Source organism: Myxine glutinosa, chromosome 9 (genome assembly GCF_964187855.1).
Source record: "Myxine glutinosa chromosome 9, kmMyxGlut1.1, whole genome shotgun sequence".
Lineage (NCBI taxonomy): Eukaryota > Metazoa > Chordata > Myxini > Myxiniformes > Myxinidae > Myxine > Myxine glutinosa.
In genome coordinates, this window is record NC_136269.1 from 85,236,690 (window position 1) to 85,288,276 (window position 51,587).

At 44.1% G+C, this 51,587-nt stretch overlaps 1 protein-coding gene across 4 annotated transcripts; it reads left to right on the forward strand.

The window, feature by feature from the left end:
- Positions 1-3,282: 3,282 nt before the first annotated feature.
- Positions 3,283-45,392, forward strand: TTI1 (TELO2 interacting protein 1). 4 transcript variants are annotated; one of them, XM_068128899.2, is made up of 10 exons: positions 3,283-4,019; positions 5,331-5,416; positions 17,765-18,036; positions 18,371-18,841; positions 19,179-19,421; positions 22,794-22,975; positions 23,104-23,244; positions 31,217-31,421; positions 31,599-31,686; positions 45,052-45,392. In XM_068128899.2, the coding sequence occupies exons 1-10, from the start codon at positions 3,411-3,413 to the stop codon at positions 45,245-45,247; spliced, it is 2,493 nt and encodes an 830-aa protein (XP_067985000.2). In that variant the 5' UTR covers positions 3,283-3,410; the 3' UTR covers positions 45,248-45,392. The 4 variants fall into 4 exon arrangements, with proteins under 4 accessions (XP_067985000.2, XP_067984996.2, XP_067984998.2 ...); XM_068128895.2 differs by having other exon boundaries at positions 3,374-5,416; XM_068128897.2 differs by lacking the exon at positions 45,052-45,392 and adding an exon at positions 42,858-43,071 and having other exon boundaries at positions 3,374-5,416.
- Positions 45,393-51,587: the final 6,195 nt, after the last annotated feature.

Sequence of the window (51,587 nt, forward strand, 5' to 3'; positions counted from 1 at the left end):
ATTGGATTTATTATTTACACATATAAGCAGGAAGAAAGCAATCACGTTTATTTACAGAAGATATTAGATACACAGTGCAACGCTAGCTTACCTACAGTCTTAATTAACCCAGGGACAGAACAAACAAGGACAGACTCACGTGGGGAATGATGATAGGACTGGCGGGAGATGGATGGCTGGCGGGATAGGGAGGTCCAACTGGTCCTGCAACCGATCGACTCGTTGGGCAGCCGCCGCTCCTTCGCGGCCCTGCTCCAAACTGCTGTCCAGGCCTCACGCTGCTGTGGCTGCAGTTTCGGTGGCTCCAGCTGCAGTAAGTGCAGTTTCGGTGGCTCAAGCTGCAGTAAATGCAGTTTCGGTGGCTCGAGCTGCAGTAAATGCAGTTTCGGTGGCTCGAGCTGCAGCTCAACTCTGGACTTCTCTCGGACTCAACTCAAAGCGCCTCTCTTGGACTCAACCGCTTGGACTCCCTCTCGTCTCTCTGTAAAAGCTCATCTCTTGGACCCAACTCAAAGCGCATCACTTGGACTCAACTGCTTGGACTCCCTCTCGTCTCTCTGTAAAAGCCCATCTCTCTTGGACCTCCTCTCGTCTCTCTGCAAAAGCCCATCTCTTCGGGAAACGCCCTAGCTGCGGGTTATATAGGCCCCGCCCCTCAACCTTCGCGAACCTCCTCGATGTTTCTCTCCACACCCTCTCCAAGTCCAACCCCTTGTTCGTGGTTGGTTGAGTGGGGCTGACTCACTCCTCCCCTCTATGACGAGGTGGGGACCCGCCTTTCTTCCCCAACCCTGCCTCGTGGCCAATGGCGGCAATTGTTGGTTGGCAATGCGAATGGCAATTGACGAAAAGGGGGAATGGAAGTTTTGGGAGTGGGAATGAAGGGAATCTATCTCTTTCACTGGTGCAATGGAGTATTTCAATTAATGGGAGACACATCCTTACCCTAAAACACATAATAAGATATAAGCTATCGAACAGGGGTATTCTATGATTAGCTGTGGTGTGGATGCTTTATGGACTAATTATGGGACGCCCTTTGACCTTTACACAGCTCCGGAGGCAGGAGGCGCAGACTCAAGCAATAATTATAATAATACACACAATCAGAAAAAAAATACAGTCCTCATATCCACAACAATACTTTAAGACCAACCTCGGCCCGCACGGGCCTGGTTATCTTCAACGAAAAGCGTCACCAAACACGTCACCAACGTCACCAAACAAAAACCAATGAGATTGGAGCATTTGAAAAAATATTTCTAAAACCAAATCACGCAATGGAGGCCGCCATCGACCGGATGCGGAAGTATGCATAAAACAATTGCGAAAAAGTTCAATAGGAATTTGCTTCACCCGTCTTTGTTTGATTCACAATCTAATGCACCTCTAATTTGTAATTAAAATACTTTAAGACCAACCTCGTTTCCCGGGCCCACACGAGCCCTCGTTATCTTCAACGAAAATCGTCACCAAACACCGGAACCAATGAGATTCGAGCATTTCAAAAATTATTTCAAAAAAGATTATTACGCGTTTCGGACGCTGAAAACGGCGTCAAATATTCTAAAATTGACGAAGAATTATTTTTTAGAAATCTCGCGGCCGTAGGGCATAGTTTTTGACGGCCGGAAATATCCGAAGTTGAGACGGAATTCACCGAATTAATCAAGAAGGAAATTTTATAAATTTTAATCTCATCCAGAATGCAAATGGTGTCATTTTGAACTAGGTACGGTACCTACTACACCTACCTACTACCAACTACCTAACCTACTGGTGCCATAGTGATGGGCAAAATAGTGGGAAGAGGCTTTGGCTTCGCCGGCTCATTGCGGCTTTGCAGTCGGGAACTAGTACTATAATAGAGGGAGGAAGAAGAAGACCTCGATGTAGTCCTCGCATATGCATACCTCCCGTCCCACTACACAAAATGGAGGCCTATCTGAATACAAATACTAATGAGATTAAAATTCTAAAAAATTTCCTTCTTGATTAATTCGGTGAATTCCGTCTCATGTATAATAAATCTCAAAATTCAGGTTTGGCGGATGTATAATAAAATAGTTCCATCATGGTGTTGCTACTATAGCAACTATGAACGTTACCATACATTAGTGTTGTGCTCAAGTTTACAAAAGGTGTCATTGAATATTATAGCTTGAGGAAGTAACAACAATATTACTATTGTTAGTCTAAACAACTATCTAAAACTTAATATGCGCCATTCTACATAAACGTGTAGGTCTACAAAATTGGGAACGATATAAATACTGCACCTCAAAATTTCTCATTTTTGTCTTTACAATTTCGTTTTTGCAAATTTTCGCTAAATTCTTTACAAATTTTCAAATTTCTCCGCAAGGTTGTGGCGATCTATTTGAAAACGTCAAATACATGCCACGATCGGTACGAACGTGTGTACTCGTTTCTTTTGGGGGTCTCAAGATGGCGGCACCTTTATTCAACATTCAGTCGTGATAGCCAATCCAGTTAGTATGGAGCCCTGTCCGGGCCATCTTTAGTAGTTTTACTCGATCCTTCCGTTTGCAGGGAGCTCAATTACTGTTCACCAAGCACCTACCTTATTCGATTGGCAAGCGGCTGGCAAAGCGCTTGTTACGGAACGACTGGCTTGGCAAGCAATAGCAAGGCGCTTGCTAACGGAACAAGCCTGAGTGCACAATATCTGATTATTGACCTAAAATTGCAAATTAATAACTTGTGACACATAAAACCGGAAATGACGTTCCCTCAAACACAGGTTAAAAAGACCTTTTGACATCTTTTATTGCAACGTAAAATTTCTTAACTTGTAATATGTTTTAATAAAATTAACCTAACATTAGTTTAACTTCACTCAAAATCTGAGTTAAATCTTAATAATCCTGTCTCAACGAGACTACTCGCCGCCATATTCATTTTTGATATTTTGAGGTAATGTATTGGGTTGGGAATATTAAATATTTGTTTAAACAGAAATTATTCTTTTACTTTTTATTTCCTTTATGTTTTTCTTGTCCGGTGTTTATACCATATGCATATATCCATATAGGTAAAGCTGTAGAGCATTCAGCAATAATATATATTTTGGGGGTGTATGACAACATATCTTAACCATACTATTGTTCCTCCTTATGACGGATTGTACGAACCATTTGTCCGTCTATAACAAATCTAAAATTAAATTTATAAATGAACTTAGACTTGGTAACGTGTGTATAGATTATATATATATATACATATATATATACATATATATATATATATATATATATATATATATCAGTTGATATTAGAAATGTCATTAAGGTAGACCATTGCATTGGCATTATTTATATGGTTGTGAGTTCATTGCATCGCAGATTCGCATCGCATGACCGAACGCCGTCGACGGGCATAAGCGGAGGATGGAGGAAGCGTTTTCACTTTTGTATCCGATTTGCATGAATCTTACGGATGATAGCACTACGTGGGCAGACGGTGTGCCACAGCTCTCTGAGATAATCTCGTCCATGGGAGATGTTGAGCTGCAGGAGATAAAGGACTTCGTGGTCTTCCCGCTGCGTTTCATCCTCTTTCGGCTTCGGGACAGGCCCGCGTCTCCCAGACGGAACTATCTGTTGGAGCAAGCCCTTAACTGCTTGGAGCCACTGCTGCTGAGAGTCCGAGTCTCGAAAAGTTTATTTCTGCAGCAACTATTGGGCGAATTGTGCGTGGTACTCGGATGTCCTACGGAGACGTCCAATGTCTCCGAGGCAGTGAAGCTGGCCGTGGTGAAGTCCATTAAAGCGCTGCTTAGATCGGCATCGAAGGACTCGCTGAAGAGCATTTTTGATGTCTCCTACCTGCCAAGTCTCGGCCATGCCGTTTCAACGCTGCTGGCTCTGGCAGAGCGAGAAGCAGCTCGAGCTCTGCGACTTCATGCGCTCGAATGTTTACTGCTACTGTTCCAGAGTGAAGGAGATCGGGCAACCTCCGCACATGATCCAGCAACATCTACGGGCCCGCGTGCCTCTGTGAGTGCAGATAGATCCGACTTGACCTTACCACGAAGAACAGGACCAGAGGTGAATGGTAATGAATCTAATTGCACACGCTGCAGTTATCAATCATCCTGCCTGAGTGGAGCAGATCTTGTCGTTGTTGGAGATGCACTTACTCCTTTGCTTCCTGGAATTGTTATTTCGATGAGCCAAATAATTATGGGAGACGTCAAACAAGGACACAAGGTGACCCTTTTAGCTGTTCGGGCATGGATGCAGGTGGTGCTGTTGGTCCTGGATGATGATTTTTTCAAGAACATTGAGCCACAGCGTGTAGCTGAAGGTATTTCCAAGCCACAGCAAGAACATTCAGCTAAAGGTATTTCCAAGCCACAGCAAGAACATTCAGCTAAAGGTATTTCCGAGCCACAGCAAGAACATTCAGCTAAAGGTATTTCCGAGCCACAGCAAGGACATTCAGCTAAAGGTATTTCCGAGCCACAGCAAGAACATTCAGCTGAAGGTATTTCCGAGCCACAGCAAGAACATTCAGCTAAAGGTATTTCCGAGCCACAGCAAGAACATTCAGCTAAAGGTATTTCCGAGCCACAGCAAGAACATTCAGATAAAGGTATTTCTGAGGAAAATATGAATGATCCTCGTCTAGCACAGCTACAAGTCCGGCGATCAGCTGATTGGGTGCGAAAGTGTATGGATAAACTGTCTCTGCTGCTGCAATGTGTCTGCACCTCGCTGGAAGTTCATCAGGCCTGGCAAGTTCGTGTCGAAGCGGCAACTTTTGCTGGACGCCTCCTGACCACCAGTGCCACGTCTCTTGGATCGGTCTCCCAGGGTGTTCTTTTGGATCTGCTACTCGGTACTATACGAGATGATCATCCTAGGGTACGTGCTCGAGGCCAGATTGAGCTGGCAAAGCTTTTCAATGAAGCTAATCAGAGGTTTCAATTTGAGGATGCTTTGCAAGACAAGTTGTATAAGACAGCCACTCACCTTGTCCATCTGGTAAGAAGTGGAACAGATACTGAGAAACTGATGGTAGTTGGGAGGCTGCAGGGTTGCATTTTAGTGCTACGTGAACATGTATCCATTGCTCTTAATTCTTTGCCACATCTTAAGCAACTACTTCGATCACTTTTCCTTCTCCTTGCACCAGATCCAGAGCATGGTCAGCTTCTTGATGTTTCCATGGAGATTGATAAACCCAACTATTCCACAGACTGGCCTAACTTAGACTGTCACGTCAGTGACTGGCCAATGCCTGGAGCCCCACGTAAACAGTTTGCTTCCTTTTCTGAGGTTTGTGTATACCATGCAATTCAACAGGTTTGCCGTCTCCTGGGTTATTATGGTGACCTTCAACTTCTGACCTGTGAAATTTTGGAAGAACTCCATGACTCTGAACAACACAGGTTTGTTATTGTTGCTTTTGATGACATTGCTTTTTCTTTTCTTTTTTGGTGGGTGGAGAAGGGGCGACCACATTGGTGAATGAAAACTGATTGGTCAAAATCACTATTTCAAAGGAGAGCTATTTTCAAATGGATAATAGTGTTGCTTGCCCTGTCATTGGCAACTGTGACGTACAATCCCAATTTTTAAAATGCTTCATAATCACCGACCAAAGTTATATTTTTAAGAAGTCTTTTTCAGATAGAAATCGATATTTTCTTTCTTCAGACCATGTATCTACAGAAAAGATCAAAGTAATCAGAAGCTGCATTTCTAATGTGAAAAGGGCGGCTTCTCGAGACCGAGGAGCAAAAAGAGGCACGATAAAGAGGATATGGAGAGAATAAGGCAAGAAGAAAAGCAAGTTTATCCTTGACTAATTTAAATGCATTTAGAGCACAAAACATAGAAGCTCAGCAGGGATTTCTTAGTCAGCAGACAGATGACTAGAGTGAAGTCGAAAGAGCGCCCTCGCAAACCCTCCCGATTCCCACTTAAAGCAAAGTTGAAAGATGGCAAAAAGTTCTACCAGGAATGACCCAATAGCAAATTTCGAGTTTAATTTCTCCCCCCCCCCCCCTTCCTCACCTCCCTCTCCCCCCTCCCGTTTCAACCCCCCATTTTGACCCCTGTGATCCTAAGTCCCCACCCCCAGGAGCATGAACTGGGGGCCAAATCACAAAGATCGTTACATATTTAATGCGTCCTCAAATGTTGATTGCAATAAAAAGTTTAATTAAAAATGCTTTATAATGTGTCAATAATTGCATTTTTGGTATTCGACCTTTTGACCCCGCCACAGGGGGTGGGGCCAAAAATGATACTGCTCTCGCACCTTCTTTCCATGTGGTGATCATAACTACCAAGGTTGGTGAATTTCTACCCAACCACTTAGGAGGATATAGCCTGATGGTTGGATGGACGGACGGAGCTGATTACAATATTCCCCCATTTTTTTTTTCAAAAAGAGTGAGGATAATAAAGAGCATTCACCTCTCTGTCACTAAAGAATAATTTTATGATAAAGCACCATTTTAACCCTAAAATGAAACGAAATTTTAATCTTTTTCGCCTCTTCTTTCATACGTTGAAGAAGAAGCTAACAAAGTGAAGTCTATGTAGTTTCTAATGTCAATGACTCAAAGGTTGAATAACCAGCCCTGCAGTTATAGCATCCATTGACGGTGTAACGCTTGCAATTATTTCACAAAATTGGGAATGACGGTGGCACCTTGGGAGGCCTGCTTGGAAATGTACAAGTTATATGTTGGTTTAAAAAAAAAAATCTATTGTCAAATGCACTGAACAGGTATTTTTGAGACTGATTGGTGATTTGAGTACAGTTTTTTTGTATACTGAATCGAGGCTCGTGAAAGAGCTAACATTTATTTCACAAACAAATCAACCAGACAAACAAAATATACAAAAAGAGGGAATGGAAGACAAGATGGGGAGAGAAGGGGAAGCACACAACCACAACATTTGAGAGCAGGGAGAAGTGTGGGAGGGAGAGGGCTTGGGGGGAGGAGGCGTGGGAAGGGGGGGGGGGGGGGGGGAGAGGTATAAAACACAAGGGGACCGAAATTAGCGGGGGTAGAAAAGATCAAGGTTTTGGATGGGGGAAGATAAGAGATGGTGGTGAACATCTGTTTTAAAGACCTGGAGGGTGGAGTGGGATTGAAGAGAGTGAGGGAGTTTGTTCCAGAGGTGGGAGAAAAGAGGAATGAAGGAGTGAAGGTGAGCAGAAAGTCTTGATTTTGGCAAGAATATTTGGTATAATGAAAGTTGATAAATATGTGTAGGTATCTCGATGCAGAATGAAAAACAAGTCTTGCTTATGAAAGCTAGTGTCGATCTTGATGCTCTTTTGTCACGTGCTCTTTTTATCTACCATTTGGAGTTCTTGGCAAAAGGAAAACCATATGTTCTGCTTCTGCTTGGCTCATTTTGGGCTTTTTATGCCTCTGCAGCTGAAGGCAGGACAGTTTATCGGGTTTTTTGTTGCCTTGATAACTTGAGTTGGTACAACTATGGCACAACTATAGACTGTAATGCAAAGATGAACTGATTGCATTTGGGTTCAAAGTTCAAAGGGCATGTTTTGTTTAATTGAAAATCCTTCTTTTTTTATCACAATAACTTGTGCACCACATAAAAGGGATGTCAACCAAACTTGACACAACTATAGAATGTAATGCAAAGATTAAGTGGCTCGGTTTTGGGTTCAATAGGTCAAAGGTCACATGCCTTTTCCAAATACTTTTGCATACCATAACTAGAGTTTGTATCATCGGATGTGTTCTCTCTTCTACTTTCCTTTCTTTCTCTCTCTCTCTCTTTCACCCTCTCTCTCACCCTCTCTCACCCTTTCTCACCCTCTTTCTCACCCTCTCTCTCTCTCACCCTCTCTCTCACCCTCTCTCTCACCCTCTCTCTCACCCTCTCTCTCACCCTCTTTCTCACCCTCTTTCTCACCCTCTTTCTCACCCTCTTTCTCACCCTCTCTTTCACCCTCTCTTTCACCCTCTCTTTCACCCTCTCTTTCACCCTCTCTTTCACCCTCTCTTTCACCCTCTCTCACACCCTCTCTCACACCCTCTCTCTCACCCTCTCTCACACCCTCTCTCACACCCTCTCTCACACCCTCTCTCACACCCTCTCTCACACCCTCTCTCACACCCTCTCTCACACCCTCTCTCACACCCTCTCTCACACCCTCTCTCACACCCTCTCTCACACCCTCTCTCACACCCTCTCTCACACCCTCTCTCACATCCTCTCTCACATCCTCTCTCACATCCTCTCTCACATCCTCTCTCACATCCTCTCTCACATCCTCTCTCACATCCTCTCTCACATCCTCTCTCACATCCTCTCTCACATCCTCTCTCACATCCTCTCTCACATCCTCTCTCACATCCTCTCTCACATCCTCTCTCACATCCTCTCTCACACCCCCTCTCACACCCTCTCTCTTTCTTTTGTGACCCTTACCTTTTCAGGTGACCTTTAACTGAGATAAATCACAAGTGGATTAACATCTAACATGGGTGGAAGCATATCCATAAATGCATTTGTGACAAATTATATTTTATAGTTTTATTTTATTTTAATGAAATGTCCTATTTCTCGCTATTTGCTTCGAACGATGTGTACAAATTTTCTCGAACTCGGCTGTTTATTTCTGATATGTGAAACACCCCGTAACCCATGCCTGCAGAAAACAGACTTGTTGGAACGCCGGCTGAATTTTCCATCCAATCATCGTAACTTTGTTAAACAATTCTGCATGGGTAGTCGCTCCTATGTTGAAAGCTTAGTGTCAATTGTCCAAGCGGTTGCCAAGAAATTGAATTTGAAAGAGAATAAGGATGAAAAAGTGAGGGTGTAAGAAAAAAAAAAAAAGTGAAGGCCTCGGGTAAGCTCTTTTTTTTTTTTCCGATATTGATATATCGGTGGGTTCATTCTAGTATATCCAAATCGAAAAGAATTTTTTTTCTGCACAGGTTCCAAAAATATGTTATGGTCCAATTAGTGTCGGATCCAACTTCAATAAAGTGGCTTATATTGCGATTCCGTTCACGCATCATTGTCTATACCTTAAACCTATTTATTTGACTAGAGGGGACCTTTGGGGAATAGAAATGCCCGGTTGTCATTCTCTGAAGGTTTACACAACCGACTTATGAGCATTTTCATGTGGCTCGTCATGTATGCCATTTGCGATATTTCAAAATTTGATAAATTTTACATACAGGCACTAATATTTACTCTAAATATGCACCGATGGTACCAAATTGTAGATACTCATGTCCCCATTGCATATAAAACCCATATATCATGATAATCCAGCTTTCCACCCTAAACCCAAAACTTTTTTTTGCCAAAATTTTGTTTCGGTTTTGGTTTCGACAATCAAGTCTCATGGAGGAGTTTCATGGGTTAAAATTATCTCCACATATTACATGGGGAGAAAATTGTATGCGGACAATATGGCTGTTGTGGTGAAGAGTGGGCGGGAGATGCAGGAAGTACTGGGGGAGTGGAAGGAGGCATTTGAGAAACATGGGCTGAAAATGAGTATGGAGAAGACTGAGGTGATGTGGGTTTGGTAGCAGAGAAAAGAAATTAATATCAGGCTAGAGGGGAAGGAGATTAGACAAGGAAATATATTTGAGTATCTGGGTGGAACAGTGATCGAGGATGGTAAGTCTGAGATGCGGAGGAGGATTCAGGTCGGTGTAAATGCGTGGAGGAGGGTGGAGGGTGTAATGGCAGACAGAAGTATTTCAAGGAGATAGAAAGCAAAGGTTCTGATGTCTTATATAACACCGGCCTACCTTTACGGTCTGGAAATGGTGGCTCTGACAGAAAGACAACAACAGAGGCTGCAGGTTTGCGAGAACAACTGGATCAGGAGGATTGTGGGAATGTAGAGGGTGGATAGAAGGAGGATGGATGAACTGAGGGAGGAGATTGGTGTGCAGATGAGCTTGAAGTGGAGATTGGTGAGGACAGAGGAGAGTGGAGGAGTATCGTGGTCAATGCAGGACAGCCTCCACGCCCTGTTCCCTTTCCGTCTGGTCTCGTGCACGCATAACACTTCCAACCTCCTTCTCTACATCATCTCCACCACCTCAACCCTTCTTCTCCCCAACCCCCCACCATTGATCTCACATTCAAAATACCTAGCCAACCCTCGCTTCTGAACCACTGCCTTCCTTGCGGAGCTAGTACTATCTTGCCTAGTTTGGGAACTTAATTACATGTGACAGCAAAATGCAATACAGCATGGTGGCTTCACTTAGACTTACCTTTGTTTTAATGACAGGTTTAGAATATAATCAACTACAAATGAAATAATTTCAAGACATTCTTTGTCAGAGAGGTCAGATTTATCTCTGATTGGTTTGGATCTAATATATAAAGCTCTTTCTAACCATTCACCGACTCGCTCGTTTTCATGCTTAGTACTTTATAGGTGTGCTAGCAAGCAGATTTTTGTAAACTGATGTAATTTTTAGTATTGCATGTAACTTGATATACAGTTGGACCTCTGTTTTTTGGCATCGTGATTAGAACAAAATATTCGATGTTGTTTTATTTGTTCAGTCGATGACATGTTTTAGTCGATCTAAATTCCATCAATATTGATATTCACGTTCAATATTGCTAGGAAACCTGGATATATAGACAGCTTTGTCCAGGAAAGTTGAATAACGCAAACACAAGGCCCTACGTTCGAAAATCATTGACATATGGATGACATTCCCAAAATTAATTTTCCATAACGTCAAAAGAAACGATCATTTGATTATTCCTTGCATTTTTGCGTCACTGGTGGAAAAACCACTGCCCATGGATGCTGCCGACGAAGAGAGGCAGAGAAGCTCAGCTGGGTGAGGCTTGCTTGGACCCGCCCTCTTGGACCAGTCAGGTGAAGATACTCGGAGAGAACACAAAACGGAATTTAATTTCTGCAACAGAATTTAGTTTTTTTGGAAAGGGAAAATACTGGCTCTACAGTTTGCAGCGTTTTCATAACCTTCTGCAGGATATGGTGAATTTATCCCTTGAATAGCGTTTTGTCTACCCTATAAGGCATGCCTTCTCATTCTACTATATAAAACAAGCATTCTGAGTATTGCGCTGCAATACATGTCCCCTACCAAAGTTCAAAGTGCCATAACTTTGTCAAAAATGATCGAATATGCAAATTTATGCACGGTTGATGCTGGTTTTCAAACTTGATCTGAGGTATGCTGAGACACGTGTGTCACGCCTCGCCTCGTTGATAAGCCGACAAGGTCGCTCCGTGGAGCGGCCTGCACGTATTGCACTGTGTGAATTATATAATTACCAACTCACGGTCTGAGGTACTAGCGATTCAAGAGATATCCATTTTAAAAATATTTTTGTTTAATTTTGGCGAAATTGGCGAAAATTGGCGAAAATCTCGCGAGATCTCGGAGACGGTGGGAGGGATTTTCGAAGCTCCACACGGTCTCCACGTTTTTCGAAGTTAAGTCTGTTCACAATTGTATTTTGTCGAAACTGTATTTATCTTTCGGTGTGTGAAGTTATTGTGTGCAACTTTGGTTGTTTCTCGGTGTTTATCTTTCATAAATTGATCGTCTGTTTGCCGTGTCGTGTCTTGAGGCCTTGTACAGTGTGCACTGTACAACCTTGAGGCTTTGTTTTTCTCTCAGCGGTCCGTCGTTTGTGATCCAATAACTTTCGTTCTCTGTATTCCCAGGCTTTTCACCCATAGCCAACTTCCTTGTGTAAATCTCAACTCAAAAAAAAAAAAAAAAAAAAAAAAAAAACATTTCCTTCTCTGTTCTCATTCGTTTATTCATTCTTATTCGTTCGTTCGTTCTTCGACCACGTGTTTCTCCCCCATTTCCCCAGATAGTTTTCACTCATTAACCTTCAATGTTTACACTTTCCCCTCAAGTTATGTATTCCGTCATATTTTATAACACCTTTTTCTTCTTCTTCTTTAAAAGGCTGCTTTCGACTTGCTCACCAAATCAATTCATCCCAAAAAAAATATCCATCTCCTATAGTGCCTTTTTTCTACATTCCCTAAATTCTCCTGCACTCCATCCTCCATCCAGCGTCCTTAAACGTATTTTTAACTCGAAGGTCACAAGAAACTCATTTTGCAATAAATGTTCGTTTCCCATAAATTGTACACTTTCAAAAATCCAATCTCACCCCTCCCCTCCAAATCTTCCCCATAACCCCTCCCCTCCAAATCTTCCCCATCACCCCTCCCCTCCAAATCTTCCCAATCACCCATCCCTTTCAAATCTCCCCCCTTGCCCCCTCCCTCCTAAACTACCCCCTCACCCCTCCCCGCCAAGACGCCCCCTCGCCCCTCCCCTCCTAGACTCCTGCCTCACCCCTCCCCTCCAAATCTCCCCCATATCCTATCCCTTTCAAATCCCTCCCCTTGTCCCTTCCCTCCCAAACTCCCCCCTCACCCCTCCCCTTCAAATCTCCCCACCCTCATTGCTTCTCAATTTCCCCCCTCTCACTCCCCCTCCTCAAAGCGTCCTCCCCGCTTCTTCCCCCTTCAAACTCTCACCTCCATCTCCCCCAACCTTCTGCCTCGCTCTTCCCCCTCCTCAAATAACACCTCATTGTGGCTCACCCAATCACCATCAAACCTTTTGTCCGCCCCATCCTTCCCTTTCTCCGAGCTATTCTGAAATCTCTGACACACCTTCAACAGCTCTCCCTATCTCTTCCACCTCTTCCACATCTTACCCTACCCCTCCTCCCCCCTGTTCTGTATCTGATGCTCCCCCTTCCTCTTCATTAACGGTATGGACCTCAAACATCCGGGGCCTTCGTTCAAACTTAACTGATCTCTCCATACAGGTTGCTTCTGTCAAACCAGACGTGATCTGCTTAACAGAAACTTTCCTCCTTTATGATGTCTCTGATTCATTCCATAGTATCTCTCCCGGGCTACTCCCTCCTCCGGTATGATAGACCTGAGCCTCGTCCTGGAGGCGGGGTTGCTATCTTTATCAAAAACTCTCTTCCTCACTCGCCCTGCACTGCACTCTCTCCACCTCACCCCCAGGAATACCTCTGGCTACGGCTTCCCCTTCGCTCCCACCTCTTGTTCATATGTGTGTTGTACCGTCCACCAAACAGTGATGACTCCATCTACATCTCACTGTCTGATGATATGGACCAACTTCTATCTACTCATCCCAACTCTCTCTTCCTCATATGTGGTGATTTCAATTGTCACCATGCCAGTTGGCTGGGTGTGGGTACCTCTCTCACCAGCCATGGCTCTTCAGCAAAGGACTTCTGCGACTCACTGGGACTGACACAATCTGTCAATTTCCCGACCCGGATCTCAGTCAACGGAACATCTTCTCTTCTGGACTTGGTTATGACTAACTTCCCTGAAAATGTCTGCTGCTCTTCTTCTGCTCCGATCGGATCATCTGATCATGTCCTTGTTAAAGTGGACATCTCTCTGACCATCCTCAGGGAGCCTGCTCAGCGTCGACGAGTCTGGCATTTCACTCAGGCCAACTGGCACGGTCTTCAAGCAGCCATCAATCATCTGGACTGGTCTCCCATCTCTACCACCTCTGACATCAACTCATCCTGGGAATTCTTCCAAAGTAAATTGCTCTCTCTCATGCACAGATTTATCCCATCTCGTCTTCAGTTGTCATACCCTTCCTCCCGTCCATGGTACACGGAATCTTGTGGTGAGGCTGTTGCCCAGAAACAACTTGCCTTCGTCTCCTGGAAAGCAAATCCAACGGAAGGAAATCTCATTTCCTTTCACAAAGCCCGAAACAAGTGTGTGTCCACCCTCAGGAGAGCCAGGAAACAATATCTCTCCGTTCTCAAGGCCGAACTCTCTTATCTGTCTCCCTCTTCCAAATCCTGGTGGCGTCTGGTCAAATCCGTTTCTGGTGTTTGTTCCCCCTCCATCCCCTCCCTTACCTCAAACGGCTACACAGCTGACTCCGCACGTGAAAAAGCTGAATGCCTCAACTCTGTGTTTGCCTCTAAATCTTGTGTCCCAAACCCATCCCTCTCTGTACCCACCATACCCAGTCGTACCCTGCTGCTCCTGGACTCCGTGTCCTTTCCTCCTGACAAGGTGGAAAAGTTTCTGTCAACCCTCGACTCTGATTCTGCAACTGGACCCGACGGCATCAGCCCACGGGTCCTAAAATCCTGCTCTGCTGCTCTATCTCACCCTCTCTCTGTTCTCTTCACCCTCTCTTTTGCTCAAGGTCAACTGCCATCTGCTTGGAAATCAGCCAACATCACTGCTTTGCACAAAAAAGGTGCAAAAACAGATCCCAGCAACTACAGACCAATCAGCCTTCTCCCAATTATCAGCAAAGTCATGGAATCCATCATTGCTTCGGATATGAAATCTTTCCTCTTCTCCAATGGCTTGATCTCTGATCATCAATTTGGTTTCAGACCAGGTCACTCTACTCTGGACATGCTGCTTCTGCTGTCTCAACAATGGATGGAGGTCCTCAATGCCAAACAGGAAATTAGAGCTGTCTCCCTCGACATATCACGTGCCTTCGACACGGTCTGGCACCCCGCTCTGCTCACCAAACTCTCCTCCTTTGGTATCCATGGAAATCTCCACGCATGGCTGGCGGACTTCCTCTCTAGTCGTCGTCAACGTGTGGCCCTGAATGGGTTTCTCTCATCTCCTCTTCCTGTTCAGGCTGGAGTTCCCCAAGGCAGTGTTCTGGGCCCCGTGCTTTTTCTGGTCTTCATCAATGATCTCTCTGACTCTCTCGAAAATCCTCTCTATCTCTTTGCTGATGACTCCACTCTCTGCCGCTCCATTCCTCTTCCCTCAGATCGGCAGTCTGCTGCCTCCTCACTCTCTGAAGACCTGGACAAAATCACAGACTGGTCAAACAAGTGGAACATGTCTTTCAATCCTGACAAATCTCACACTCTTACTATGTCTCTCCGAAAAGATCGACTGGACAACCCTCCCATCTACTTTCTCAACAATCCTCTCCAAGAAGTTCTGTCGCTCAAGATTTTGGGTCTCACTATCTGCCATGATCTTTCTTTGGAAAACCACATTTCCAAGCTGGCCTCCAAAGCCAGTCGCCGACTGGGCATCCTCCGTCGTGCGAAGTCCTTCCTCGGCACACCTGAGCTCCTCACCACATACAAGGCTTTCATCCGCAGCTCAATGGAATACTGTTCTCCCCTATGGGCCGGTGCTCCTGCCTCACACCTAGCTCGGCTTCACGCTGTTGAAACCAAAGCTTTCAGAATTATTGGAATCTCCCGCGATGAAGCTATCTCTGAGGGCCTTTCACTCACTCACCGCAGGCAGGTAGGTGGTCTTTCTGTCTTCTACCGACTCCTCTCCGGCCTTGCACCCCCAGCTCTCTCTGTGCTCTGTCCCCCAAATATTCCTACAGGTCGCACAAGATCTGCCAGCAACCCTCTGATGGTTAAACTGCCGAAATCTCGGCTCTCTGCTCACCTTCACTCTTTCATTCCTCTTTTCTCCCGCCTCTGGAACAAACTCCCTCACTCCCTTCAATCCCACTCCTCCCTCCAGGTCTTTAAAACAGCTGTTCACCACCATCTCTTATCTTCCCCCATCCAAAACCTTGATCTTTTCTACCCCTGCTAATTCACCCCAGATCCACCTTGTTTGAAATTCCAACTTCTTTCCTGGAAGTCCTGGCAGTGTCCATATGTTTTCTACCTCTCCCACCGCCCCCTTCCCATGCCCCCCCCCCCAAAGCCCTCGCCCTCTCTCAGATCTCTCGATGTCTCCATGTCTCTCGGTCCCTGCTCTCAAATGTTGTGTTTGTGTCCTTCCCCCTCTCTCCCCATCTTGTCTACCGCTCCCGATGTTATATGTTTTATGTGTCGGTTTGTCTTTCTGTGTGATTAATGTTCGCTCTTTCACGAGCCTCGATCTTGTATACAAAAAAAAAAAAAAAAAAAAAATTAACGATATCTGCCAAACCACGTGCCCTATCGCAAATTCCAAAAGGACATTTTAGTGCTGAACAGATCTGTGAAGTTTCCCCTCAATTGGATCAAAAATGAGGGAGGAGCTCAGTTTTAAAGGTTCATGCTTAAAAACGTCATAACTCTGAAACCATATGATGCATGACGTCATGCTCGCTGACTTTTTTGTTCGTCATGGGTATGCGATTCTGCCTGCAAAGTTTGGCCTCGATCTGTTCAGCCGTTGCAGAGAAAAAGGGGTTTTCGTGTTTTCACCAAAAACAATATGGCGCCCGAACCACGTGATCTGTGACGTCATAATTACCATTAAAATATTCTACAGACCGAGTCCCTCCTACGGTGAAAATTTTATCTCGATCGGTCCTATTATTGCAGAGAAATTGGTTTTTAAAGGAAAATAAAACTTAAAATGGCACTGAGTTAAGGATCATCAGAATTATCAGAATTACCAAAGTTCAAAGTGCCATAACTTTGTCAAAAATGATCGAAACGTCGTGAAGTTCGAGCTTGACCTGTAACTTATCATGAGGAAACCATGTGCCAAGTTTGAAATCGCTAGCATTAAGCGTTTAGAGAAAAAGTCCGGAAAACTGTTCTTTGCGTGACGGACTGACGGAGGGACGGAGGGACGGCGTGCAAACCTATAGTTAGGTTTGTACACCGGTAGGGGACTAATAAGGTAAACATCTCTGGTGGTGGTGGGGAGCCGACATATGATCTTCGCCTGTACGGCTGGGCTAATCTCGACCAAATTTTTAATTCTTGCTGGGGTTACCCAGATGGGATGGGTATTACCAGCTTATTAAAAGCGTGCAAAATGATCAGACAGAATCACTATATCTCTAGCAATCGATGACACAGTCGTTACTAATATTGATTCAAACAACACATCAATAGGAAAGACGCTAACTTAACATGACGATAACTCGAATTGGCTCTGTTAATGATGTTAATGATGTGCAACTTTGGAACAGCTATAAAAAATATCACAATTACTCTTTGTTTTCAACTTTGGTATCGAAATTTCAGATCTACCCCTTAAGCTTTGTCTTTGACTTGAAATCATAAACTCGAGCTCTTAGCATTGCTTAGCAACCCGTTATGTAAGCAATATTTTTTATTTTGTAACGTTAGACTTTTGTAACGTTAGACTTTTTTTTTGAAAATTACTACACTGTACCTTCAAACGGTTAAATAAAGAGCTCATTTTGTTCACTAATTGTTGATTTACTTGATTTGTTTAGCTGCTTGCAGAATGCAACCACTATCCACTTCATCAAATATATAAAGCTTGTATATATATTATGTCTGCACGTAAGATAGAGGTACCCCAGTACTTGCTTGAAATCTGCAAGTGTGTCCGACTCGTACAAATTTGAGGCACGTGGCAGAGGGGGAAAAGGCAACGTGATGACAATGGGGCAGTGGGATGGATAAAAGGAAGGCAATAACAGAGACAGAGAGGTTAGGGGAGAGAATGTATAGAATGTAATAAGAATGTCAAAAATTCAATCCTTTTTGCATATGTAATATGTAGTTGACCTGTAACATTTTGTTACACATGGTAGGTAATGCTATGTCTCTTGTTGGAAGGTTTGCTGTGCACGTTAAAATATTTATCAGTATTATTGGCATTATTTAGTAATTCTGATGCTTAAAAATTTATATTATTTAATAATGTTGAGATAAAAATGATCATTGCTTCATTTTATTATTTGTGTAATTGTGCTGAATTTGATGTTGTAAGATTGAGATTTTACAAATAATAGTGATTGTCTTTGTAGAGTGGCAGCTACAATGGTGCTCGTGGAGGTTATCGTGGGTGCAGCAGGGTGTGGCTTAAGCTATGTTCTGTGGGATCGTCATGAGGCAAGACTGTCTGAAGGAGAGATCAAACAGCTGTCCAAAGCTCTTGTTGAAGAGTTCACCAGTCCTCAGCACTGGCAGCTGGATGTTTACCAAGAGATGGGACATCTGAAATGTGATGACAATGCATGGAATGGACGAAGACTAATGGCCATTGCTGCCAAGCCAGCAGAACATTTGGGCTCAGTAGGTAATAAAAGCTTTGGGATATCTGCCCCTAAGACTCAATTTAAATTGCTATAGCCCTTGGCAATATGTGATTTTTCATATGAGAAAACTTGGCTCAGCTGTACACACTTCCCCCAGACAACTCCCCCTTCACTTCCCCTCCTTCCCATTTAGGTAGCATATTCAGGTTTAATGAATGTCATACATAGTCCTCGTTAAACAACACTGATGTGAACATCAGAATTGAGCCTTTCCATGTGACAAAATTTGGTTCTTGAATATTTTCCATTGCTGTTTTTCTGGCGGGCGGGGAAGTAACAAAGTTTTTTTTTTGTGTGTGTGTGTTTTGTGCAAAGGACACTTCGGCCCAGCACTTCATACTGTAGCCTGGCGGTTAAGAGTTCAGATCGAGGGTCTGGCTGCATTCGCAGGTGTACTTGGCCCACAATTCCAACCGCTGCTGCAGTCTTGTCTCTTCCCTCTGCTCGAGAAAGCTGGTGAGAGTAGCCTGGCAATCAGTCACACAGCAAGGCTTGCCCTTCGAGCCATTGCCCGTGCTCTCAGGCTACCCTCACCGCGGCATCTGGTTTCGGATAATGTGGACTATCTGCTTGATGCTGTCTCCACGGGACTGCGCTTTGGAGGAACAGGGGCTGAAGGCCAGGCGGCCCTGAGAGTTCTACGTGCCACGTTGCAGCGCAGCAACCGGAGGTCCCTGCCCATTCTGCGACACGTAGCACTCGACATGCTCTCTGCACTTGATGTGCACCACTCGACTCGTGCAACTCTCTATTGTTCTGCAATTCTTGCTCTCGCCCAAGCACTTGGTAATCACACCCTTTTGTCAAACATCATTGTATATTAAACTGAAGCAAAATCACTCCAAAAGTAAGTTACCTGTTTCACCACTAGTCCTTGTCATTGTTTTTTTAAAATAGAATGTTGCTCATAGTGATGCAGAGGAGACGCAATTGACTTTCAGTACTTGAAATTATGGTTTTGCTCTCAATGTGTTCTTGTCTATTATTTGTTAGCATGAAGGTAGCTTGTCTAATGGCGGCAGACTTTGTGAAAGGAAGGTTTTAAATATTTATTTGAGATTGGAGCAGTTAAAATGACAGCTCATCTCGATTCCATCTTCACATTCTTAATTCCTTGTGTCAGAGAGGTGGTTTGCAGCTCCAACAGATGCTTCAGAAGCTTCACACAATCCTTCGACCAGTTGCTCGGATCAAAGCATTTCTCCCTTGCTATCCAGTCCAATTGACGATGCCAATGGATGCATGGAGGATAGGTCAACTGTGCCTGTTTCGGCCAAAGATGTAGAGCGCTTCTTCCTGGAGTATCATCGGAATCGTCGGCTAGCTCAAGGAAAACCTGAGTCTGGAGATCCATCCGCCGTCACAGGTACTAACAGACACTTGCTAACTGAACATTTTCCACAATACTAAGTTAGTCCTGGCCAAAAATATTGGCACCCTTGCACTTTCTTCAAATAACTCAAAATTTTCTCTTAAAATAAGTTGAAATTGACAGAAGTATTTGGTCTCCACAATTCTTTATTAGGTTTACTCTCCACTAGGGCATGCCCGTACTATATATATGCCCGTACTATATATCTATCTAAAATTATATCCCCCCCCTCTATTTACATGAAATGGTTTGGTCCATTCGCAACGCCAAAGCGAACGGCGAACGGCTTGCGAGTACAGTGACAATCCCCCCCCTCTATTTACATGAATGGTTTGGTCCATTCGCAACGACCACAGAACCCCCCCCTCTATTTACATGCAATGGTTTGGTCCAAAGCGAACGGCTTCCGGAGTTTGGTAAAGAAATCGCCATCGCGTGCACAAACGCGCAGGAAAGCGAATGAATCGCAAATTCGTTTTTATTAGTTTTAAAACGTAGTTTAACGCCAACATAGTTTGCAAACGTGAAATAAATGAATACGCTCTCAAATGTGCCATCCGAGGCAGAGTGTGTCCTCCACGTTCGGCACACGCGATCGTTCGCTGCTCTCTGATTGGTTGAATCGTTTTTTGGACATAGCTCGGTAAGTAATTGTCCGATTAATATGAAACCTTGAAAAGGCACATCCTCGGGTCCCCAGCAATATACCTGGCAAGTTAAAAGTATATCGGACCCGTGGTTGTCGAGAAACAGCGGTCACAGACAAACAAACAAACGTACAGACGTACAGACAGACAGACAGAGATTACTGGAATTATAGATAGATGAAATGGAGAGTAAACCAATTATTACTGCTAGTTTTTCTTATTATTATTATTATTTCACTGTTAATATTGCAGAACCTTTGTTTTTTGTATTCAGCATTTAACATATCCTTTTAAATCAGAAAATAAAAAGAAATGGCATTGACAATTATTGACACCCTAGACTTAATATTTGGTAGCACGGTTTTGGACAAAATAACTGCAGTCAAACTCTTCTTATGGCCATGAATGAGCTTCCTACACCTCTCTACTGGCAGTTTGGCCCACTCTTCTTGTGCAAACTGCTCCAGTTCTCCCAGATTTGAAGGGTGCCTTCTCCCAACTTCTGTTTTCAGATCTCCCCACAGGTGTTCATTGGGATTTAGATCTAGACTCATTGCTGGCCACTTCAGAACAGTCCAGCATTTTGTCTTGAACCATTCCTGGGTGCTTTTTGAAGTGTGCTTGGGGTCATTGGCCTGCTGCAATACCCATGACCTTCGACGGAGACCCAGCTTTCTGACACTGGATTGAACATTGCACTCCAAAACGCCTTGGTAATCTCCTGATTTCATGATGCCATGCACACATTCAAGGCACCCAATGCCAGAGGCAGCACAGAAACCCCAAAACTTCACTGAACCTCCTCCATGTTTGACTGTAGGGAAGGTGTTCTTTTCTTTGAAGGCTTCATTTTGTTTTCTGTAAACATAGAGATAATGTGCTTTACCAAGAACTCTAATTTGGTCTCATCTGTCCACAGTACATTCTCCCAGAAGGATTTTTGCTTGTTCAGGTGTATTTTGGAGAACTCCATTTGGCTTTCTTATGTCTCTCTCTCTCAGCAGTGGCATCCTCCTGGGTCTCCTACCATAGAACCCCCTTTCATTGAGTTGGCGACGGATGGTGCGAGTTGAAATTGTCGTACCTTGTGTCTGAAGGTCAGCTTGAATCTGTTTGGCAGTTGATTGAGGTGCTTTCTCCACCATTCAAACAATCCTTCGCTGCAATCTTCGATCAAGTTTTCTCTTGCAGGCACGTCCTGGGAGGTTGGCTACAGTTCCATGGGCCTTAAACATCCTGATAACATTGCGTACATTGGACACAGGAACATCAAGGTCTCTGGAGATGGACCTGTAGCCTTGAAATTGTCCATGCTTTGCCACAATCTTGTGTCTGACCTCCTCAGACAGTTCTCTGGTTTCCTTTCTTTTCTCCATGCTCATTGTGGTACACACAGTGACACAAAACAGCAGAATGACTCCTTTTCTCCATTCAAACTGGTTGAATGATTGATGTTTATATTGCAGTCACCTGCAACTCACCACAGGTGAGTTCAATTCCAAAGTAAAGGAGAATCACCTGCTTGAAATCTAATTATTTCTGACAACTTCTAAAAGGTGCCAATAATATTGTCCGGGCCACATTAGGATTTCTGTGTGACATAAGCTAAGATTTTGTAATTTTTTCAGCTTTTTTTGTTTTGTTCCACTGCAATCCAAAGAAATACATATGTGGATACCAAAATCTCTCTATAATGCAAGCAATCTCTATGTGTCTGTGTGCGTGTATGTCTGTGACCGCTGTTTCTCGACAACCACGGGTCCGATCTAAGTGAAACTTGCCAGGTATATTGCTGGGGACCTGAGGATGTGCCTTTTCAAGGTTTGCTATTAATCGGATAAGTGGTTACCAAGTTATGGCCATTTATTTAGCAAACACATACGTTTTGTACGTGAACGAAGGAACAGCGAAGGACGAGAGCGAAGGAACGGCGAAGGACGAGAGCAAAGACCGAAGGAACGATGAAAGTTTTAATCTTTCTTTGCACGTACGGTCAAGCTACAGCGAAGGAACCGCGTGTGTTTGTTGTTTCAAACACATACGTTTTTTGTTTGCACGTACGGCCATGCACGTGAACGAAGGAACAGCGAAGGACGAGAGCGAAGGAACGGCGAAGGACGAGAGCGAAGGAACGGCGAAGGACGAGAGCGAAGGAACGGCGAAGGACGAGAGCGAAGGAACGGCGAAGGACGAGAGCGAAGACCAAAGGAACGATGAAAGTTTTAATTTTTTTTTTGCACGTACGGTCAAGCTACAGCGAAGGAACCGCGTGTGTGTTTGTTGTTCTCTTCTCTTTGTGCTTTTCCTTGCGATTAAATGGCAAAATATGTTGGCGCTAATTGAAGAATTGGCCATTAAAACTAATTTGCGATTAATCGTAACTGTGATATGCGAACTTCCGGACAGTGAGGCCTTATTTTTGGTACGTATGTCAACGTACGTATGTCCACGTACTTACCTCCCCGCACGTACGGGCACGCACTAGTTTTTTTTTTTAATTTCAACAATCTTCTGGAAGAAATGGTGCATTATTTGAAAAAGTGCAAAGGTGCCAATATTTTTGGCCACGACTGCACACGCGGTGTTTAATTTATCTTGCTCCTGCACTGCTAGTTCTTCACACGTTGCTGCCCTTATGACCCCACTTTGTCTTGCTCTATTTTGTTGCGAGGAGAGCGATGTTTGCATGATGTGACTAATCTTTCCTGCTGTGCTGCAGAGGTGGAGGGAGAAGTGCAAGATGTAGCAACAACAATGGCCGGGATTGGTGAGGTACCAGAGGTACCAGATTCTGGTTCAGAAGGGCCCTCAGCACTCCCACTGCACGTGTGTTTGGGCAAAGAACTGCTGGAGAGAAGTACACACCTTTTACCACACCACAATCTGACTGTTAGACTTCAGGTGGGAACTTGGAATCAAGCACACATGCCATTTCATAAGTGAGCATCTGTGGCAACTAGACTGAATTGCCCTTCATCCCTTAATGTTCATCTTTGTTGCTTTGCATTTATGTTCTGTGAATGGTACAGATGCTTGAAGTGGCAGGTTGTTGCGTGCGAGTGCTGCGTTCCCATAAGGAGGACTTGCTGCCAGCAGCTAACCAGCTATGGTTTGCGTTGGTTCCTCGCCTACTTGCAGATGACTCTTGTGTGGTTCTTGCTGCCTTCAAGGCCAGTTTATTTGATTGAGCAAAGTTTGTGGACAGGAAAATGCTTGTTGTGGGTCTTTTTTGTTTTGTTTTTTAAAATTATTTGCACTGACATTTATGGGACAAAAGTGTAGGGCATACACTTGTCATGGTTGAAGGATACATCCCAAAGTTGAAGGATACATGCTATATTAAGGCTCGTAACTTACTTTTAGAGTGATTTTGATTCAGTTTAATATACAATGATGTCTGATTGGTATTGGCTTACCAATAGCCTGGTATTGGCTTAGCGGTTAGGGTGCTGGCTTGGGATCCTAGAATCCTGGGTTAGAATCCCGGTCGATCGCTGAATTAGCGCCAGGGGGGTTGACTCAGCCTGTCATCCTTCCGAGGTTGGCGAATTTGAGTACCAGCTTACTGGGATGAATGACCACGGTGTGTACCCCGATTTAGAATAGGTACGCTGTATCCCTGCGTGACCAAGAGCGTGACAAAGGGTTGGCGTCAGGAAGGGCATCCGGCCATAAAAACATTGCCTCAAACAGGGATCCATGATTGTCATGGGGCCCGCAAGGCTAAGCCCCGCTCTAGCGGGGAAAATGGCCTTAAAACGATCATTCATACAATGATGTTTGACAAAAGGGTGTGATTACCAAGTGCTTGGGCTAGAGCAAGAATTGCAGAACAATAGTTTTTTTTTTTGTTTTTTTTTGTATACAAGATCGAGGCTCGTGAAAGAGCTAACATTAATCACACAAAAAGACAAACCGACACACAAAACACAAAAAACAAGGGGAGCGGCAGACAAGATGGGGAGAGAGGGGGAAGGACACAAAAGAGAGGGGGAAGAGGGGGAAGGACACAAACACAACATTTGAGAGCAGGGACATCGGGAGGACTTGGGGGGAGGTGGGAGAGGAATAAAACATATGAACACTGCAAGGACTCTGGGGTGAATTACCGGGGGTAGAAAAGATCAAGGTTTTCACTGGGGGAAGATAAGAGATGGTGGTGAACAGCTGTTTTAAAGACCTGGAGGGAGGAGTGGGATTGAAGGGAGTGGGGGAGTTTGTTCCAGAGGCGGGAGAAAAGGGGAATGAAAGAGTGAAGGTGAGCAGAGAGCCTAGACTTTGGCAGTTTAACCATAAGAGGGTTGCAGGCAGATCTTGTGCGACCTGAAGGAATATTGGGGGGACAGAGCACAGAGAGAGCTGGGGGAGCAAGGCCGGAGAGGAGTCGGTAGAAGACAGAAAGACCACCAACCTGCCTGCGGTGAGTGAGTGAAAGGCCCTCGGTGTTGACTACATCGCAGGAGATTCCAATGATTCTGAAAGCTTTGGCCTCAACAGCGTGAAGCCGAGCAAGGTGTGAGGCAGGAGCACCAGCCCAGAGGGGAGAACAGTATTCCATTGAGCTGCGGATGAAAGCCTTGTATGTGGTGAGGAGCTCAGGTGTGCCAAGGAAGGACTTCGCACGACGGAGGATGCCCAGTCGGCGACTGTCTTTGGAGGCCAGCTTGGAAATGTGGTTTTCCCAAGAAAGATCATGGCAGATAGTGAGACCCAAAAGCTTGAGCGACAGAACTTCTTGGAGAGGATTGTTGAGAAAGTAGATGGGAGGGTTGTCCAGTCGGTCCTTTCGGAGAGACATTGTAAGAGTGTGAGATTTGTCAGGATTGAAAGACATGTTCCATTTGTTTGACCAGTCTGTGATTTTGTCCAGGTCTGCAGAGAGTGAGGAGGCTGCAGACTGCCGATCTGAGGGATGAGGAATGGAGCGACAGAGAGTAGAGTCGTCAGCAAAGAGATAGAGAGGATTTTCAAGAGAGTCAGAGAGATCATTGATGAAGACCAGAAAAAGCACAGGGCCCAGAACACTACCTTGGGGAACTCCAGCCTGAACAGGAAGAGGAGATGAGAGAAACCCATTCAGGGCCACACGTTGACTACGACCAGAGAGGAAGTCCGCCAGCCATGCGTGGAGATTTCCATGGATACCAAAGGAGGAGAGTTTGGTGAGCAGAGCAGGGTGCCAGACCGTATCGAAGGCACGTGAAATGTCAAGGGAGACAGCTCTAATTTCCTGTTTGGCGTTGAGGACCTCCATCCATTGTTGAGAAAGCAGAAGCAGCATGTCCAGAGTAGAGTGACCAGGTCTGAAACCAAATTGATGATCAGAGATCAAGCCATTGGAGAAGAGGAAAGATTTAATATCTGAAGCAATGATGGATTCCATGACTTTGCTGATAATTGGGAGAAGGCTGATTGGTCTGTAGTTGCTGGGATCTGTTTTTGCACCTTTTTTGTGCAAACCGGTGATGTTGGCTGATTTCCAAGCAGATGGCAGATGACCTTGAGCAAAAGAGAGGGTGAAGATAACAAAGAGGGAGTGAAAGAGCAGAAGAACATGATTTTAGGACCCGTGGGCTGATGCCGTCAGGACCAGTTGCAGAATCAGAGTCGAGGGTTGACAGAAACTTTTCCACCTTGTCAGGAGGAAAGGACACAGAGTCCAGGAGCAGCTGGGTACGACTGGGTACGGTGGGTACAGAGAGGGATGGGTTTGGGACACAAGATTTAGAGGCAAACACAGAGTTGAGGCATTCAGCTTTTTCACATGCGGAGTCAGCCGTTAAGCCGTTTGAGGTGAGGGAGGGGATGGAGGGGGAACAAACACCAGAAACAGATTTGACCAGACGCCACCAGGATTTGGAAGAGGGAGACAGATAAGAGAGTTCGGTCTTGAGAATGGTGAGATATTGTTTCCTGGCTCTCCTGAGGGTGGACACACACTTGTTTCGGGCTTTGTGAAAGGAAATGAGATTTCCTTCCGTTGGATTTGCTTTCCAGGAGACGAAAGCAAGTTGTTTCAGGGCAACAGCCTCACCACAAGATTCCGTGTACCATGGACGGGAGGAAGGGTATGACAACTGAAGACGAGATGGTATAAATCTGTGCATGAGAGAGAGCAATTTACTTTGAAAGAATTCCCAGGATGAGTTGATGTCAGAGGCGGTAGAGATGGGAGACCAGTCCAGATGATTGATGGCTGCTTGAAGACCGTGCCAGTTGGCCTGAGTGAAATGCCAGACTCGTCGACGCTGAGGAGGCTCTCTGAGAATGGTCAGAGAGATGTCCACTTTGACAAGCACATGATCAGATGAGCCGATTGGAGCAGAAGAAGAGCAGCAGACATTTTCAGGGAAGTTTGTCATAACCAAATCCAGAAGAGAAGATGCTCCGTTGACTGAGATCCGGGTCGGGAAATTGACAGATTGTGTCAGTCCCAGTGAGTCGCAGAAGTCCTTTGCTGAAGAGCCATGGCTGGTGAGAGAGGTACCCACACCCAGCCAACTGGCATGGTGACAATTGAAATCACCACATATGAGGAAGAGAGAGTTGGGATGGGTAGATAGAAGTTGGTCCATATTATCAGACAGTGAGATGTAGATGGAGTCATCGCTGTTTGGTGGACGGTACAACACACATATGAACAAAAGGTGGGAGCGAAGGGGAAGCCGTAGCCAAAGGTATTCCTGGGGGTGAGGTGGAGAGAGGGCAGTGGAGGGCGAGTGAGAAAGAGAGTTTTTTATAAAGATAGCAACCCCACCTCCAGGACGAGGCTCAGGTCTATCATACCGGAGGAGGGAGTAACCTGGGAGAGATACCAAGGCATCAGAGACATCATGAAGGAGGAAAGTTTCTGTTAAGCAGATCACATCTGGTTTGTCAGAAGCAACCTGTATGGAGAGGTCAGTCAAGTTTGAGCGAAGGCCCCGGATGTTTGAGGTCCATACCGTTAATGAAGAGGAAGGGGGAGCATCGGGTCCAGAACAGGGGGGGGGGAGGGGTAGGGTAAGATGTGGAAGAGGAGGAAGAGGTAGGGAGAGCTGTTGAAGGTGTGTCAGAGATTTCAGAGATTTCAGAATAGCTTGGAGAAAGGGAAGAATGGGGCGGACAAAAGGTTTGATGGAGATTGGGTGAGGCACAGTGAGGTGTTATTTGAGGAGGGGGAAGAGCGAGGCAGAAGGTTTGGGGAGATGAAGGTGAAAGTTGGAAGGGGGAAGAAGCAGGGAGGATGCTTTGAGGAGGAGGGGTGAGAGGGGAGTCAAGGAGGGGAGGAGCGAGGGAGAGTCTCGGAGGGGAGGGGTGTGGGGGGAGTTTAGGAGGGAGGGGAGGGAAGGGGCAAGGGGGGAGATTTGAAAGGGATGGGTGATGGGGAGGATTTGGAGGGGAGGGGTGAGATTGGATTTTGAAAAGTGTACGATTCATGGGAAACGAACATTTTTTGCAAAATGAGTTTGAGACCTTCGAGTCAAAAATATGTTTGAGGACATTGGAGGAGGGGTGGAGTTCTAGATAGTTTAGGGAATGTAGAAAGGAGGAACTGTAAGAGATGGTATTATATATATTTTTTGGAATGAATAGATTTGGTGAGCAAGACGAAAGCATCCTTTTGTAGGAAAAGAAGAAAAGGGTGTTATAATATATGAGAGAAAATAGTTGTTCAGGGGAGAGATTATACATTTCTAACTGCGTGATCGCGAACGAAGAACGAACGAACAAAAAGAACAACAAATAAACGAATAAGACCTGGGAAGGAAATATATTTTTTGGGTTTTTTTTTTTTTTTTTGTGAGTACAGATATTAAACAAGGAGGTACGGGGTGAACGACTGGTACGAAACAGAGAACGAAAATAATTTCAGCGCATTCGACGAATCGCTTAGAGAAAAACAAAACCACAAGGTTGGAGACGGTACGGTAGTCTAAGCCTACGAGTACTAGGCCACAGAATACTCGATACCATTAACCGACGATTGTGTATACATGTACGAAAAATTAGCACCGAAAATTTTCCAAAAGATACGCTATAGGTACACACACCGAAAGATAGATACAGTCTCGACAAAAACACGATTGTGATAGATCACTTAGCTTCGAGAGCGTGAGCGCATGGAGCAGCTTCGAAAAGACGTGACCTCGCCGTGATCTCGCGAGATCTCTTGTCGAGAGTTGCACGAGTCGAGTGGTGCACATCACTAAGCATATAGTATGCTTAGTCGAGGCTCTTATAAGAGCTAACACATAGAACGTATAACAATGGGAGTGAGAGAGAGAGAGGAGGAGGAGGAGGAGAAGAAGAAGAGTAAGGAATAGGGACATCTGTGGAAGGGAGAGGGCTTGGGCAGGGTTCACGGGATAAACAAGATGGACACTACAGGGGCTTTCAGGAAAGAAAACGGAATTTGAAGGAGGTGGGTTCAGGGTGGATTAATGGGGGTAGAAAACATCAAGGTTTTGGATGGAGGAAGATATGAGATGGTGGTGAACAGCTATTTTGAAGACCTGGAGGGAGGAGTGGGATTTAAGAGAGTGAGGGAGTTTGTTCCAGAGGTGGGAAAAAAGAGGAACTAAAGAGTGAAGGTGAGCAGAGAGTCTCGATTTTAGCAGTTTCATCAGAAGAGGGTTGCTGACAGATCTTGTGTGACCTGTAGGAATATTTGGTGGACAGAGAACAGAGAAAGCTGGGGGAGCAAGGCTAGAGAGGAGTCGGTAGAAGACAGAAAGGTCACCAACCTGCCTGTGGTGAGTGAGTGAAAGACCCTCAGAATAATCTTCATCGCGGGAGATACCAATGAGTCTGAAAGCCTTGGTTTCTACAGCGTGAAGCCGAGCTCGGTGTGAGGCAGGAGCACCAGCCCAGAGGGGAGAGCAGTACTCCAAGCTGCGGATGAAAGCTTTGTAAGTGGTGAGCAGTTCAGTAGTGCCAAGGAAGGACTTTGTATGATGGAGAATGCCCAGTCGGCATCTGGCTTTATAGGCCACCTTAGAAATGTGGTTTCTCCAGGAAAGATCATGGCAGATTGTGAGACCCAAAAGCTTGAGTAATAGAACTTCTTCGAGAGGATTTTTGAGAAAGTAGATGGGAGGGTTTTCCAGACGGTCTTTTTGGAGAGACATAGTGAGAGCATGTGATTTGTCAGGATTGAAAGACATCTTCCACATGTTTGACCAGCTTGTAATTTTATCCATGTCTGCAGAGAGTGAAGGGGCTGTTGCCAGCCGATGTGAGGATTGAGATATGGAGAGCTAGAAGGTAGAGTCATCAGCACAAAGATAAAGAGGATTTTCCAGAGAGTCGGAGAGATCATTGATTAAGATTAGAAAAAGCACAGGCCTAAAACACTGCCTTGAGGAACTCAAGCCTGGACAGGAAGAGGAGATGAGAGGATTTCATTTAGAGCCACACATTGACTACAACAGGAGAGGAAGTCCACGAGCCATGCGTGGGGATTTCCATAGATACCATAAGAGAAGAGTTTGGTGAGCAGGGCGGGGTGCCTGACCGTATCGAAGGCACGCGATATGTCAAGGGAGACGGCTCTGGTTTCCTGTCTGGTGTTGAAGACCTCGATCCATTGTTGAAACTGCAGAAGCAGCATGTCAAGAGTAGAATGACCTGGTCTGAATCCAAATTTATGATCTGATATCAAGCCTTTGGAGAAGAGGAAGGATTTAATGTCTGAAGTGATGGTGATTCCGTGACCTTGCTGATGATTGGGAGCAGGCTGATTGGTCTGTCGTTGCAAGGATCTGTTTTTGCACCTTTTTGTGTGAAGCGGTAATGTTGGCTGATTGACAGATTGTGTCAATGTGTCAGTCCCAATGAGTCGCAGAATTCCTTTGCCGAGATGCCATGGCACGTGCGAGAGGTACCCACACCCAGCCAGCTGGCATGGTGACAGTTGAAGGCACCACATATGAGGAAGAGAGAGCTGGGATGTGTAGATAGAAGTTGGTCCATGTTGTCAGAGTGAGATGTAAAAGGAGTCATCACTGCTTTGTGGATGGTACAGCACACATATGAACAAAAGGTGGTAGTGGAGGGGAAGCTATACCCAGAAGTACTCATGGGGTTTTGGAGGTGCAAAAGCAGTACACAGATTTATTTTATGTAGAGTTAAACTCCGCCACCAGGACGAGGCTCAAGTCGATCATACCGAAGGAGGGAGTAACCAGGGAGAGATACGAAGGAGTCAGGGACGTCTTAAAGGAATCTTTCCTTTTGATATAAGATTATTTGTCCATATATCAATAATTTTGATGAGTAAACTTTCATACAGTGCAAATGTGTACCATTGTACATACAAGTACAAAGCTTGCTATAGTGCATTCAGAAAGTATTCAGACCCCTTCACTTTTTTCACATTTTGTTTTGCCATAAAGCCCAAATCGGTGGAGTGTTGCAGTGATGGTTGGCCTTCTGGAAGTTTCTCCCATCTCCACACAGGATATCTGGAGCTCAGCCCTTGTGACTATCGGGTTCTTGGCCACCTCTCTTGCCAAGGCCCTTCTCCCCCGATTGCTCAGTTTGGCAGGGCGGCCAGCTCTCGGAAGAGTCCTGGTTGTTCGAAACTTCTTCATTTAAGAATTATGGAGGCCACTGTGCTCTTGGGAACCTTCAATGCAGCAGAGATTTTTTTGTAGGCTTCCCCAGATCTGTGCCTCGACACAATCCTGTCTGTGAGCTCTGCAGGCAGTTCCTTCGACCTCATGGCTTGGTTTTTGCTCTGATATGCATTGTCAGCTGTGAGACCTTATATAGACAGGTGTGTGCCTTTCCAAATCATGTCCAACCAATTGAATTTACCACAGGTGGACTCCAATCAAGGTGTAGAAACATCTAAAAGATGATCAAGAGAAATGGGAGGGAGCTGAGCTAAATTTCAAGTGTCATAGCAAAGGGTATGAATACCTGTGTCAATGTGATATTTCAGTTTTTTCTTTTAATAAATGTGCAATACTTTCTAAAATCCTGTTTTCTCTTTGTCATTACGGGGTATTGAGTGTAGATTGATGAGGGAAAAAATGAATTTAAACGATTTCAGCATAAGGCTGCAACATAATAAAATGTGAAAAAAGTGAAGGGGTCTGAATACTTTCTGAATGCACTGTATATTGATGCTGATTTATTGATAATTTTGTGCTGCAGCTGTTGGGTATATTGGCGCAGAGTTGCGGTGATTTTCTCCGCCACCGTGTCATCTCAGAAGTTCTACCTCGTCTGTCGAGCTCCTTGTTGAATCAGGCAATGATCAGTGCACGTGAGGGTGCCCTGTATTCATACACTCAAGCCTCACGCTTGCAGTACGCTGCGCTGAAGAGCATTGGTCCAATGTGCCTGGCCCTAGGTCTCGGTATGGTTTCTACCTTCTTATTGGTCTTATTATTATATTTTAAGGTTTTTTTTGAATGAGTAGCTTGATTCTGAATTGAGGCTTTTCAACAAAGTGCTTGGAGTGAAGATTAGTTTATTTGCATAGAGATAGGTCTGTATAATATATTTGAAGTTCTACCGATATGTGTCCACTCAGTTGCAGAGGATATTGAAAAGGTAGCTGCAGCAGCACTTCCCTACCTGAGCAATCGGCAGCCAAAACATTTACAGGAGTCTGCCATCGGGTATGGATATGCATTTGTATACTGCAAAGGCTTGAATTCATTGTATTACTTTGTTATTGTTGTAAATCTGTCTCTCTTATCACACGACTTCATCTTACCTTTGTGTCAATTGTACATACAAGCAACGGTAGGGCGGGCTTCAATTTGGAGGCCCAAATGAAAAGGCAAAATATCAGAAAATGAAGGCTTTTTAAATTTTAAACGATTTATATAAACATCCGTTGAATCATATCACACGCAAATCATCAAAATCTAAACAGTATTTGTGGAATTTCAATAAAAGCCACATCACTGTTCATATCGGTAAATATTATTCCATCGTGTTTGGAAAAACTGGAAAATTGGGGAAAAAATTGGAAAAACAATATAGCCTATTTTACTCCAGGGGGTCACAGGATTACCCACCCAAAATTTCGTTGCCATCCGTTCAGCCGTTTTTGCAGTACATGGGAACAGACAGACAGACAGACAGACAGACATTTGGTGAATTATAGTAAGATTGTTGTCAAAATGACTTTTAGGGGGTAATATTTACTTGGTATAGTTCCGTTATTTCCTTAAGCAATGCCTTTGAGGAAGCGTGAGGTAATTAATCATTTTAGATATGCGTCGTTTGTATGTCGAGACAGATGCATCCAGCCTTCCCAGTGTCTGTGTCTAAAAACTGCCATCCCTTTGAACGTTTCATTTAAATTTTCTACCCTTTGGGACGTATCCTTCAATGTCTTTTTTAGTGGCTGAGTAGGCCATCAGCCTTCAGTTTAGGTGGAAAAGTGGCGCATCAGACAGCTCAATGGGAGGGGTGGGATTGCCCGGGAGACCACTAGATGGGCGGTCGTCCACCCATCAAATGGACCTTCGGGCCAACGTGTGAGGTTATGTCATAACACATAAAAGCGTGAGCAGCGGGGGGGGGGGGGGGGGGGGGAGGGGAGGTGGGCAGTATATGCCCAGGATCCTCATTAGGGGAGTCTGCATTGTAGCTCCTGTGGGAGTTCTCCTTGATGCAGTATCTTTTTGTGCTGCCGTCATTGCCACGCCCACCCCACAAGCCACACCCACTCTCCTCTCCACGCCAGGATCGATCTGCGGCATGACCTGTGTTTTGCCCGCTTGTGTGTCATGATTGGGTCAAGCTACGTCTTACCGGACGCGACTTTTGTATTTCAATCTTGTCCCAATCTGGTCAACCTCTTGTGGTGTATCTGAGGGCCCAGATAAAGCTTGGATAATTCAAGAATCTCCCGATCGTTTGCTGATTTTTTGGGGCGCCTATTCGGTCGTTGGACAAGGGGTCGTACAATTCTGTTTGTTATTAAAAATACAGTGGCTGCAAAAGTATTCACCTCCCACCACCCCCTCCACAATTTTCACATTTTGATGCCACCTGAGCTGATTTCATGATGCTTTAAAATCAAATTATATATATATATATATATTGTTACGGACGCGGCGAGGATGTTGTTTGCCGAGCGGATGGCCGCCGCGCCCGAACAGTTAGCCCGACTAATCCGATTCCTGAACGTTGGCCGAATCGCGCCACGTACACTCAATATTGAAACCACTAAAGCGACTGAACGAGAATGAAGAAGAAGAAGAAGTATGGAGGAATAACAGGATTTATTAATTATTTACACAAGCCAAAGCAAAGAGAGCAGTCAAGGTTATATACAAAAAATGGAAGGAGCAGGAAACACAGTGAAATCATTAGCTTACCTATACAAGCTTAACTAGAACGGGCACTTGGTAGAGCGCATACCTTCGCCGCAGCTACTGTTCTGTACTTGGCATGGGAGTGTAGGGAACAGAACAACAAAAATACGATTTTGACCTTTTCGTGACCTTGACCTTGACCTTTGACCCAATTGCTCCCAAAATCTAATCAAATGTGTCCCGTATAATAACCAATCATCCCACCAAATTTCATGCAATTCGGTTGAATACTTTTTGAGTTATGCGAATAACATACACACACACACACACACAGACATACAAATAAATACACAGCGATCAAAACATAACCTTCCGCTTTTGCGAAGGTAATTAATAAACTCCAGGACAACGTTAAAGACAGACGGACGATCACACTTACATGGGGAAATGCAGGCAGGAAGGAATGGCTTGGAGATGGGTGGCTTTGAGAGGCAAGGACGGTTCAGCGGGTACTGGGCACGGTCGGGCCAGAAGGCACCGCCGTCAAGAAGCCGAGCCGCGGTCGTTGGTCCCAAACTGCGTGGGCGAAGTTCCTTTCTCCGTACTGCTGCCTCGCGCGCTCCTTGCGTTGCCTCGGTCCGTTTTTCCTGCAGCGCGGCACGTCTCACGGCGGCTTGGTCACACCTGCTCATCTCCAGCGCATCTCCTGGACTCGGAACGCATCCCTCCTCTCAGCTCATCTCGTGGGGAGCGTCCCGCGGCGGGTTATATAGGCCCCGCCCTTCACCCTTTGCGAACCTCCCCTAAGCGTTCTCTCTCCGCCCTCTCAAGCCAAACCCCTCGTTCTGGGTTGGATGAGCGGGGCCGACTTACTCCTCCCCTCTATGACGAGGTGGAGACCCGCCTTTCTTCTTCGTCGTTACCTCGTGCGTAATGGAGTCAAATGCAGCAAAGTGGATGGCAGATGAAAATGCAGCAAAGTGCCTAAAGAGTCAATTGCAGCAAACCTGGCACTTGGAAGCTGCCATGGGGCGTCGGAGGGGCCTACTCTTATTTAATTCGGTGCAATGAAGAGTCAACCTATTGGGAAACACCTCCTTAGCCTACATAGAATAAGGGACTAACTATTTAAAAGGATATATGGTGTCCTGTGTGTAGGTTTATGGAATTAACTAAGAGGACGAGCTTCGACCTTTCTTTACATTACGAGGGTCAGTTACACACAACAAAACCATAATTCTTACATTCGTTACACTTTCTCAAATTCGTTACACTTCTCAAATTCGTTACACTTCTCAAATTCGTTACACTTCTCAAATTCGTTACAATATATATATATAAAAATGCATGTGTATATATATATATATATATTGTTACGGAACCCAACGTCGGCCTCTGTTCCCCTTATCGAGGGGGGATTAATCCCCTCGTCTATGACTGGCCGACGTGGTCCCTGATGCTGCACAGCTCCCTCCGGAAAGGCAGGTGCGCAACCCCGTTCGCGTCCGCGGACAGATGTTAATTGCCGAGCAGTTTAGCAACCGCGGCACGAACCATTTAACAGAAACTAAACCCGATCCTTAAACGTTGGCCAAAATCGCGCCACAGGTATTCAATGAGGGAAAAGACAAGGACGAAACGGATGTGAAGAAGAAGAAGAAGACAAAAGTAAGAAGAACAAATATGATTTATTACTATTATTTACAAGTCAAAAAGAAACCAAGGAAGGAGGAAGAATAATAAAATAAAGACAGAAGGAGTAAGAAGACACAGTGCAAATATTAGCTTACCTATAAACAGTCTTACTTAACCCAGGACAAGACACACAAAACAGACGACAATCAAACTCGCACGAATGGGGAATGGAGGCAGGAACGAATGGCGGGAAGGAGAGGAAGGTTCAGCTGGAGCAGAGGAATGGCTGGACGGACGAGGAGGTGGGATCACGAGGCGGGAAGGATCCGGGTGGTTGGGATGATCGCGGCTCGAGTTGGGCAGCCGCCGACTCTCCTCAACCGTCTCTCGTACGGCGACGTTGCTTCGAGGCTGCAACTGCCGTCACCGCTCAAAGCTGCCGTGGTCAAAACTGCGAGGGTTCAAGCTCCGATGGTTCAAGCTGCGATCTCTGCCGCATCTGACGTGGGGGGCGTTGCGTGATGGGTTCTTTCTCTGACGCATCTCCCCGTGGGGGCTGATGCAATGGGTTTTATAACCCCACCCTCTTGAGCCATACCCACTCATCCTTGGTTGGTCGGCAAGGGCTGGCTCACTCCTCCTTCCGATGATGAGGGGCGGAGACACGCCTGCAAGGTGGCTCCTCCCCCTTTTTCTCCGAGTTTACCTCGTGGCTAATGGAGTCTTGCGGCGAAGAACACAACCCCAAAGCAGCAGCGGCGAACGCCGCCTTGCTGGCAGGTTTTCGGAGGCCATGGGGATATTTCAGGGGATTCTACCTTATTTGAATTCGGTGCAATGCAGTCAACTAGTGGGAACAGAGCCTTCAACTACATAGAATAAGGAGATAACTATTTAAAAGGGTATATGATTGGCTACGTGTATGTATATGAAGTAACTAAGGAGGACGACCTTTGACCTTTACACACCAAACGGAGATATTTACAAGAATTCATTACACTTACAGAGGGTGATATTTACAACAATTACAAATCCGCAACAATATATATAAATGCATGTGTATATATATATATATATATATATATATATATATATATATATATATATATATATATATATATATATATATATAAATGCATGTGTATATATATATATATAAATGCATGTGTATATATATATATATATATATATAAATGCATGTGTATATATATATATATATATATAAATGCATGTGTATATATATATATATATATATATACATATATATATATATATATATAAATGCATGTGTATATATATATATATATATATATATAAATGCATGTGTATATATATATATAAATGCATGTGTATATATATATATAAATGTATGTGAATATATATATATAAATGTATGTGAATATATATATACTAGCGGGGTCACCCGTGGGAATCCCACGGGCATGGATGTGTGTGACATTTCGACATATTGAGTTATATGCTGCACATTCATTTTTACAAAATGGTTACTGGCAAGTCATCAGATCCAGAAATGGTGTGAATTTAGTTATTTCACATAATATGTGACTCCTCACTCCTCTCCACCTGACACTCTCCTGTCTCCACCTGACACTCTCCTGTCTCCACCTGACACTCTCCTCTCTCCACCTAGCACTCCTCTCCTCTCCAAACCCTCACATCCCTCTCCTTTCCAATCCCTCACCTCTCCAATCCCTCACACTCCTCTCCTCTCCAATCCTTCACACGCCTCTCCAATCGCGCCTCACACTCCTCTCCAATCGCGCCTCACACTCCTCTCCAATCGCGCCTCACACTCCTCTCCAAACGTGCCTCACACTCCTCTCCAATCGTGCCTCACACTCCCCTCCAATCACTCCTCTCCAATCGTGCCTCACACTCCTCTCCAATCACGCCTCACACTCCTCTCCAATCGTGCCTCACACTCCTCTCCAATCGCGCCTCACACTCCTCTCCAATCGCGCCTCACTCGCCTCTCCAATCGGCTTTCCCCGTCTCGTTTCTCTCCTTTTTCTCCCGTCTCGTTCTTTTTCTTGCTCCAAATCGGCCCGTCGGAATCGGAAATCGGCCCGTCTCGCCCGTCGGCCCGTCGGAATCGGAAATCGGCCCGTCTTGCTTTTGTGCTTGTGCGTAAATAAATTGTGTTCATGACACCATTTCTGGTGTTGGGCTAGCGGCTAGGGTGCCGGCTTAGGATCCTGGGTTCGAATCTCGGTCGATCGCCGAATTAATGCCAGGGGGGTTGACTCAGCCTGTCATCCTTCCGAGGTCGGCTAATTGAGTACCAGTTCACTGGTAATTCCCTGTTTGTCGTTGAAGGCGGCAAAAAGGGTTGGCGTCAGGAAGGGCATCCGGCCGTAAAACATTGCTTCAAAAAGGGGACAAAAAAACAACAACTACCACGGTCCCCGAAAAGGCCAACCCCCGCTTTGCGGGGAAAAATGGCCTCTAAACGGTGGTTTTTACACCATTTCTGGATCTGATGACTTGCCAGTAACCATTTTGTAAAAATGAATGTGCAGCATCTAACTCAATATGTCGAAATGTCACACACATCCATGCCCGTGGGATTCCCACGGGTGACCCCGCAAGTTTGCATTGACGTTCGTCGATGGACTCGTTCGCCCGTCTCATTCGTTTTCTTGCTGCATCCTGTTCAAGTCTGCGTTCTTCATCGATCGTCTCATTCATTTTGGAAATAGAAGTTTCCACGCAGCGCATGAATTGTCACGATCCTCAAGAGGAATTTGTCTCGTAATCATCAAATGATAAATGGCAAGTAAATTATATTGTGGAAAATTAAAGATTTCAAATAAACCTATTTAAAGTGTATTCGCACATAACTAATTTTAAAAAACGAAGAAATATCTCTCGGTAATTTCCTGAAACATATTTTACTTCCGGCTAATAATGTTGAATTAAATAAAAACGAAGAAATATATGTCGGCATCATTGTTGACGTTTTTGTGACGACTGTCATCAAACGAAAAAGTAATATATCTTAACGGAAAAGCAAAAGCGAATTTTTAATATATATCGACACGTTGCCGTCGGTGTCATGTTGGGCGGTGTATGATACACCATGACGCGATTTTTAAAAATATATCTCTGCATTTTCCCGCGTGTGTGGAATGTTCTCAATTATTGCTGACACCGAGTCCAAAACCATCGATAAAAATGAAATCATATGGTGAGTTAGATTGGAGATAAAGGCGTGAGAGAGACTCAATGGCCTTGAAGTTGAAGTTACAGGCGTTTGAGAATTCATTTCGTTCTATAAACGGCAACTTTCATTGGATTTCCTTCCCGTTTTTTTTCAACCGAGTCGAAAACTATGTTAGCGACTGTGAAAAATGAAATGATATATCGAATTTTTAATATGTATCGACACGTTGCCGTCGGTGTCATGTTAGGCGGTGTATGATACACCATGACGCGATTTTAAAAAATATATCTGCATTTTCCCGCGTGTGTGGAATGTTCTCAATTATTGCTGACACCGACTCTAAAACCATCGATAAAAATGAAATCATATGGTGAGTTAGATTGGAGATAAAGGCGTGAGAGAGACTCAATGGCCTTGAAGTTACAGGCATTTGAGAATTCATTTCGTTCTATAAACGGCAACTTTCATCGGATTTTCTTCTCGTTTTTTTCAACCGAGTCTAAAACTATGTTAGCGACTGTGAAAAATGAAATGATATATCGAATTTAAAATAGATATCGACACATTGCCGTCGGTGTCATGTTGGGCGGTGTATGATACACCATGACGCGATTTTAAAAAATATATCTCTGCATTTTCCCGCGTGTGTGGAATGTTTGTGGAAAATTAAAGATTTCAAATAAACCTATTTAAAGTGTATGCGCACATAACTAATAAAAAAAACGAAGAAATATCTCTCGGTAATTTCCTGAAACATATTTTACTTCCGGCTAATATGTTGAATGAAATAAAAACGAAGAAATATATGTCGGCATCATTGTTGACGTTTTTGTGACGACTATCATCAAACGAAATAGTAATATATCATAACGGAAAAGCAAAAGCGAATTTTTAATATATATCGACACATTGCCGGCGGTGTCATGTTGGGCGGTGTATGATACACCATGACGCGATTTTAAAAAATATATCTCTGCATTTTCCCGCGTGTGTGGATTGTTCTCAATTATTGCTGACACCGAGTCTAAAAGTAAAACCATCGATAAAAATGAAATCATATGGTGAGTTAGATTGGAGATAAAGGCGTGAGAGAGACTCAATGGCCTTGAAGTTACAGGCCTTTGAGAATTCATTTCGTTCTATAAACGGCAACTTTCATCGGATTTTCTTCCCGTTTTTTTTCAACCGAGTCTAAAACTATGTTAGCGACTGTGAAAAATGAAATGATTTATCGAATTTGATTTGAAATAAAACTGGGGGAGAGCAAGACACCACGGGCCTACAAAACAGGACTCAAAGCTATGCGAGTTAATAAAATGGTGGATATTTGTTTATAGCCACTCCCAGAATGGGTGGAGCTATGGGTGGAGCTACTCTGCAAACCGAGTAAGCCACACCCCGGACAGACACCCAACAGATAGACAGACAGACAGACAGAATCATCTACGGCTATTATAATATAGATATATATAAATGTATGTGAATATATATATATATAAATGTATGTGAATATATATATATATAAATGTATGTGAATATATATATATAAATGCATGTGTATATATATATATAAATGTATGTGAATATATATATATAAATGTATGTGAATATATATATATATATATAAATGTATGTGAATATATATATATATAAATGTATGTGAATATATATATATATAAATGTATGTGAATATATATATATATAAATGTATGTGAATATATATATATATAAATGTATGTGAATATATATATATAAATGCATGTTTATATATATAGAAATGCATGTTTATATATATATAAATGCATGTTTATATATATATAAATGTATGTGTATATATATATATATATATATAAATGTATGTGAATATATATATATAAATGTATGTGAATATATATATATAAATGCATGTTTATATATATATAAATGCATGTTTATATATACTAGGGCATGCCCGTACGTGGGTGCCCGTTCCTTGCCAAAAAAAATAAATAACGCTACCCGTACGCTCTACCCCGCCCGTACGCCCGTACGCCCGTAAACAAAAAAAACAACGCTCTTCGCTTCCGCCCTTCGCTCTGACTGAATTGGGAGAAATAATGCGCATAAGAAATCGAGAAATTATTATTTTCTCCGGAAGAAATCGAATTACGAACCGTAATGGCGCACGCGCTCGGCTCGGCTCGCTCTCACATCGGCCACGCCTACGCAATAACGCGTTCTGTGATTGGCTGCCGGAAGTGCAGTCTTCACTGTCCGGAAGGTCGCAAATCGCAGTTACGATGAATCGCAAATTAGTTTTAATTAGTTTTAAAACATAGTTTAACGGCAACATAGTTTTCCAACGTGAAATAAATGAATACGCTCTCAAATGTGCCGTCCGAGGCAGAGTCTGTTCGCCACGTTCGGCACACGTGATAGCTCGCTGCTCTCTGATTGGTTGAATCGTTTTTTGGACATAGCTCGGTAACTACTTCTCCGATTAATATGAAACCTTGAAAAGGCACATCCTCGGGTCCCCAGCAATATACCTGGCAAGTTTCAAGTATATCGGACCCGTGGTTGTCGAGAAACAGCGGTCACAGACATACAGACATACAAACATACAAACATACAAACATACAAACATACAAACATACACACAGAGATTACTGGAATTATAGATAGATATAAATGTATGTGTATATATATATATATATATATATATATACAGTGGTACCTCGGCTTACGAGTGCCCCAACGTACGAGTTTTTCGGGATACGAGCCGTCGCTCGGGCGGTTTGTTGCTTTGGGATACGAGCCGAGATCCGATGTACGAGCTCAAAAAATTTATTTTTTTGAATTTTCCGGTTGTGGCTTCCGGTTCCGGTCACGCGGTTATCTTGCCGTGAAAGCATCTCTGCTTGGATATAAAACACGCAATCGTCGAAATACATGAGCGAGGAATCTCCTTGCTCCAGCCGGTGACGTCATCGGCGGGGATCCCCGCCTCCAGAGTGGCTGGTCACGTGACCGCCAAAGCGTGTCGCGCGTGCGGGTATAATGAGCTACACCTGTGGATCACGTGACCACGGAAGCACGCCTCGCTTGAGAGGCATGGCTTTCGGTTTGCGTTTTGCTTTATAAGGCGCGATAAATGGGCTTTTGAGTGTTAGCGGTTCATGGCGTTGACGGTTCATGACGGTTCATGACGGTTCATGGCGTTGACGGTCAAAAACCCATTACATCAATTTTACCAGGCACTGTACAGTAAGTACAGTGGACACCAAATGCACGGTGGAAGGCTAGAAGTAGAAGATCGTCCAAGACAAGTGAGAATAAGCCATACTTTGGAGGAGATGACGTCATTCGCTGGTCCGATAACCAAAGATGTGGTATAAAAAACCAGGTGAGCTAACAATGCAGCAATGAAGGAATTCGGCCAAGGCACCGGCACACAACGACCTACCTACATCGAAAGACTCAATGCCAATGGTGACAGAAGCCAAGACGGCCGGCTTAAACACCGCCGAAAGACCACGGTGTACCAACTTACGATGCAGAACATCTTGCACTTAATATGATGACAACAGGTGCCATCCTCTGACGTACCATTACAGGTACAGGTACAGTACACGTGAGCACAGAGCAAAAGTTCACTGAAACCGAGATTAAGAAAAAAGAAAAAACACCTCGTGGATACTCGTGGAACACGCTCGATATCCGAGTTTCAATCTTTTCAAACACATGATGCTCTCGGTCACGGTATCTCCTGCGAGCTGCTTCTCCTTCAACCACACAAACAACAACTTCTCCATATCTTCATGGATAGAGGTCCGGAGCTTTGAAATAATCGTAACGCCCTTGGCTGGCGTTATAGCCTTTATGGACTCCTTCTGCTTCAAAATCGTACATATCGTAGAAGGAGTACGATCGTACTGCCTCGCCAAGTCGACAACACGCACACCTCACCTGGCATGCTCTTCTCCTCTGCTTAATAAAACCAGTTTATTTCTTTACATTCTCTTGTATTATGTACAGTATATACGAGGTCGTGCTTGTTTATACATTATTTGTTATTTATAAAGTACATTTTTGTTATTTAAAAGCACCTAACAAAAAAAATTGGTGTTTTTTTTTTGAGGCTGGAACGGATTAATAGCATTTCAATGCATTTGAATGGGAAAATTTGCTTTGACTTACGAGCGATTTGGCTTACGAGCTCCGTCACGGAACGGATTAAACTCGTAAGCCGAGGTACCACTGTATATATATATATATATATATATATATATATATATATATATATATATATATATATATATATATATAATATTAGGGTGGTCCCGAAAAATGAAGTTGAAGATTTTATTGCAATCACCTTGCCATTTCTTTACATAGTCTGAAAGAATTTAGAATACAAAATTTGGTATAGATTGGACAACGTTTAGAGGTGCCACAAAGCCATTGCAGATTGAGCTCACAACAGTATACAGTACACTATAGTGTATTTGTTATTTAATGTTAATACAAACGACGCATCAAATTAACCACTTTTGTTCAACTAAAAAAGCTTTATGTGTGTACTCACTGCATAGTGCGTATGTGTCACCTTATTGTCCTTAATCCATAGTGTGCTATGATTCACCCATCTGGGGAACCTTCCATTGTCCTTTATTCCCCTCATGTCTGTCGTTTTCACGTCACTTGCTTGTTCCCTCAGGAACTGGAGCTGTTTTGGGGTTTCGAGAAGTTCTTCACATTGGTCTACCCGGGACCAATCCTCACCTTACTAGTGGCCACTTGTGGCACCTCTGAATATTAACCAATTTTGCTGAAATTTTGTATGTTAACTTCTTTACGTCTATGTAAAAAAATGGCAGGGTGATCATAATGTTTTTATGAATTTAATTTTTTCCCATTCATTTGGGGACCACCCTAATATATATATACATATATATAAATATATATATATAAATACATGTATATAGATATATAGATATAAATAGATATATTCTTCAAAAAATACTCCAAAGTGATAAAGCCAAAAAAATGCAGATACATGTGAATAAGTTAGATTAGCAGAGAAAATCAGATGATTCTTAGTTGTACAAGTATTCAAACCTTTTGCCTAATTGATCCTACATCACTTCAGGAGCAAATTATTTTTTTGTAAGGTTATAAAATCCATGTAATAGATTTCACCTGCATGTAATCAGTGGTTTAAATTAAAAATTAAGCTCCCCGACTTGTCTAAGGAGTTTTAAGGTGCAACTCACTTGGTCAAACAACAAGCAAATATGAAGACCAAGGAGCTTTCCAATGAAGTCAGACATAAAGTGGTGGAGAAACACCATTCAGGAGAGTGGTATAAGAAGATTTCAAAAGTCACTCATTATTATCCCTTTGAGTGTGGTGAAATCCATCATTAAGAAGTGGAAGACGTATCATACCACCCAGACTACCCAGATCAGGTCGCCCATCCTAACGCAGCAGCCAAGCAAGCAGGAAACTGCTTTGGGATTCACTGTAAATCCAACAATGACTTTGAAAGATCTACAAGGCTCTATGTCTGAGATGGGTGTCACTGTTCATCAATCAACAATATCCCGTTCCCTTCACAAAGCTGGCCTCTATGGACAGGTGGCAAGAAAGAGTCCATTGCTGAAAAAGAATAATCTAAAACGAGTTTGCGAAAAAGCATCTGAATGATACTGCGGGCATGTGGAGAAAAGTTTTGTGGTCAAGAAAGACATAAACATATGTCTAGACAAGAAAGACTAGACAAAAATTGAACTTTTTGGTCTAAATTCAAAGCGTCACGTCTGGCACAAGCTTAACACTGCACATCACCCAGTCAACACCATCCCTACTGTCAAGCATGGTTGTTGCAACATCATGTTATGTGGCTGCTTTTCATCAGCAGGGACTGGCAACCTTGTCGGGATCGAAGGGACAATGGATGGTGCAAAGTACAGGAGAATCCTTAATGAAAACCTGCTTGAGTCGGCCATGAATCTGAAACTGGGTAGGAGATTCACATTTCAGCAGGGCAATGATCTGAAGCACAAAGCTCAAGGCACACTGAAGTGGCTGAATAAGAAGGAAATAAATCGACGATCTGCATCAAACTAGGCAGAACAAGAGCAATTTTCCCATGAAGAATAGACAAAGATTTCACCATCTCACTGTGCAAATCTGGTAGAGACCGACCAAAAAACTCAGTTATTGCTGCTAAAGGTGCTTCCACCAAGTACTGACCGAAGGGGGCTGAATACTTTTGCAACCAGTGAATTTTGATTTGTACATATTTTTTGGAGGTATTCCTGACCTGAAACTTCCTTCAAATATAAGTGTTTTGATTTGATCTCTTCAATTGTGAATAAAAAGTTCATTTGGAAAAATTGTTTCTTCATAATTCGTAATTTATCTAAATGTGGCATTTTGATAGGGGGCGAATACTTTTGCAGGCACTGTACCTGGTCTTGGGGTGAATTCTGGTTGGCGTGGTCCTCCATTTGGTGATTAGGAAAAGCCCATCGAGTGATTAATTGACCGCGGCGGTCAAAGCCACATATAAAGACAGTGCCACGTGTCTCAGGCCTGCTCGGCTTAATAGGATACGAGACGGTGGTGCTCATTAGCATAGTACTCTATCGATTCAGTGCTCCAATCTGCACTGTATGGTGGATTTTAGACATGTGATCCAGCAAGGAGCTTCGAATCGGCAGACCGTTAGTCACATTGAGACAACTCGCCAAATTTGAACCAGGCAACTGAAATGGAACAGGCAACTACAACAATATGTATCTTCATATTATCATAGATATTTATAATACCTGATGAAATTGATTGCACACAGGTCTGTATTCCCACATTCTGTCCATTGATCCCTCTGGTTTTTATCCACCTGGCAGGCTGTTTCAAGACCTCGTGAAGTTGGAACCTGATCTGGTGTGGTTAATGTTGAATGATCTCTACTGTCCAGAGACACTTGAAATCCCACACAAAAGCCTCAATGTGCCAAAGTTTGCCGGCTCCACACGGCTCCAAGAGTATGCAGAGAACACGCTCCATCTACTCGCCTTACTCGATGTGCAGATGTTGCCTTAGACTGCATGCTAGCATCTCTGGTTTTGGCATTGAGTGCATTCATTAGGATTTTAATTTGCTTCTTTCAGCCACCACCCACGTGGTTGTACCATGGGAACTGCTTCAGATGATTGTCATTAAAACCATATTTTTTATTATTCTCAAAGTTGTGCCAACAGGATGTTCTGTTGAAAGCTGTGGCAGGGTAAAACCTGTAGAGTTGACCACCACAGGGTCAAATTTTCCATGTTCACGTTGAAACTGCAAATTTCGACTCCAGCTATTAGGGTGATATTTTCCAACATTCGCTTCCATTAATTTACATCAGCCTATTTTCATTTCACTGCAGAAGGAAGACCTCATTTATCTCGAGGTGGGAATTCTTGGTATATATACTCTGCAAACATGCTGAGTGCGGGTTGGCGAGAGACAGTGCTGGAGTTTAATTTCTTCAGGGAGCCAGTGATTATCTCATACTCTCTTTGAAAGACAGTGTGATAGCTTTAACGTTCACCAGCTATTGCTAGGGGCTGGGACGCTCACCTTTAACGTCCGTTGGAGGGATGGCGCGTTTTTGACGTAACGTTAAAGACGTGTACCCTGGTTAGAATAGGTACACCATATCACTGCGTGTCGTAAGAGGCGACTAAGAGGGTTGGCGTCAGGAAGGGCATCCGGCCATAAAAAACATTGCCTCAAAAAGAGAACCATGACAATTACAACGACACATGGGCAGGGTACAGCCCGAAGTGGAGATTGGTTTCTGAGGTTTGAGACATGGAATGCAGGGACAATGACAGGGAGATCAGGAGAAGTGGTGGAAGTATTGGTCAGAAGAAGTGGACATGTGTTGTGTGCAAGAGACGAGATGGAAGGGAAGTGGTGTGAGAATGGTGAAGGGTAGGCAGGGACAGAAATACAAGTTTGTGTGGCAGGGGTGCCCGGAGGGCGTGAATGGTGTTGGTGTCCTGTTTTCTGAGGAGTTTGTAGACGGTGTGGTGAGTGTGACTAGCGTGAGTGATAGGTTGATGATGGTGAAAATGATGATTGGAAAGCTCTTGGTGAACGTCATCTCGGGATATGCTCCGCAGGTTGGTCGGAGCGATGAAGAGAAGGACAAGTTCTGGTGTGCGATAGAGAAGCTGATGGAAGACGTGCAAGACGAGGAAGTTGTTGTGGTAGGAGGAAACCTAAATGGACATGTGGGAAGGAGTATGGATGGTTTTGAGGGAGTTCGAGGGAGTTCATGGGGGTTACGGATATGGTGTGAGAAATGGAGAAGGTGAAAGGATTTTGGAGTTTGCTGATGGAGCTGATTTGTTGATTTGTAATACTCAGTTCCAGAAAGAGGATTATAAGCTTGTTACATACACGTCAGGTGGGTCGACGACAACCGTTGACTACCTGATGGTGTGTAGGCGAGATAGGGGGAACCTCTGGGACACAAAGGTGATCCCGGTGGAGGAGGCTGTTTCACAGCACCACTTGGTTGTCTGCGACATAAGGGTGAAAGGTGCGAGGAGAGCTCGGCGGGTGAAATACCAACCGAGAATGAAGGTGTGGAGGTTGAAAGAGGTGACAGTAAGGGAGGCATTAAAAGAGAGGCTGAGTAGGGTCAAGGATGATGTGGTTGAGCTTGAACGTGGTTTAGTCAGGAGGAAAGCCAGTTGAACCCCTTCAAAAAACAAGTCATAGAGGTTTTTGCATTTTTGGCATCCTTGGGACTCCTAGTCAACATTTCTGGATGATAACATTAAATTTAGGCGGTGGCATTTTTAAATTTGCGTATTTGCAAAATGGCTGCCACCCGCATCTAGCAAAAACAACCACTAGCACATCTCAGCAACTAATGGGTTGATTTTGTTGGTTTTACTATCAAATGATAGGTTTCCTAGGTTGCTGAATCGATTTGTGAGGTGACCGATGCATTTCAAGGTCAAGATCACATGGTCAATGTGATATGTGACCCCAAAAAGATGAAAAATAGAAGGTTTCAGCATTTTATAGGCCAGTTCTGATGATTTTTTTTTAACCAGATATTAGGTCTATGGGCATATACATAGATTAACCAGGGTGTTTTGAGTGACTTGAAGTCAAGGTCAAATAGTAATGGTCAATTTCAAAGCCTGTTTGGTTTCATATTGGGCCACAGAAGACACGACACGGAAATATCAAATCTCAAATTTAATGCAAACACTTACAAAAGAGGTAATATAGCGACCACTTTACTATTCTACAAATTTATGCCACAATTGTTAATAGATGTTGTACTGATATTAGTTTATGAGTCTATACTGGCATCATCACCATCCTCATCACCCTCATCTTCTATGTTTGATCTCTTGGTCAGTGGATTGAGACACAGTTGGCCAGCTTCACAGGCACAGAACACTGTGCAACCGATGAGGCTACATTTGCAATTTCCACCCTTACAAGCAGATTTTTTCACATCCACACCGTACCATTTCAAGGATCTCATCAGGGGCCAGTTTTGTTCCTTGTGTGATGGTGCAGGGTTTCAGGACAGAGCCGTCTTGCTCCCATCCATGGTCTTTTGGACTGAGTTGTGGTGGTATGCCGGACATGGCTGTCAGCCAGTGCGCCACTTGGTAGTGCGCTCTCTTGATATTTTCTGTTACTGCTTCAGTTGTAGGTGGTAGACTACACAACTTGATAGATGTGCCAGCTCCTGTTTTATTCTTCCACATTTTGAGGTGGCACTCGGTCATTGATTTACATTCAGCATATGTTGTGCCAAAGCAGGCAATCAGGAAGGCAGTTGCTGAGCTGCAGATCTCAGTAAGATTGGCTTGAGGATCGCCAACGATGGACAAACTCTGTGGGTCAATTGTTTGAAGGGCCTTGAGTGCCACCTTTTTACCTATGTTGTAGGTTGCTGCGACAGTATCAATCCCTGTTAACGCATGCATTACAAGAATGGCCCTTGCCCTGTCCTTGTTCTTCTCGGCAGTGGCTCTTAGATCTACAATCGAACGATCTGCACGAGGAGAGCTCATGAATAGAGGACTTGTACACTTGTGGGAGACATAGAAATGGAGGAGAAGAATGAATACATCTGTGTCATCTGAGATAACTTGAACGTTCTCCCCCATCGCACACCGTGATATGGCATATTGAACGAGGGTGGGATCAGCTTCTTCATGGCTTGATGAGAGATCTGTACGCTCCCGACATATCCCCATCATAATCTCTAGAGGCACATCACCTACACCTGCGAGAGTCAAACTATGTCCATTCTGTGTGGCGGGTTTGTAGAAGTCAGGATCCAGCAGGGCTTCAGCAACCATTCTGTTTAGCTGCATCTTGTTTTTGCAGACACCAAGGATTGCACTCTTAGGTGGTGTGGGCATGTTTGGTTTAAGTATGTGGATTCGGCTGGTTCCCTGCTTCTCCTGTCTGAGCAGGCGACAGTATGCCTTTGTACTGTTATCAAAGTATCTATCAAAGACAAACACGACATTTCCAGCCACCAATGCCTGCTTGACAAAGACCTTGAGTGCATCGATATACAACTGGAATGCACCAGTTGGCCAGTTAATGGTCCACAGCAGAGCAGACACATCGTACACAGCAGTGTCAGCAGTAGAGATTGAATGCTTTGAAGTACCGTAAATTTCGGACCATTGAGCGCATCGTTATATAAGCCGCATCCCCTAATTTTTTTTTAAAACTGGAATTTAAACACACACAAGCCGCACTGGTTTATAAGCCGCAACCATTTATTAACCACAAAAAGTGAGAAACTCGACAGCCACAGAAACTTGTCAGACGCGCGCAAAGCACAAATTCAATCACAAATTCAGTGACAAAGCAACACAAAAATAAAAATACAGCGACACCAAAGATACACAATAATACACACAATCAAAAAATACCGGTAGTCACATTTATTCGTCGTCGTCATCATTTCCACTGAAGCCACTGAAAGCTTCATCTTCAGTGTCTGAGTTGAACAACAGAAGCACAGCTTCTTCTGCTATGGCTGCATCGCTGACCCCGGCCTCTTTTTCACTGTCGGATGAATCCGAGTCTTGCTGGCTGGAGCTGGTGGCTTCTCTGTCGTCTGCTACATACAAGAGTTCAGCTTTGCGAAAGCTGTTGACGATGGTAGATTGTTTTACTTTTCCCCACGCTGTCAAAATCCATTGACAGACCTCCGCGAAGCTTGCTCGTCGCATACGTCCAGTTTTGGTGAAAGATTTTTCGCCACTGGTCATCCATGTTTCCCATTCGACACGCAGTGCTACTCTGAAAGCACGATTAACACTGATATCAAGAGGTTGAAGATATTTGGTCGTGCCGCCTGGGATCACTGCTGGGATGGAGTTAGTCGATCTGATTGCTTCTTTTACGGTATCAGTAATGTGGGCCCTCATGCTGTCCAAAACCAACATGGCCTTGTTTCGGTGGAAGAACCCTCCCGGTCGCTTGCCGTAGCACTCGGTGAGCCAGGTCTTCATTAGCGTTTCATTCATCCACCCTTTCTTGTTCACTTTAATAACGATTCCTTTTGGAAACTTCTCCTTTGGCAACGTAACGCGTTTAAATATGACCATTGGTGGAAGTTTATCTCCGGATGCCGTGCAGCTCAGTACGCAAGTAAAATTGGTTTTCTCATGACCAGTTGTTTTTAAACAGATGGACGATTCGCCTTTTTTGTTTACAGTCCGATTGAGAGGTAGGTCAAAGGTCAGAGGGACCTCATCCATATTAATTATGTCCTGCGGAGCAATGACGTTCTCTGCTATTTTCTCCTGCGTGTAGTTCCGAAAGTTTGCGATTTTTTCTTCGAAGTCAGGAGGGAGTTGTTGACAGAGAGTCGTTCGTGCTCTGACAGAAAGACCTTTGCGTTTCATAAATCTGAAACACCATGACTGCCCGCCCTGAAATTCTTCTATTTTCTTTTCTGCAGCGATCGATCTTGCTTTGAGTCTAATCTGAACAGTAGAAACACCCCGACCATCCACTCTCTGTGTGTTAACCCAGTCTTCAAGTTCGTCTTCCAGTTCGGGCCATCGGCATTTCCTACCTCTGAAAGCCTTTGTTGACTTTTTGCAGCGAGAAAGTTCGCCCCTCTGCTTTCTCCAACGTCTGATCATGGATTAATTCACTCCAAGTTCATAGGCAGCAGCTCGGTTTCCCTTTTCAATAGCCAGTTCGATCGCCTTCAATTTGAAAGCTGCATCGTAAGCATTGCGTCGTGTTTTCGGCATGATGGAAAAGTTGTCTGCGCAAGGGCGATTAACTGAATGTTTCGTGTGTTTAAAGGCCGTGTGTACATTTGGAGGAAAAAACCATAAACAGTTATCACTAGCACACTTTTACAGTGAGTTTTGAATTCACGAAGAGTCAAAACCAGTTTTGAAACTTAATGTGAATTTAAACATAGACTGGAGACTGACGACAACAACTTGATTTGGCCTGAATGCGTCATCAGGAAAACCCGCAACATCGGAAAATTCCATAAACAAGCCGCATCGTTATTTTAGCCGCAGAGGTCAAAGTTGAGGGAAAAAGTTGCGGCTAATAGTCCGAATTTTACGGTAGTGATTTGGAGAGCAGTTTTCAGGTTTGACTTTTGTGATACTCGCATCATTCCAGCTGAGTCGAATAGCGCCGGAGGATAGGCAGCAAGCTCCGTGCTCAGACAGGCATCTATGGGTACTGATCGGTTGCTTGACATCAGACCTATGATCCTCGCATAGATCATTTCCTGATCATACAACTTCTTGCCACCCAATGTTACATGTTTCTTCTTGTCATGCATAGTTACAATGGGCTTTGATAATTTATCATAGAAACCTGAAGGCCAGCTTTTCCTGAACTCTTTAACCATTGTTTGGCCAATGTCCACAGCATTGTGTGCATTTATGTCTTCATGTGCCATCTCACCTGTGACAATGTTCAATAGTTTACCATTTGGATGTTGGTCGGTATCCAGTGGATCAATAGCTAATGCAAGAGTCCTCTGTATACTCGCCCTGTCCTCCTTATCAGCTGCAATTCTCTTTGCTGATTCCTCTTTGTGAAATTTAGCTATGGGAGGCTCATTATCTGATATTCTGTTGAGACTTGCACAGACCTCGCCACAAATGGCAAAGCTGAGTGCCCACTTTGTCATCTGAGTATCATTTACAGCAAGGCCTGTGGCTCCTCCTGGCCCATGGCCGAGACGCATATATGTGGACTCCATGAACTGATCTGTGAAAATTGAGTTGTTGAACCCCGGGATGAGACGAAGACCACAGTCATTCTTGAGCTCTTTCAGGCGTTCTGCAGGGAGCGACTCCATGTGGTGGATGTAGAACGAGCCATATCTCAGTTAATTGTAACAGCCTGC

Excerpts from the sequence above, each read along its gene's own strand:
- TTI1 (XM_068128895.2), top strand. The coding sequence starts at position 3,411 with ATGGAGGAAGCGTTTTCACTTTTGTATCCGATTTGCATGAATCTTACG. Across the intron at positions 5,417-17,764 it reads CATGACTCTGAACAACACAG|AGTGGCAGCTACAATGGTGC; the intron begins GTTTGTTATTGT and ends TTGTCTTTGTAG. Across the intron at positions 18,037-18,370 it reads AGAACATTTGGGCTCAGTAG|GACACTTCGGCCCAGCACTT; the intron begins GTAATAAAAGCT and ends TTTTGTGCAAAG.